Below are 72,089 nucleotides of genomic sequence, written 5' to 3'. Positions count from 1 at the left end.
TGAGCCACGGTATGAGCATTTAACTCTTTGAATGCCTTTGCTTCAACCCACCTAGTAAGATAGTCAATGGCAACTACAATGTATTTCTTACCACTCAACAAATTGGGAAGTGGACCAATGGCATCCAAACCCCACTTCTTAAATGCACTTTGAGCTATGATAGCCCCTTGTGACTCTACCATTAGCCATCGTTATCCCATGGCCCTGACATTCTTGCAAAGTTTTACAATAATAATAGACATCAAGCACAATAGAAGGCCACCAAAAAACTGCTCTAAGAACGCTAAAAAGTATGTGATTTTTGCCTTGATGTTCACTTTCTTCATGGCATTGCTCTAGAATCATTCCAATCTCCTCTTTGTAAAGGACTTGCCTTAGCAATCCATCCCGACTATAGACCATGAGATCTTCTCCCACTAAAGTAAACTTGCAAGAGTTTTGCACGATTCTTCTCTTCAGTGGCTTAGACATCCTTGTTGAGCATTGATCTAAAGTCTTCAACCTCCTCAAAGTCTCTCATATGGCATATGTGGCTAGGGAAACATATAATCATGCTACCTGCATTCGTATTTGGTTACTAGCCAATTGATTTACAACTTGGTTCTCCCCACTCTTGTCATGCTTGAATTGTATGGCATCACAAAAGTTCAACATCTTCTTAATAGGGGGCAAAAATTTGCTTAAGAGAATCCCATTTTACCTGCCACCACTAACCCAATAACTGATTGATAACCAAGACAAGAGTTGATTGATAACCAAGATCGCATCTCCCTTCACCATAATTTGAGTGACACCAAGCTTGATACATTGCTTCAACCCCAGATGGAGAGCTAGGTACTCTGCGTCATTGTTTATGTGCACATTCTCAAGATCATAGGCTTTAGAAAAAATTAACATATCATGTGGATCTTGGATCACCACACCTCCGCTAGCTTTTTGGACCACTCTTCAACAGGAATCATCAAACCACAGGACAAAAGCTTCTTCCATATTTGGATCTTCAATAGCTTCTTCTTGTCCCTTCTTGTACCACCCTTGGATACATTGGCAAATCTACATTCTTATTTACCATAATATTTGTTAGGTGAGACCTGTTTGGTGTGATCAATCTTGAATTTGAACTCGAATTCCTGCAACTCTAATACTCACTTCATGATCCGCTTCTCTGGCCTTAAATGCATCCTCAAGCGCAATCCCAATCTGGAAATAACCAAAAAAACCATCCATGATAAAACATTGCTCATGCCCTACAACCTGGTTTTTAGAATCTCATCTTGAAACAACAAAGGATAATGATTTCTTTGTGTAGCAGAATTCAATGGTTTGTAATCGGCATACACCCTCCACTTACCATTCTACGTTGGAGTAATCACCATTGGAGAGACCGACTTTGTCTCTTGCACATGGTAAATAATAACTACATCTAGCAACTTGTTTGTCTCTTGCCACCAAGCTTCTTATTGAATTTCCCCCAACCTTCGTAACTTTTGTGCTTTGGGCTTATATCCTTCCTTGAGTTGAATCATGTGCTCTACTCCTTTTTCTCCCCATAAGTCCTTGTACTTTGTGGTGGCAAACAACTTAGGATACGATGCACACAACTGAACATAATCTTTATTTTGCTGTCTAGTTAGATCTTCACACAACATACTCTTTACCTCTTCTACATCTATCCCTAAACATGTAATTGAATACCTTTGTCTTCATGGGTAGGGTCAACGGAAACCTTAAACAAATAGGCATCAATCTTCAAAATATTGTCACTTTCCTCCTCCTCGATCCCCATGTATCCTTCATCATATGCTGTCTCAATGTTGTACTCATAGCTTGTCGTTGAATCACCTCCACCTTCTACTGCCAATGGATGAAAATGGCTCTCTTTGGTCTTCAAGTCTAGCACCACCTGTCTGTTGTTTTCTTTGTCTGGTAGTATAAACATACCGCTTCCCCAGTCTTGTTTGGCTCCTATGGCCAATAGTCATGGATTTCCCAAGATAATAGGGTAGGCATTATCATCTGCTCTCATCACAAAGAAATCAATGAGGCATTCTATACCCATAGCTTGGCTCCTATGGCCAATAGTCATGGATTCCCCAAGATAATAGGGTAAGCATTATCACCTGCTCTTATCACAAAGAAATCAATGAGGCATTCTATACTCGTCACCTTTACCTTTACATCTTGAGTAATGCCCAAGCATCTTCCTTTATCATGGTTGGCCATCCTCATTCACATATTTGACTTGACTACCGCTTTGACACCTGCATCCCTGATAGCAGCTTTTATCATAACACAAACATGTGACCCACCATCGATATAAGCTTGTACATGCATCTTCTTCTCAATGAGTGCATCAACAAAAGGAAGTACATCCACTGGACTTCCACCCTTAGTGCCATATTTTGCATCGCATGCGCACCTCCTCTAGCACGCAGAAGCTTGATACTAACACTCGTAGACCATTGTCTCCACAACTTAGGATTCAATGCTAGTAACTAACCAAATGTAGTATTTTATTTTTAACTTTTAACATCGCTTACCAAATCATATTCGGGATGGTATTGTCCAACAAGAAAATCGGCTTGCTTTATCTTGCATGGCCTCCTCCTCTGCTAGTCTCCGCTTGTTTTTGGCCTTCATCCATTTTTACTTTACCCTTGCGACCTCTCGTCTCCCACTCCATCTTTGTTTCTCTTTATGCACAAGCCCTTTTATTGGCCAAAACATCCACATCTTGCTTGTCAACTCTAATAATGTTAACTCTTTGTGACTCTTCATTACCTAGTAGGGATGGTGTCGAATTCTCCACTTGTTGCTCTCTTGGCCCATTAAGTGGCCCTCGCCCTTTGCCTCGGGCAAATAAAGGATACATGCCGCCTCTCACCCTAAGGGGGTGCGGGTACTCAGGAGCGTAGTTCCCTTCTTCTTTGCAGTTGTAGCACTAACTTGGTAAAGGCCTAGCTCCTCCCCGTCCTCCTCATGGTTGCCCTCTGTCCATCACACTTATCCGAAGTTCTTGCATTTGCTTAGAAAAATCTTGAACAGTACATACCCTGTAACATTTAATGGCCTAATAACTTATGTGTAGCGGAAATTAGCATGAACATAGTGGGCATTTCATTAGAATAGATTCCTAATGAGAATTACAAGAGTGCTTGGGTGGAGAGAGCAACAAAAAGCATAACACCTAGTTAGATAGCATCAACAATACTTTCAAAAGAGAGAGAAATTAAATTATTGACAACAGTTGAGGACCGGATTTGCATGGAGCCGGTCCCCCCTCCAAGAGGCTTTGTATTATGGTTTCTCCCATCAAGAAAGACATTGTACACAATTCTTTGTGTTCCTTCAAGACTAGCTAGTGCACTGAAGATGGAAGCTTCATGCACTAAGCAAAACACTTAACAAACACAACTTGAATTATCCCCGTTCTCAGACCCAAGACCTCACACACCTTCGAAGATGGTGAGAGCTAGCAAGGTATGAGAGTAGATTGAGAGGAAGAAGGAGTATCTTATGAGAAAGATGTACATCTCCTCACATAATCACTCATATGTAGCATAGCTTAGCTTAGTAATTATCTTGGTAGAGGAGATGAGCATGCATTGAAGCTTGGCTCTTGGTTGGTTTTGCATCCACATGCCAAGAGAGTGTTGTTGTAGGCTTCTATCTCACAAGCTTGGAGTAGGTGATGAGTTCTCCATTAAAGCTTGGGAAGAGATAGTCTTCTCTTTCTTCACACATGAGCTTGTGTGAGTGTGTGTGTGATAATGCCTTGCAAAAATCAGCCCCCTCTCTCTCTTGGGCGAGCCCTCTTGCTAATTGCTCTTGCTGAAGCCTCATTGGCCCTCCCCAAGTCAAGCCAATTACAATTAAGCAGCATAAGTGATAGCCTTCTGACATGTGTCCCCCTTTCCCCTTTTGTGAGAGCTTTAGGTAATTAAATAATTAAACTAAACTCTCATTGGACCCCTTTGCCTCCTGGCCAATAGGAATCAGGCAATCCATTGGGCTCCTGAATGCTCATTGGACCCCTTGGGAGACTGCCCAATAGTCTTCTAGGAGACTTAATTCTCATTGGTTTCTTTTATTAAATATTTTTAAATTAATTAAACTAGATTTACTCTAGCTTAATTCTCATTGGTCCACTTCAAGGGTCTTCCAATAGGAATTGGGCACACCTTGTGGGCATCTGGCCTAGGGAGCTGACGTGTGTCCCTAATTCCCTTTGTGAAAAGGGAGCCTGTGTGTGTGTGTGGCTTTCTCTCTCATCCCCTACCTGAAAAGGGAGCCTGTGTGTGTGTGTGTGTGGCTTTCTCTCTCATCCCCTACCTTTAGGGCTCGCCCCCTCCCATGTAGGGATGTGCAAAGACTTTTAGGGCACACACAAAGCATCCAATTTTCCCTAGGGTTGACCTTTGGACACAACCTTTGAATTTTGGAACCTTAGCATTTTGGAAGTCTTAATGGGCTGAACCTTAGGGTCTTTTTAGCCCATTGTTGCACATGGATCTTTTGCAGATGGCCCCCCCTTTAGATCCCTATTTTCCCTCCTTTGGATCCCTACTGTGGCCGGTCTGCTAGCTTAACCAATATTCTAGCTTTTTCTCCCCTGGTACCTCCCCACATTAAATGATCAGTTTAATATGAGAAAATCATTTAGGAGAATTAGATATTGATTATTATGACATTACCTCTCTCTTGAAATCATAGTCGTCCTCCACTGTGGTGTAGAGAAGATAAAGCATATTCATGAGTCCTTTTCTTAGCGGGTAGAGGATCCCTATGTTACCCTATGACATCATTCCATAATGGATGACTAGTCCATTTGGCACTTGAGAGCTTGAGGCTGCCGCAAGCATGTCTGCACATCAGTCCTATCAGTCTTCCATAGTAGAGTGACAAGCTCTACTTGGTGTTTGGGAGACGTCGTCTCCGCAAACTTGATCTAAGCATGCATACTACTTCATTTTTGTGCACAAATAAAGAAAAAGAGAGTCTTATAAGACAAAAATTTTGTTCATTTTTAACATTTTGTACATTTGCTTACTCTTGGGAAGCATTGTAAGCATTGACAAGGTTTAGGTTATCCTTTAATTGTATGCCTTGCATCCATCTAGCATCTTCAAAAGGATAATTCTTAAACTTAATAAGATATCGTCGGATAGTCTTACCGCCTCTTAATACCTTGTCTTCATGTCGGAGAATGGACTCGAGCTGCAGCACCTCATCTTGGTCCTCGATCTCGGGTGGGTCTTCAATAGTTGGTTCTTGAGGTGGCTCTCCTTTGTAGGCTTTAATAGGCTCACATGAAAAGCATTGTGTATGAGCCAATGATTGGGCAACTTGAGTTGATAGGCCATCTCATTGATTGGCCTAAGAATCTAAAAGGGACCATAGTACCTTTTTGCTAGTTTAGCATAGTACTTTTGGTGACCCGTAGGATTCTTGCCCGTTGTGTGCCTTAATCGAGCCTTGGGAAACTTTAACAAGACCCAATCGTTTTCTTTAAAGGCTTGGGCTCTTCTGTGCTTGTCAGCAGCAGCCTTTTGCCTTTGCTGTGAGATAGAGATAGCATCCTTAATCTTTTGGAAAGATTCTTGTAGGTCTCGGCTATACTCATCTGCAGCGAAGATCTTCCCATGTACCTTAAGTAGCAAGGGACTTTTTGATCTTCCCTCAATTACCTCAAAAGGTGCTTTTCCCGTGGAAGTATGTACAGTGTTATTGTAAGCATACTCCACTAAGGGTAAGTACTTCTCCCATTGGGATCTTTGATCTACTTCCGTTACATAGGCTTTTAGTAGATCGAGAATTGTTAGGTTAGCTATTTCACTTTGGCCATCCGTTTGTGGATGATAGGCTGAAGAGAAATTTAGCCTTGTCCCTAAATTCTCAAAGAGACCCTTCCAGAAATTACTGGTCATTCTAGGATCTCTATCCGACACTATGGACATTGGCAAGCCATGGTATTTGAAAATTTGTGAAATAAAGAGGGTTGCCATTTGATGGGCTTTGATAGTCTTTTTGACAGGTATAAAATGAGCTTGTTTACTAAACCTGTCTACTATCGTCCATATTCCCGTATTCCCATGGATAGACTTAGGCAATCCAAAGATAAAATCCATGGATATGCTCTCCCATGGTGAATTAGGGATTGGCAAGGGTTGAAGCAATCCAAGTTGCTTCCCTCTATCAAATTTTGTCTTTTGACATACCACACATTTGGAAACATACTCTTGTATGTTCACTTTCATGGTAGGCCAATAGAAATATGTTTCAATTCCCTTTAAGGTAGACTGAATCCCTCTATGCCCCGCATAAGGTGGAGCATGAGATTCATACATTACTTTCTCACGTAGTGAGTTAGTAACACATAGTCTATTGCCATAGAGAAGATAACCATCTTGTAAAGTAAATGGTTCTTCTTTCTTTCCTAATGCAAGGGCTGAAATCACATCTCTAAAATCGGGATCAATAGCATACTCATCTATCATTGAAGATAGATCATTGTGAGTTGCTATGGAAACCGCATTCACTCTCGGCCGTCTTGAGAGTGCATCAGCTACTTGATTATGCTTGCCAGCAATGTGAGCAATATGAAAATGAAATTGCGAAAGGAAATTTGCCCACCTCATTTGTTTGTCGGAGAGCTTGGTCTGCGTCATGAAGTACTTAAGACTTTGGTGATCCGTTCGCAGAATGAAAGGAGTCCCCAGTAAATAGTGCTTCCATGAGTCTAAGGCATGTAGAACTGCAAGGAGTTCCTCTTCGTATATGCCTAGAGCTTGCTCAACAGGGTCGAGCCTTCGACTCTCATAGCCTATGGCGTGCCCTTCTTGGAGCAAAACAGCTCCAAGGCAATCACCACAAGCATCGCATTGGACCTCAAATGGTTTTGAGAGATCCGGTAGTGTAAGCACAGGTTGAGAGATAAGCTTTTCTTTAAGCTTTTCGAAAGCATTGTTCTCCTTAGCAGACCATGTATACCTAACGCTTTTCTTTGTTAGGTCATGTAATGGTCCCGCAATTTGTGAGAACTTTTCTATGAAACGTCTATAGTATGCGCACATACCTATAAAGCTTCTTAGTTCATGAAGATTCCTTGGTTTAGGCCATCCTTTTATTACCTCTAACTTGGATGGATCCATTTGGATGCCATATTGAGAGATAATGTGACCTAAATACTGAATCTCTTGCAAGAAAAATTCACTTTTCTTTCGATTAACATAAAGTTTATTCTCTCTTAAAACTTGAAATATTACCTGGAGGTGTTGCTTGTGTTCCTCCAATGAATTAGAGTAGATGATAATATCATCAAAGAACACTCCAGTGAAGGTTCGATGAGGCCTGAACAGCTTCTCCATCAAGCGGTTGAATGTGGCTGGTGCATTGGTCAAGCCAAAAGGCATGACAATGTATTCGTAAAGACCAAATGTAGTGCGAAACGCGGTCTTTACAATGTCTTGATCAACTATCCTTATTTGATGATAGCCACTTTTTAGGTCAACCCTACTGAAGTAGGTCGATCCTTGTAGCTTATCAAATAGGTCTTCTACCCGTGGAATGGGAAACCTATTCTTGATAGTGATCCTATTTAGTGCTCTATAGTCGACACACATACGATATTGCCGTCTTTCTTTTGCACTAATAGCACAGGTGAGCAAAATGGAGATGAGCTAGGCCTAACCATGCCCTTCTCAACTAACTCATGCACTTGCCGCATAATCTCCTCTTGTTGAGCTTGAGAAACTCTATAAGGAGGTTTATTAGGCGGTGAACTTCCTGGAAGAAGTTCAATTGCATGGTCATCATTACCTCGTTTAGGAGGTAGCTCACAAGGGATGTCATCAATAAAAACATCTTGAAACCCCTTGAGAAAATTGGATAACTCTAATTCCTTTTGGTTGCTTTTATTTTTGTTTGTTAAAGCATTAGGTTCATTTTGAGAATCTTTAACAAAAATCATGTACACGGAAATAGAGCTCTTTATTGACTTGTTGAAAGCTGGTGTATGTACAATGGGGATGGTGTTACCCATTTCCTTAGCATCTATATACATGTCTTTTTCCCTGAACTTAAAGGAGATTCTCCTTTCAGGAAATTTAACATCGGCAGCCAGGCGGTCAAACCATGGTGCCCCTAGGATTACATCCTCATGCTTGAGAGGAGAGATAAAGAAGTCCTCTTTGTCCACATAGCCTTGGACATGAAGCCTCAATTTCCCGATTAAGGGAGTGACTAAAGCTTCTTGACCCTTGAAGGCACTGTCTGCGGGTAGGACATCTCCCATCTCGTAGGATTGTATTCCTAGCTTGGTGGCCAACTCTATAGATATAAAATTGTGAGTAGAACCAGGGTCAAAGAGAATAAAAGCATCATGTTCTCTTACCTTTCCCCAAGAATGGCATAGAGGAGATCCTTTGTGGTGAGTTTGGTGAGTCTCCTCCTCTTGGATTTCAACCAAGGAAGCTCTAGGAGGATCTTGGCGGTTGTTCTTTTGGGGACAAGCGCGGTACGCATGCCCTTGTTCGCCGCACTTGAAACACCGGTTATCCTTACGATAACGCTCAAGCTCTTCAGGAGAGAGTTTATTCTTACCTTTGTAAACTCCCTTCTCTTTAGCTTTGTTGGAGTTGCCCTTAGGAGACTTTTGGACATTGTCCTTCCCCTTAGGCTCATTGGAACCCTTGTTTTCCGGGGGCTTATTATTTCTTTTTGCCCCCGTTTGGAAATTGATTCGAGAGGCGACCATAGTGTGGTGTATTACCGCCGATATGGTACGTGGTCTTTGGGAGTTGACATACTCCGCCATTTCTTCGGTTAAGCCCGCACAAAATTGTTGCTTTTGCTCTCCAAAATCCAACCTTTTGAAGACAGTGGCTTTGAGTTGTAAGTCCCAAAACTTGTATACATATTTGTGGATGGATTCATTGGGAGAGAGCTTTAAGCTTCGCCATTCGGTGAGTACTTTGTCTTTGGCATCGGTGGCCAAAAATTGCTTCATAATGGAAGCTCTTAAAGCTTTCCATGTTCGTGGAGCTTCACCGTTGGCTCGTAGGCTAGACCACCATTGTCTGGCGGACTTTTGAAAGTGCATAGCTACATGGCTTAGCTTAGAGGACTCCGTGAAGCCCTCATCTCCAAACGCGGCATCGAATTGTTGGATAAAGGCCAAGACTTTGTCCGTAGCACCAAAGGTACCATCATAGGTAAAGAAAGAGATGCTCTTCCCTCCCTCTTTGAATTTCTTCAACTTGGACGACCTCTTCCATGCGGCAGAGGATTTCCTATTGCCTCTTCTTTTTGATGGTTCAAAGGTTGCACCATCACTTTCTTCAGAAGGTGAAGAATTTGAAGAAGGTGGAGAAGAGGGTGACCTCTTTTTCGCCTTTTTCTTGTCTTGATCTTTGTCGTCTTCACCATAGCTTTCATAAGAGGAAGAGGATGAAGAAGATGGAGAAGAGGGTGTCCTCTTTCTCGCCTTTTTCTTCTCTTGCTTTTTATCATCCCTCTTTGAATTATGGCGTGGAGAAGAGTGTGATGGTCTTCTCCGCTTTGGTGGTGATGGAGAGCGTTTAGCCCGTCGTCTTCGTGGAGCCATCTCCGCCGAGGTGGCGGGAGATTCGCTTCTTTCTCGTTCCTTCAGTGGAGGCTCTTGAGTTCTCCTTTGGGAAGGAGATGCATCATCAAGAAGTAAATTCTTGAGCCCTTCATATGGATTCTCTTCTTCTTCCCGAATCGGAGAGAGACCTCTTTTGGTAGTCTCACAAGGAGGCTTCCTAGGTGTTCTCTCGTCATGGTGATGAGCTTGGAGAATCCCGTGAGCACGGAGCTGCCGTTGCACTTCACTTTGGAGAGATGGATTGCCCATGGCTTGTTGAAGCCTAGAAACAAGATAGTTAACAAGCATTGAAGCATCATTAGTAGCTTGCTCATGAGCAAAATCAAAGTTATCAACATTAATTTCACTCTCTTTACTATTGTCAGCCATTCTAACAACTTTTAGGTGTAAACTTTTTAGGTGTACTTTGGCACTTCAAGCCCTAGTTGCTACTCCTCTTTACCCCTTTAGAAAAAGCACTCAAGCTACTGTACCCGCGGCTCAAATACCATTAATTGCAAGGAATAGAAGAGAGGGTCTTTCGACACCAAAACAGCACCGGCTCCTGTCAAGCTTCTAATAGCTCAATAGTGGTTAAGCCGTAGGCAAGCCCCATAGGACTCCACTATTAAGACCATAGCTCTCGACGGTGATGCCCCGTTAACTGCACAAAGGCAGGCGCACTGCAAGGCTGAAAAATCCTTATTCTACTTACTCACAGGCAATTAATAATACCAACCATTTGTAGCTAGCTTGAGGACCTCCCTTCTTGAGCAAGAAAAGAGAAACCTTGAGCTCTGATACCAATGTAACATTTAATGGCCTAATAACTTATGTGTAGCAGAAATTAGCATGAACATAGTGGGCATTTCATTAGAATAGATTCCTAATGAGAATTACAAGAGTGCTTGGGTGGAGAGAGCAACAAAAAGCATAACACCTAGTTAGATAGCATCAACAATACTTTCAAAAGAGAGAGAAATTAAATTATTGACAACAGTTGAGGACCGGATTTGCATGGAGCCGGTCCCCCCTCCAAGAGGCTTTGTATTATGGTTTCTCCCATCAAGAAAGACATTGTACACAATTCTTTGTGTTCCTTCAAGACTAGCTAGTGCACTGAAGATGGAAGCTTCATGCACTAAGCAAAACACTTAACAAACACAACTTGAATTATCCCCGTTCTCAGACCCAAGACCTCACACACCTTCGAAGATGGTGAGAGCTAGCAGGGTATGAGAGTAGATTGAGAGGAAGAAGGAGTATCTTACAAGAAAGATGTACATCTCGTCACATAATCACTCATATGTAGCATAGCTTAGCTTAGTAATTAGCTTGGTAGAGGAGATGAGCATGCATTGAAGCTTGGCTCTTGGTTGGATTTGCATCCACATGCCAAGAGAGTGTTGTTGTAGGCTTCTATCTCACAAGCTTGGAGTAGGTGATGAGTTCTCCATTAAAGCTTGGGAAGAGATAGTCTTCTCTTTCTTCACACATGAGCTTGTGTGAGTGTGTGTGTGATAATGCCTTGCAAAAATCAGCCCCCCCTCTCTCTCTTGGGCAAGCCCTCTTGCTAATTGCTCTTGCTGAAGCCTCATTGGCCCTCCCCAAGTCAAGCCAATTACAATTAAGCAACATAAGTGATAGCCTTCTGACATGTGTCCCCCTTTCCCCTTTTGTGAGAGCTTTAGGTAATTAAATAATTAAACTAAACTCTCATTGGACCCCTTTGCCTCCTGGCCAATAGGAATCAGGCAAGCCATTGGGCTCCTGAATGCTCATTGGACCCCTTGGGAGACTGCCCAATAGTCTTCTAGGAGACTTAATTCTCATTGGTTTCTTTTATTAAATGTTTTTAAATTAATTAAATTAGATTTACTCTAGCTTAATTCTCATTGGTCCACTTCAAGGGTCTTCCAATAGGAATTGGGCACACCTTGTGGGCATCTGGCCTAGGGAGCTGACATGTGTCCCTAATTCCCTTTGTGAAAAGGGAGCCTGTGTGTGTGTGTGTGTGTGGATTTCTCTCTCATCCCCTACCTTTAGGGCTCGCCCCCTCCCATGTAGGGATGTGCAAAGACTTTTAGGGCACACACAAAGCATCCAATTTTCCCTAGGGTTGACCTTTGGACACAACCTTTGAATTTTGGAACCTTAGCATTTTGGAAGTCTTAATGGGCTGAACCTTAGGGTCTTTTTAGCCCATTGTTGCACATGGCTCTTTTGCAGATGCCCCCCCCTTTGGATCCCTATTTTCCCTCCTTTGGATCCCTACTGTGGCCGGTCTGCTAGCTTAACCAATATTCTAGCTTTTTCTCCCCTGGTACCTCCCCACATTAAATGATCAGTTTAATATGAGAAAATCATTTAGGAGAATTAGATATTGATTATTATGGCATACCCATTGTGCTAGAACCTCAACTATACCTTGATTGGCTTGATTATCCCCCTAAAATTCATCACACGAACTCCGTGATTGGGTAGGAGCCGCCGCTTCAAAGCCCAACATACCTAAATCTTTCTTTTGATCTTCCTGCTCTTTGTTCATGCAAGTACCACTACACCATTATAGTTCTTTGGGATTTCAACATCCACCTTTTCTTGCACCTTGGGGTACAAGCATGCCATAAACTTGTCTGGCTTGAAGTACTCATCATTGGCTAATCGCATATTCGTTGCCAATTTTATTCAACATGCCTCAAAATGATTAACGAAAAGATCAAGATCTTCACGTATATCCTGCTTGAGAGCCTTTAATTTTGCATCCATATTGACCAGAGACACCTCCTTGCAAAAGTTTTGCAAAAAATGCATCCATAGAGCCAGCCATGCCTGCCTTGGCTCCCCTTCCAAAGCAGCAAACCATACTTTACCTTTGTCGCGCATCACCAATGGAAAAGTTTACATCTTTCTTTCTTCGGTTGGCATCCACAGTGACAACATATATAGCTCAAATTCTGCAATCCACTCTTTTGGATCTTCCTCTCTCCATTGAAAATTGGCATGTAGCTCCATGTTACCATGGTGACCAAAACCATCGAAATTTCTTGTGTACTTCACCCAAGGAGCGAACAATGTGTGTGGTCCTTTGTGGGGGCACCACGAGATGTAAAGGGGGAAGAGAAACACACCCCATAACACAAGTAATATCCCCTATATAGACCAGGGTACTCACAATACCCCTTTCCCCTTAGAAAATACCTTTGTGAAACACACAATCTCACTATTAAAATTCACATTTGTACATAGATCAACATACACAATACACCGATTAGGAACACCGCTTAACACACTCCCACAAACATGCTCAGTTTCTCGCTTCCCATTCCACAAGATCTCTCTCTCTCTCTCTCTCTCTCTCTCTCTCTCTCTCTCTCTCTCTCTCTCTCTCTCTCTCTCTCTCTCTCTCTCTCTCTCTCTCTCTCTCTGTGTGTGTGTGTATGTGTGTGTGTGTGTGTGTGTGTGTGTGTGTGTGTGTGTGTGTGTGTGTGTGTGTGTGTGTGTGTGTGTGTGTGTGTGTTAGCTCTGGCTCTGTCCACTTACGAGCTGTGTACCACCCACTTTCAAAAGCCTCCAAGGACACTGTTCCCATAGGTGGGATCCCCCCCAAAAAAACAAGCACAATTGTCAACATTTTTCTAGATCTGGAGAGGCTTGACCACATAACAAATATTTAGACTTCAATGTGCTCCTTCAGCACACCGCTTTCCAGTGCATGCAAGAGTTTTCTTGCGGTGGCAGCTGCGCCCAAGAAAGATCCCATCGCTCGCCTTCACCGACATGCTTCTTGATGAGATTGCAGGCAATGATATGTATAGTTTTATGGATGGCTACAGTGGTTACAACCAGTTAAAGATTGCTCCTAATGATAGGAGAAAAACCACTTTTATTACTGAATGGGGTGCATTCATGTATTTTGTCATACCATTTGGTCAATGCTCCAGCAACATTCCAATGTTGCATGATGGAGATATTCAGTGAATTCTTACATAGATTTCTGGCTATATTTATGGATGACTTCACTGTATTCTCAACCAAAGAAAAGATTCTTCTGTTTTTGGAAATGGTTTTTTAGTGATGTCAGGAGAAGAGGATCTGCTTGAATCCGTTCAAGTCTGTCTTTTTGGTCTAAAAGGACAAATACTGGGGCATATAGTGTCCAGAAATGGCATAGAAATGGCCAATGATAAAATTCAGTGTGTCCAGCAGGCCAAGGCACCCCGCACACGCACATCGTTTGAATTGAGTTCATTCTTGGGGTATATAAATTTTTACAGAAGATTTGTTCACATGTTTGCTACAAAGGCATTACCTCTATATGAGCTTACCAAGAAAACTAGTAAGTTCATCTGGACTTCTGAATGTGAAGAAAGTTTTCAATGTCTTAAAAATGCCATTATTAGTAAGCCAATATTCGACAACCAGACTAGAATGTTATATTCCATGTGCATGTCGATGCTTTGGGGCTGGCAATGGGGACAATACTGGCTCAACCATATGGAAGGATGGATTATCCATATTATTTTGCTAGTCGAAGATTCAAACAGGGATATACTACCACGGAGAGAGAAGCTCTGGGAATGGTTTTCAGCGCCACCAAGTTTCGGCATTACTTACTAGGAAAATAGTTCATTTCTATGTGGATCATCATGCACTACTATTTTTTATCAACAAAGTTATTATCTAAGGAAGATTAATCAGATGGATGATGTTCCTGATGGAGTTCGAGCTCTGCATATTCCACAAGCCTGGTAAATCTCATTGTGGTGCTGATTTTCTTTCCAAAAGTTTTGAAGGCTACTCTGAAATATCCTTGAGGGATGAGCCAGTAGATGCAGAGTTGTTTCAAGTAACAACTGAGGAGAATTTAGACTCTGAATGGTATGATGTATATCAGTTCCTTTCAAGCTGGAGGATTCCCAGACAATTGGACTCAGAATCAGAAGAAAGCTCGGATCATTAAGAGTCTAAAGTTCACCATAATAGGAGGATTGCTCTATAGATTGGGCATAGATGGTGTTCTTTTAAGGTGTGTGCCAATGGAAGGGAGGATGCAAGTCATCTCTGAAGCACACGATGGGGATTCAGGAGGACACTTCTCCACTGATTTCACTTATAAGAAAATTCTGCAAGCCGGATTGTGGTGGCAAACCCTGATAGCAGATGTCCAAAGTTTCTGCAAGACTTGTGATATATGTTAGAGAATGGGTAGACCAACATCTGTTGATATGACTCCACTCACTCCAGTACAACCATTGGGAATATTCATGAAATGGGGTCTCGACTTTATGGGACCATTCAAGAAGGTTACTCCAAGGAAGAACCGGTACATCTTGATGGCTACCTGTTATGTCACTAAATGGATAGAGGCCAAGGCTCTTCCAGATAGTACTGCCAAGTCCGCTGCTATTTTTTTGTTTGAAAACATTATTTGCCGCTATGGATGCCCTATTGAAATTGTGTCTGATCAAGGGACACATTTCATTGATGACACAATGGAAATTCTGATAGAGATGCTCTCGATTAAGCACAGGAAATCGACTCCGGATTATCCCAGGTGCAAGAGCCAAGCAGAGAGCAGTAATAAAACCATCAAGAATATTTTGACCAAGATTGTTTAGAAGGAGCCACACCAGTGGGATATCAAGCTCCAGCTGCTCTATGGGCCTACATAACAGCTTATAAAGTCACCACTGGAATGACACCTTTCAGAATGGTGTATGGTACTGAAGCTGTAGTGCCTATTGAATTTGTAATTCCCAGTCTCAGAATGGTAGTAGAACATGAATTAGATTTTAATCGTAATCTCAAACAAAGACCGGAAGAATTATTGCAGCTGGATGGGTTACGACAAAGAGCCATGCTGGAACAGGAGATTGTTTAGCAACAAAGAAAGCACTGGCATGATAGAAGGATAAAGGTTAGGGAGTTTCAGACAGGTGACTTAGTTTTGCTATATCAATCCAAATTGGGCCCTAAGAAACCGAATTTGAAGATAGCTTGGGCTGGTCCATTTGAAGTTGATTGGGTATTTTCAAATGGCACAATGAGGCTGAAAGACGTATCTGGATTACTGTTGCCAGGTGTTTATAATGGGTCCAAGATCAAGTTATATTATTCTAATGACAAGGAGACCTGCAGAGGTGATGATACTGGTATTCCAGGTACTGATGACCAGAGATTGTCAGATTCGGCTGTTCTAAATTTTACCATGTCAACCCAGTATCAAAACCAGTAAAGTCTCAATATGACAAACCATTTCCAGTAAGAGAGCCAGTGGAGTTTCAGAATCTGTACCAGTTTCTATGGGGAAAAGGGCCAACTGGAATAAATGTGGTAATCAATAAGGCATCACCACCGGCATGCTTAACTCTAGAAATGGTAAGTAGTGGAGCTTTTATGGCACGTACACGTATAACAGTGAGGTGTGTGGACACTCTTCCTCACAAGTCTCTTGCACGATGACTACCTGCTCTCACGTACTCGCCATCGCCAAGCTCCGCGAACTCTTCGCTCCAACCTAAAACCTCCTCGTCGACAGCTTCTACTGGTCCCTATGTGACACTACCTGATACACCTCGTTGTGGGTTAGCATACACAAGTAAGCCTTCTTCCCCTACAACTTTGCAGTCATCACAGAGTATGGGTCCCAAGAAAGTGTCAGAGAAGATGAAGGACACAGTGGATGAGATTGCAACAGTCATTACTTCTATTCAGGCCTCCCTACCTCTCATTTCACAAAGCAAGATACACAGATATGTGTTTAATGAGCAGGCAGAATCACTGCTGCAATTATGGGGTCTGCATGTGGTAGTACACGCTACGAGGTTTTATTTTGATGCAAACGTTATTAAACAGGTCCTTGATTATTTTGATGTTGATGAAGGTAGTGTTACTATTAACAGAATCAAAATAACAATGACACCTAAAGCTGTTGCTTATGCCTTCAGATTACCCAACGAGAAAAAGCCCAACACAACATCTACATAACAAATCAGTCATGCTCTTAAGGGAGATGAATCCGCTAAGAAGAAAAGGAAGGCTGGTGGGCAAGGGATTCCAGTAGTTGCACTGGATGTTCCCTCAGCCTACAGGTTTATTGCAGAAGCTGTTAGTCTGAAAAACAATGTGACATATGTGTATGAGAAATTGTTTGCAATGTTGTTGGCAAAAAGGGTGGATGATAAAGCCAAAATCAATCTATACCAAATTTTATCTCACAACGTCTTACAGCAGACTGCTAAGCTGAATTCACAGAGTGTATTCAAAGATTGGTATGTCTGGCAATTTTTGTACTAGGCTACTGTTCCAGAGGCCTTTTCCTAGGTAAAGCGTTGATAAACCACTTTTAGTATGTACAAAGTAGTGCGTATATGCATGGTCATATGTATAAAAATATGTAAATACATGCATTTGGGAGCTTTGCAAAGTGGTTTCAAGTTCTATAAAAGATGCAACATGTACACATTGTGAATAGTCATGTTTGCGTTCCAGCAGAGCAGTCGAGCACATGTACATGCCTGGATAGGGTATCGGGGCCTTGGATATGGTTCTTGGTGGCCTCTTTTGGCTCTAGTGAATGTGTTGAGATTTCTAGAATGTAAATAATGCAAGCGACAAGTGTGGGTACTCTCATCCCGCTCGAGAAGTTTGGGACATGCAGTAACTGTCTATTTACGGTGCCTAATCTGCTGTGATGCGTGCACCACCCTAGAAGTGGTCAAAACTGAAATGTGGGGATGTGGAAAAGTGATTTGGGTATCAAGGATCAAGCCTACAAAATTTGGTGAATTTTAGAGTCCGTTTGGGGTTTTTCCCACGAAAAATGTCCGCTGAGGGTCAAAACTGGCCAAAACTGGGTCAAAAAAGGTCAAAAAATGACCAAAAATGGTGTGAAAAGACTTCAATTTTCCACATCACTCGCAGTGCCGTGAGTGTTCCAGCTGAGGGAGTGTTTTTGAAGCCAAGTTTTGGCACTTTCACCCCTCTGTGTGTGGGAGGAAGCAGGGTTCCTACAGGTGGTCTAGTGCAGTCCCGTCGCGTTTGCGTCCTGTTTTCGAGTGTGTGGAGGAGTGAATGAGAGATTTCTCTCTTCAATTTTGCACTTGGAAGAGTCCATGGAAGTTCTGAGGTTTCCATGGATGTGTGTGTGCGAGGAATTGAGTGAAGAAGGTGCGGCTTTCTGCAAGACTATGTGACCTTGTATCGCTGCCATTAGGGTTGGAGCTACTCCAAAGAGTCCGAAGGCTTTGCAATGGTTTGAGATCTAGAGAGGCCTTTCGTGGATGGAATTTTTGAGTTTTTCTTTTATATTTTGGTCACCATCGAGTGTGATTTCAAGTGTTGATCAACTCGATTCACCTTGTAGTGTCTACGGGCAAGCAAGGGCTTGTAGGTCGAGGCGTTTGGAGTTCAAATTGAGCTTGTGGGTAGTATTTTTATTGAGCTCTTGAGTGGTGGTGTGTGTGGGTTGGAATTTAAGTGAATTCCTTGTGTGGTGTTGAGTTGTCTGGGTGTGTGAGTGTGCGCGGCATCTTTTGCTCCATCATCCTTTGGCGATCCCATTGGGGAGCGAAAATTGCCGGTTGTGCACCCAAAATTTGGATTTTGAGCAATGATGTATGCACATTTTGGATGTTGAAGGGAATTTCAAGATGGTGGTGCCATTCTAACCATCTATTTTCACAGGTTGCGAGGATGCAGATGATTGGCTTGCATCATATGAGTTTGATTTGACATGTTTATGTTGTGGAGTTCCAAGTGAGGCTCAAAAGCTTGCAGGCATCAATCTGGTGGTCAGAGGCAATGCAAGAGATTGGTATGAGGGCTTGTCACAAGATGAGAAGGGCAATTGGGACATGCTTAAGAGATGCTTTTTGAAGCAGTTCAAGAAGGTGATCCCTCACCAAGATACATGGAAACAAGTCACTATTTTGTTTATGTTCGAGCACGAGTCTGTTGTAGATTTTTGGTCAATATTTGATGATGCTTGGAGAGTGTGGAAAGATGCTCTTTTGCATGTTGAGGAGTTATATACTGGTTTTACAAATAGCAAAGAGTACAGGTATTCACAAGTTTGTTGCAACTAGTCCTTAAGTTGAAAGTGCAAGAGAAAGAGCCCAATTCCATGCGTGAAGCATTGAAGATAGCGCTACAAAAGGAGAGAAAGTTGTGTGTTGCTACATGCATGAAGTGCCCTTTGTCAATACGTGGTATGGATAGTGTGGATGACCTTTATGTGCATAAAGTCACAGTTTGTAGGCACTCATGCTAGCAAGGATAATAGCTTGGATACAAGTGTGGATGCCCATATGCACAAAGTCAATGCAAATGAAGTATGTGAAGCAATTTCAGAGACCATACACATGCCCATGGTGCAAAATGGCAAGGACATAGTAGATGAATGCAAAAGTTTGAGCACTAGTGTGGAGAGTGAAGATGATGAGAGTGAAATTGACAAGGATGAGGTAACCTATGATGGTGAGACATCTAATGCTTGTGAGATTTGGTGCTATGATGTATGCGATGATGACATAAAGTCACTAGATCCTTTGAAGGATATCGTAGCCTTGCACAAAGAGCAACGTATCTTTTGGGAAGGAGCTTTGCAGCAACATGATATGGATGCTTGCATTGATGATGAGATGGTGGGATATGGTCAAGGAGTTTCCACATCGAATGAAGATGATGTAAGAGAGAGTGATGCTATGGAGATTGATTTCACCTTGGGTCCATGTGCTTTGAAAGAGTTGGGGGTTGGGCAACCCTCTAGTGGTTGTGATGCAAAGGTATTGGGTCATGAGGGCGATAAGAATGATATTTATGTGTGCAAGGATTTGATGCTAGTTCCATCTCCAAGGGATGTCTGTGATGATGTGCGCCATGCGGTTGTTAAGTATAAACTTCTCGAGGATGGAGTAGACAAGGAGGTTAAAGTGACCTTTTGCTTGTACGATGATTTGATGGATGCATTTCATATTCTTCAATGTATGTTTGAGCCATACCCTCTTATCTGCGAAGATCCTGATTGGCAATTAGCGAGTCTTGGGGCTAGTTGGCATGATGAAGACTTGGTTATAATGTTGTATGTGGATTTGTATGCATGTTGCCAGCTTTTCAAGTGGAATATGTCTTATGTGGAAGAAGAAGATGCTGGTGATAGTGTTTTTGAAGAGCGTTTTCATTTTTGGAGTGGAGTTGTTAATGCTTGGAGTGATGGTCTCTTGGGCGTGGGGAATGAAGAGAAGTCAATGCATCAGGAAGATAATGTGGGATTTATGTTTGTCAATCGAATGGGCTCTAGTTTTGAGATGCATTTTGAGGTATTTGTGGGTTTGGGTGGTTGGAACAAAGTATGGTACAACATGGCATGTCCCAACCTTGCAGAAAATTCAAATTATTATTGGGATCCAGGTGGGCGGTGGCATTTTGGCAAGAAAAATGATGCTTTTCTCTTTGATAAGGGTGGCTTTGTTGAGCATGTAGTTGGTTCTATGCGGATGGATAAGTTTCCCTATGATCCTGGTGGAAGTTTACGGTCACGTTTATAGGTTTTTGTCACAATTTGATGTGAGTGTTGAGCATAAATGCTCAACTTGGGGTGGGCAATGATGATAAACCACTTTTGGTATGTACAAAGTAGTGCGTATGCATGTTCATATGTATAAAAAGATGTAAGTACATGCATTTGGGAAGCTCTTTGCAAAGTGGTTTCAAGTTCTAAAAAAGATGCGACGTGTACACATTGTGTTAATAGCCAGGTTCACGTGCCAGTAGTGGTCGAGCACATGTACATGCCTGGATAGGGTATCCGGGACTTGGATATGGTTCTCGGCAGCCTCTTGTGGCTCTAGAGAATGTGTTTGAGCTTTCTAGAATGTAAATAATGCAAGCAACAAGTGTGGGTACTCTCATCCTGCTCGAGAAGTTTGGGACATGCAGTAACTATCTATTTACGGTGCCTGATCTATGGTGATGCGTGCACCGCCCTAGAAGTGGTCAAAAATGGAATGTGGGGATGGGGCAAAGTGATTTGGTTATCAAGGATCGAGCATACAAAATTTGGTGAATTTTGGAGTCCAGTTTTTCCTGTGAAAAATGCCCGCCGAAGGTCAAAACTGGGTCAAAAAAGGTCAAAAAATGACAAAATATGGTGTGAAAAGACTTCAATTTTTCACATCACTCACGGTGCCATGAGTGTTCTAGCTGAGGGAGTGTTTTTGAAGCCAAATTTTGTCACTTTCACCCCTCTGTGTGTGGGAGGAAGCAGGGTTCCTACAGGTTGTCTAGTGCAGTCCCGTCGCGTTCACGTCCTGTTTTCAAGTGTGTGGAGGAGTGAATGAGAGCTTTATCTCTTCAATTTTGCACTTGGAAGAATCTATGGAAGTTATGAGGTTTCCATGGATGTGTGTGTGCGAGGAATTGAGGGAAGAAGGCGCGGCTTTCTGCAAGACTATGTGACCCTGTATCGGTGCCATTAGGGTTGGCGCTACTCCAAAGAGTCCAACAGAGTGGAGTTTGGTGAAGGCTTTGCAATGGTTTGAGAGAGCCCTTTTGTGGCTGGAGTTTTTGAGTTTTTGATGGTTTTTCTTGTATATTTTGGTCACCATTGAGTGTGATTTCAAGTGTTGATCAAATCGACTCACCTTGTAGTGTCTACGGGTAGGCAAGGGCTTGTAGGTCGAGGCGTTTGGAGTTTGAATTGAGCTTGTGGGTAGTATTTTTATTGAGCTCTTGAGTGGTGGGGTGTGTGGGTTTGAATTTAAGTGAATTCCTTGTGTGGTGTTGAGTTGTCTGGGTGTGTGTGTGCGCGCGCGGCATCTTTTGCTCCATCAGTGTGCTTGGAGTCTTAAGCCTATTCCATTGACAATGTGGAGTTATCTTCAGATGAAGAGGACCCAGGTAATCAACTGGCCATCACTCAATAGAAGAGGAAGGCCACATAGGCTGAGGCCAATAGTTCAAAGAAACCCAAGATTCTGTTAAAAAAGAGTACTACTCTGCTGAAGGGACTTGAGCGTCAGGTCCCAACCCTGCCCACTGAAAAATTTACTAAAGACCAGACTTCAACAATGCCCAAAGAGTAGACTCAAACATTAGTCAACACTGAAAAAAGCTAGCAAGAAGCAACAACTAAATGGATAACAAGCACTGAACAGGTGGCAGCTGATACTGGCAAAGGAAAGGGCAAAGCACTTGCCAGCCCGGTCACCAAATCTCCTTTCAGTGAACTGGCTTTATCAGTGGGCAAGAAGGATCAATTGCAACAGTTGTAGAATAACCCTCTCAAAGGTAGATTGGCACTTCAAAAACCAGATGTTTGCAACATTGTCGTACACGGCTCCAGTTATGGTTTATGAGTCAGCTAAATCTGATTCAGCTATACAGTAGTTGATGGCTGCTTGGCGATCATCCAAGCATCATGGAACACTATTGTCCATTCCTTAGAACAAATGATGGATGTATCAGCTTCCAATGAAGAAGTGGCTAGGTTGAAAGAAGAATTGGAAAGCAGCCAACATCAGGTTCACGAACTTCAACAAAAAATGGTTGATCAGTCTCTCAAGCATGCTATTGCTGAGAATCAGTCAGCTTGAACTATTAAGGAGCTACAGACAAAGATGCTAAAACTAGAAACAAAAAATCGGCGATTGAATGAAGAAAAGGAAGTTTCTTTGAGAGATGCCGATAGATTTCAAACTATGTTACGTATGAAGTGTGCACACTTCAAAGAACTGCTCAACACCCACACTGTGTTAAAGGATACCCTTGCAGAGAGATACATGTACAGTAACCTTGTTGATATCTTGAAGAAGAGCATGAGGAGGATGGGGATAACAAGCCTGATGATGATGATGATGATGATTCTCCTCCTTTCCCACCCTCAGGCTTTGGAACTGGAGGATCAGCTGCGACTGGGGCAGTGGACCCAACAAAGGCAATCCGGGTACTGATCAGGATCAGACAAACCAGCAATCGGATGATCAACTGCAGCAGCAAGGCAGTGACCAACACAATAAGGGCAACACTGGAGAACCTCCAATACACTAGTCACAGCACATTCCCGATAGCAAAGGAAAAGCCAAAGCTGTGATTGAATATTTTGAAGCTGATGCACAACACTCTTTACATCTCATCACACTAAATAAGAGATTAAGGCATCAGCAAGGTCATATTACTAGACAGTATTTTGAGGATAACACTCGTATCTCTTATTTGGAATGCTTCTAAAGGCTGTATGTAGGAGCCAGGGAGATGGTTCAACACTGGAAGTCGGCTGCTTTTCACGATCAAGAGCTGTGTCAACTACCTATTCATCTCAGCAGTATTCAGCTATTGGAAAGGGTGCCTGAGTGGACATTGACTTCTGATGATATGATAGTCAATGGTAGAGACAGTCTATTGTAGATCGCCACTCCATAGCTATTGAACTGGATTTGTTGCTAGGAAACAGACCTACATAGAGATGTATGAAGGAGGTCAGGATTCAATTAAAAGAACTCTTGCTTTAGATGTAGATTGCCAAAGGTGTCTTGGATCAGAGGATGCAGGCCATTATTGAAGATCAGCCTTCCAACAGTATAGGACCCCGAACCCAAATATCAATAGGAGAACAGACAACTGCTCTCTGAAAAATCTTTCAGTTGGTTCGGATTACTAAGAAGATGATGCAAAAGGAGAACCAAATTGTTCTCAATTTTTTGGAGGTTGTACCTGATCCTCCAGAACTCTTGTATGATTTACCTGCCAAGGAGACGGAACTGCCAAGATTCTTCCCAACCTTGTATCCACAACATCTAGAACTAGTAGATCGGCTCACTTATCTCAGCAGCTCACTTATCTCAGCATCACTAATGGACTCCGTGACCGGTATGAGCGAGCCACTATGGAATGGAAAGCCTGGCAATCACTTGTCAATGATGTCCTCAAAATGGACACTGTCATGGATCTACATGGAGAAATGCAAAAGTTCAACCTATGTATGGGTCAGTGGAAGATCCAGCTCCGTGGATTAACGAAGATCACAAATCAGTTACTTCATCTGACTGTGGAGTCCTTCAAGATTCCTAAAAAGGATATCATTGCCAAACCAGGACTGGGACCACAATACGGAGAAATGGCGGAGATTCTCTTCGAAGCCAGAATGAAGACGAATCAGCCACTCTCATAGGGATGGATTCACACAGCCTTGCATTGTCATAAATTGGCAAGAACCCGTCTGACTAAGGACAAACGCAGTTTATATGATCCCAACACCAAACTTACAACGCCCTCATGCCTTATGAATTTGAGATAACCACAGAAAGGCGGGATCAGCTTGAGCAAGAGGCCATTTATAGACTTATTCAGAAGGACAATGCTGGCACTGGGACTTCTGAGGCACCAAAGAAGAAGGGCAAGAGGAAGCGGGTTCAGTGGAAGGATACTGGGTAGTTCCATCTCATAATCAGATGGTGGATTTTCCCAGCCATCCAGTAGGCACTGGAATCTCCTTGGATGGGTACCCTTGGAATTACAACTATATGGGTGTCAAGCATTCAATAAGCATGAAGTATGGTATAAAGCTAGCAATACCAAAAGAGTAGTATCATGAGGAACATCGGCCAACTCAAAAAACCAGAGGGCTTTTCTCAACAACAAATCAGAATCAGGCGGTGGATTTTTTTTCCAGTCAAAAGGAAATTTTGGGTTATACCAAAATTCAAGAAGGGAGGGAAGGATGTAGAAGGCAAGAACAGTCCCGGCAGGTGGGAACTGCTCCTTAGAAGGCCGAACAGCGGGAACTGCTACACCGATAGTAATTCGATATAAGTAATTACAGTAGTTACTATCGTAACTTTCTAAGCCTATAAATAGGACCCGCTACAATTTCTCCATGGCTTTTTGGGTTTTTGGGGTTTTTTAGACTTTTGGCTTACGGCTCTTGCTTCTAAACTCTTAGCTTCATAAGCTTTTGGCTTTCAACTCTGTAATCACTTACTCCTGTAATCAATCCTCATACGTCATCACAATGTACTGAATATTTTTGTACTACTGATCTGAATCTAAAATACCATTCCCAGTCTTCCAGTTTGTGTCTTCAATTTGAGTACATTTTTCCAGTTCAATTCTCTTTTTCAGTCCAGTACTTAATTCCAGTCCTTACTAGCTGAACCGCCTAGATAATTAGTAGCTCTGAACTCTAACACTGGAATAGCTGTTCGAAGAGACCAACTCCCATTCCAAAGCTTGAGGATGTGGAGGACTGGGGGCATACATCTACTTGGTGGCAGCAGGGGGCCTTTGGTGGTAATCCCTTCCTTTTCTTATTTTGATTGTGCTTCAAAGAGATCCGTGATAGTCCTTGACTTAGTTCCAGGAAGGTACATGTGCATGTTGGTTACGGTTTTCTATGTTTATATATGTTTCTTTTGTTGCAATGGTCATGAATACTTTGGGCTAGGGTGGCAGTCGATCAGGGATGGTGGCATTTATGATCTTGGTAATGGTTGATTGATGTAAGGTCAGCTACTGTAGATGGTACGATTGTGGTTGTCATAAGTTAAGCCTTGCCACATCTATGGGCTCATATTGCAAACTTATGTTTCCACTGTATTATATGCCCTCCATGGCTTGGTTGGGTCATGAAGTTGTAGTCATTCTTTTATATAATATATCTCCACTCACTCTTGAGTGAGTATTGCTAAAAGAGAGAGGATATAAACACATCTTGATACATGTGAGAACATAGAAATACAATTTGGTGTTATCCTATGCATTATTCTCTCTCTCTCTCTCTCTCTCTCTCTCTCCCCCCCCCCCCAAAACACAATGGACCTTTTGCCTCTCTTTCTAGCTTGGTCTAGAGTCTAATCTCTTATAAATCTTATGCCATGTATGGTACCCGCACACGGGAGGGAGGAACTTATAAGATTAGATGGAACATACTTTTGATGTGATAGTTTTGACACACACAAATGTGGAAAGGGAGGGGTAAGAAGACAATTTTTGATTGCACCTTGTTGGGGTGTAGTTAGTGGAGGGAGGAGAGGGGTAACTCATAACATTTACCCCCTCCATGTGGGCCCCCCCATCTAGTCTTGCGCAAGGGAGAATATGTAGACCGAATAAAAAATCAAATCTTAACTTGGAAACATATCATCATTATGTTCTTTCCTATAAACAAACATGACAATGACTAGGACTGTAAGATGAGGATGAGAGAGAGAGAGAGAGAGAGAGAGAGAGGCCTTTCCCCTAAATGGTCATACTTTCTCTTCGTTAAGATGCAAACCATAATTACTAAAAGAATTTTGCAATTTTATAGGATTTTTGAGCTAGGTTCTCAGAGCCGGGTCTCACTATGTACTACTGAATCTAGTGAGATTAATTTGATGCAGTTAAATTGTGTTCATGTACTTTTTTCACACTTTTAAGAGTATCAAAGGGGACAACTTCCTATATCGTAGCGAAGCTACTAATATCCCTTGTATTAAGAGCTTTTCAAATGTACTAGTAAATGAAAACTCAAGCCAGTTTCTAGGTGGACTTGAATGATGTGATTTGGTGTATTTTGGGTAAGTTGAAAAATAACTCTTTTTCTCAAACATTTAGGGAGACCACATACTTAGTATTTCTATTTCATAATACCACTAATATCTTAGTGCAATAGTGAGACCTGGCTCTTGTATTTTTACGAGGTTTCTTCCTTTTACCCTAGTTGGAAACCGGTTAGTTTGGATTCTCAACCGGCTGTAAGCTACGTTGAGGCAAACCTTTCCTAAGAAGAAAACACACACACACACACACAGAGAGAGAGAGAGAGAGAGAGAGAGAGAGAGAGAGAGAGAGAGAGAGAGAGAGAGAGGGGTCTTTGGTTTGTTGTTAACAACTAGTGTGAGAGGAACTCTTAGCTAAAATTATTTGGAATTTGCTTAAGTAGTACATGTTTCAACACCCCCCGCTATGAATAAATAACAATATGTTCCCAACGAAGTTTCACCTTTTGCAAATTCAATCTATGCGTTATTCCCTTCCTATAAAGCGCAATCAAGAATTGCACCCACCAAATATTCCTAATTGATAAGTTGAAAAAGATGAGCACAAGAATAAGAAGGCAATTCCATCTCTTAGATTATGCAATCTTTTGAATTGATAACAACTTGGCTAGGTATTGTTTGCATTTACATCCTCCACTTTTCCAATCCATGTACCAATCTTGTCTACTTGCATTGATAAAGGGATATGCTTTACATGCCAAAAGCATTGAACTAAATTAAAAAATGATGGGATGCAATTTTTTTTTGGGGGATGCTAGCCGTAGCAACCCAAGCCAAATCACTAGAAGAAAATAAATCACCACAAAACTAGTCGGTCGAGAGTGGAACACCTATGCATGCACATACACACACCCATATTGCCTAGGACAAGCAGTGGGCAAAGAGAGAAAGGGAGCTTGGGAGGTAGAGGTTTGCTTTCACCTTTGCTTGTTCAATCTTTGATGATTGTGTGTCTCTTTCACCTATGTGCATGTAAGATAGTGGGCGTCATCTCTTTAAACAACATTTAGGAATAGAGCCCAATGTGTCTCTCTAAAAGCATGGTGAAGATGAGGCTAGCAAGTTGAAGTCATGTTTAAAAGGGATACAACCGAATGTGGTTCAATCTAAAAGCATGGTGAACCGAGGCTCGCAAGTTGAAGACCTATTCGAATAAATCAAGTTTGGTCTCCTCCAATAAGGATGCTTGGTAAGCAGTGTGCAATAAAGTCTCTTTCCCTAAGAGGGTCTTATTTCCTTCTTGAAAAGATGCAAACCAGAAGCATTAAAAGATTTCCCAAATTTGTAGGATTTCTTGTAGTTTCTACAAGTTGTTTTTTTAAAAAACCTTCATTTGAAATTGGCTACTTTGGATTTTCAATTAGCTCTCAGCTCTCAGTTAAGCTCAGGCAAACCTTTCTTGCACACTGCTAGTAGTAAGGGCTAGCCGCTCATAGCTGTGAGAGGTGTGTGAGTGCATGCACGAGTGCGTGCATGTGTGACAAGGCGCGGCCGGAGGTGTCTTTTTTTCTCTTTATAGCTAGAGGAGCTACTGTTCACATTGTTTTTAGTGGCTACATCATGAAATGCACACGTCTGAACCCACTCTAATATAAGGCTGAAACTAAATGCCAGATGGGGATGCGCACATGAAAAAGAGAGACACCGTGATATGAAAGACAAGCAAAGGAGAGAGAAGATATCTTTGTGTCGCCCCTAGCATTTGGGTTCTTTGCAGCCAGCCTCATGAGATTTCCTGCCCTCTCGCCATAGCCATACAGTAGCCCCGTTTTTTGAGGCATGGGTTCCGTGTGATTCTGTGGAGCGAAGGCGTCTCTAGGATTCCCTCCCCCTCTTCGACTGGCAGAATACCAGAGCGGCCTTTGCTCGCTACATTTCTCCGACATTCTCTCTCTCGCAAGCGACCCACAGTGTCCCTCACACCCAGGTTCACATTCTTCTCTTTTTGTCTCCTTGAATAACGTCGTGGTCTTCCTCTCCATTCCGACGCACTGCTTTGCGCTTGCCTGCTTCAGAGATTGAGAAATCGACGGTGTCGGTCTTGCCCCGCAGATCTTGAAACGCTCTTTTAGCCATCGCTTCCTTCGAGAGTAATGCCGTTACGTCTCTCGAAAAACGTTACTTCTTTAACAGGACTAGCATCAAGCAACATGATGCAGTGGTGGCGGTGATGATGCGGGCTGCTAAAGGAATTCACATTTGGCTTGCAATCTCCGTGAATGCATGACACCAAAAAGTATGCAGGGCTTAGGCATTGGGTAATGCGTGCAAGGTGGGAGCACAGAGAAGGCTATTTGTAACAGGAAAAGATGCTTCTGCTTACTGAACTAAACTGCAGAGATAAATAATCGAGCGCAGGTGGCCAAACTCCAACAGATCATCAAATGTTTTGTGGAGTGCACCTTTCAGTCACACATTCAACCAGAGAGTAGGGGCTTGCGCCTGCTTTACTTAACAACAAACTCGTCAACAAAGTTTTGTAAGCAGAGATAGAGAACTTCTTCTTTAACCAGGTTCTGTAGATCAAAGCTCGATTGCTATGTGCAAACAGGGAAGAGGGCATCCAGTCTATAAGTGGAATCTGGCGGAAAAACCTGATCATATGCAGATGCAGATAGTAGGTCATCACACGTGAGTGCACTATAAATCATACTCAAATTTTTGTCTTCCCTCCTTCCAATCGTCCAGCTGGCGTCGTTAAAGCAAATACCGCGTAGGTGTCCCCCCTACTTGTGCTGCTGCTGCACACCTGTAGGTAAGGAAGCCACCTCTTTTAAGGTGGAACCTATTCATCCTACTAGCTGGCAAAGAGATGCTTCGGTGACGCCTGTGGTACCGGAGGCTGGTCCACCTCCACCCCCTCGAGACGCATTCATGGAAGATGGCACAGTGCCACCACCCACTACTGAGGTTACTACAGTGAAGCTTGGGCCCCCTTTGAAAAGCAGTCTCAAGCGGCCTCCTAGTCGATGTTTTTCATCACAAGATTGTGCGAATGCGAAGTCCAATAGAAGCAAAGAAAGTTTGGTGGATGGTCCTGTTCTCGAGGAGAAGAGGTCCATAACATGGGTGGACAATCATGGCAAGGAGCTCACTGAAGTGAAAGAATTTGAACCAAGGTATTTTTGTTTTTTTATGCATGATGCTTTATATGCTTTTAATATTTAGTTATTATCACGTGGAATTCTTACAGTTCCAAATCTTTTCATCATGTCAGTGCACCTTCTTTTACAAAGTAGAAAATTTGATGTCTGTTTGGTTATTCACTCCTGTGTCTTTAGTTCCCTTCCTGCTTTCATAGTCGCTGTCAGGGGCACTAAAGGCCCTATGGATAATTTAGGCTCATTCCTTCCTTGCATTTTTGAATACAAAAAGCAACCATGTAGCTCCTCAACACTCTTGATAGGGAGCTGTAGACCAGTTAAAGATTGGCCTTCCCAATTGTTAAAGATGCCCTTATGTCACCTGTTAAAGGCACACTCCCCTTTTTCAATGTGCAATCTGAACCCCCGTCTCTGGCTCGTAGGCTGGTATCAAAGGTGGCATGAAATGCCACTTATGCATCTCTCAGTCTTTCTTTGAGACTTAACATAGGCCTTAACATCTTGGCTCCATTTGAACATTTGCTTCAAATTTTTTGATTATCTCATGTGTGGACGTACTTTGACGTGTACAACAAGTTCCTTAATTCAACTTTATGTGCAATTCTTCAAAATCAATTATGGGGGATTTTATGTTTTACATTTATGTTTGCTCACATTTTTAAACATTTTGTGTTTATGTTCAGAATTTGGCTTGTTTTGTTATCAATTTTTGGTTTCATTTCCTTTTTGAAAATATAATTATGCTCAGGCTTTATTGGAAGTGTTTATGACCTGCCCTAGTATCTCTCAGGGGTGGATTTCAGGGAGCTAGAGCTATTTTGTGGCTTCACCTAGCTGTACGTGAGGTTGTTTCTCTTATATAGCTATGCCTATGCCACTCTTGCTTGTATTGTGTGTTCTAGCATTGTTGTATGTGTGCCTTATGGTGTCTAGGTAGTGCCTCTATTTGGCTTGGTGTGCCAAAGTACGGCGTAGCTTATATTGGGCTGATTTTAGGTCATTTCTATGTCCGAAATTTCACTTTATGTAGGATGTGGGGTCCCATGTGTGGATCAGAAGTTCATAGCCTTACATTTTATGCTTCGTATCTAATGCACTGATTCCCAAATGCAGTGCCCCTGCTTCAGCCAATGAAAACGCGGCCCATAGGTGGATAATAGAGCTAGGCATACGGGGCCTGGGCTCCAACTCTTATAGAGATAGCGGTGGGGGAGGTGGTGGCAAAGGGAATGGCAAAGGAGGTTGCACTGGGCAGAAATCGGATGGTTGCATTGGGTAGAAATGGTCTATTCCAATCGGATTCTCTACTGAGAGAGAGAGAGAGAGAGAGAGAGAGAGAGAGAGAGAGAGAGAGAGAGGAGTTCTAAGCCAAGATGCACTGGCCCCAAAGACTGGCACCCCTTCTGGTATTTCTTTATTATTATGTTCGCAAAGTACAACTCCCAAGGGTTCAACTCTCTCCAAGACTCTGCATCCAGATGCTCTAGAGGAGTAGCCCAAAGGGCACTTATAAACAATACAAGAGCTCCAATCTAGAATGAGACTTCTTATTGGATGAGATTCTTCTGGGAAACCAACGACCCAGGATCTCAAGAGCTCCAATTTGGAACGAGACTCTTTATTGGATGAGATTCTTCTGGGAAGCCAACGACCAAGGAAATCAACAGTTCCGATTTGGATTGAGAAAACTGATTGTCCCTCGCAATGACACTTGGAAATTTTTGAGCTAATTTGAGTTGTTTTGTAGATATGTTGTAATCGTGGACGATTACTTTTCTCAAGAAGGGGGGATGTCACAAACTGTCGACGTGTGAAGCCACTGAAGAACGGAGCCAACCTGCACATCTCAATCAAGGAGCCTAGGCCCTAAACCCTAAGAAGTAGTAGAAGAAGACGAAGCAACACAAGAAGTTTTAATAGCTTGCAAAGTATCCCAGATCTCACTGATGTCGGATTTGAGTAATCCTATCTTGCGATCATTTCCATAGATTTCTACACTCCAACCCTGTCGTGTGCTAGTGATCATTCCATCTGTACTCTAGCACTGTCGTGTGCGAGTAATCATTTCCGGGGATCCCAATCCATCACTAAGTTCATCTTGAACAAAGTGGTCCAATCATTGAGTTCTAGCTGTGTGTGATCAGGTTCATTCGGGAGCTGTCACTGCTCTAAAATCATCATCATCATCATTCTTAATCCTGTTATCTGTTCACAAATAGCAGGTTCTTTCATTAGTGTCATTCAAAATTCATGATACTTATCGGGTTTACTCTGGAGTGGTCATTGCTCCCAATTGGTCATACATTATCATCAATTTCACCTGTTATCTACACACATCCAGCAAGTTCTTCCAGAGAACATTAGTCTCATAAATCAAAATCATCTTTGGAAATTCCTGTTTCAAAGTTGTCCATTCACACACTTAGCTCATACTGAACATAATGTTTCAATCATCTAGTCATCTCATCCGTCCAGAAGTCTTGATGCACCTAGATCCCTGTGTAGGCATCTCATCCCGCAGGGACTCTTGATGCGCTCACCACAATATCCAGTTATCTCATTTATATGGGAATCTTGATTCACTAGAATCATTCAACATGCGTCATCTCCTGCAAGTAAAGCTTCTGCTTTTCTGCACTCGTCTGTCCTTTCAGCTTTCCACCCCCTCGCGAGAGGAGACTCAATGGCCTCACGCCATCTCGAGTGAATCTCATCAATCGGGTCATACTTCAGGTGTTTCGTAAATCTCGGGTCTCTCGAGTACTTGATCAACCTTTTCGCACGTGTCAACTTGCAGTTAACGCTTGTACTTCACTCTGGCAAACTTCTCCATCGAATTTTTTTCCCAAATCTTCATTCTTTTCTTCATTTTCCTCGTCTCTCAACTTTTCTTTGCCTTTCCATTGAGAGGTGTTATCTTATCAAATTCTCCATGAGAACCCATGTGTAATGTGGGATTCTTTATGGCTTATGGCTTGTAAGAGAGAGCGATGAAGACGGTAGCGTGCCCAATGCACGATGACGTCAGGGTGGGAGTGGCTAATAAGTCCGGGATTGGGACACGAAGCTTCTTCAATAACAAACTCCAAAACGAAGATTCTTCAATAACAAATTTCAAAGTGACACGAAGCTTCTCATAACAAATTCCAAAACAAAGATTCTTCAATAACAAATTCCAAAACAAAGATTCTTCAATAACAAATTCCAAAGTGTCCAAGTGCCCTATCACAAAGTGCTGACGTGTCAAGTCACTGAAGAGCAGAGCCAATCTTTTGATCACGGCTGAGGGGCCTAAACCCTAAGAAGAACAAGCAACAATAGAAGAATAAGTCCTACCAACTTATGGGACCTTGTCCCATGGGGCCAAGTGACATAAAGGCATATAAATAAAGCAGGATCCACACACACACAGAGCGTTGCGTGGAGCTGATGACGTGGCAGCAGCTGTATGGATCTCCGTAATCTGCACTGACATGATGACGTGGTAGACTTTATGTATTTTCGCATTTTGCGTTGATTGTTGACGTGGCAGTTGTACGGATTTCGTAAATCACGTTGGTAGCTTTTGGGCATTGCTTTTGGACCAGATGCTTGTGAGTTTGAAGCTTTTCATGTAAACTGCTTTTGGGCCTAGGGCCTTTAAATATGAGGCCATGGGCTCATTCTCTGGCATGCTTCTAGACGAAGGTGCAGAGAATGGAGTACCGGTTTGTACTTTGATGATGCAATATAAAGAAATACCGTAAGGGGCGCCAAGGTTTGGGGCCAATACTCTTTGGGGTGGAATTCCGTCACTCCGTGTTGCGTGTCCTCTCTCTCTCTCTCTCAGTTCAATTGCTATTGAAGTGCTAAAAGTTTATACAATCTTTTCTTTTCTGTTGGCACCTGCTGCCTGTCTTGTGACATGCCCTGTCTGCTCTTTGATAGGACATGCCTGATGGGTCGAGACACGAAGATTCTTCAATAACAAATTCCACAATGAAGATTCTTCAATAACAAATTCGAAAGTGCCCAAGTGCCCTGCCTGCTCTTTGATAGGATTGATATGCTTTGAGAAAAGCACACACCTGATGCTATGATACCAGTGTCACAGGCTTGGGCACCCCAAGTCAGATATTGGACACGACACACGGGAATAAAAAATAAAATACTTCAAGTTTTTTAGATATGATACTTTAATAAGGACAAATGAAGCAGGTCATGCACCTCCTCAATGACTCTTCATTGTTTAATCATTGCATATATAAACAAGCACCATGAAGCTCTAAAACACACTTGTTAAACTAGCAAAAGACATTAGAATAGAGTATGTCATGAGCAAAAAAAACGCTAGAATAGAAAACACTATGGGACGTACTGTACGTTTCAATATGGGACGTCCCGTATTCTAAATAAAGTACGCGTATTATAGTTGCTATGATCACAATACAATTTGGTTGACACAACCCAATGTAGTTCCGTGCCCAAAGAGATTGGCCCCAAAGAGTGACGCCCCTTTCCGTATTTCTTTTATATTAATCCTTGAGCAAAGTACAACTCCCGAAGGGTCTTCTACTCTCAGACTCTATGTCCAGCTCTGTAGAGTGAGGCCCTTGGGCTCCTTTTATTCTTACAAGGGATTCCAAAACCAGAGCCCCAAAAAACAGTTAAACTCAAAAGCAACCTGTGTCAAAAGCAACTAGTCCTCAAAAACTGCCAAAGAGCATCAACGCAAATTGCGAAAATCTGTACAGGTTGCCATGAGTGTAAAATTTGGGTTTCCGTACAATTTGCCATGTTAGCCTGCCAGCCAAACTCAAAAGCAAACTGTCTCAAAAGCAACTAGTCCCCAAAAACTGCCAAAAAGCATCAACGCAAATTGCGAAAATCTGTACAGGTTGCCATGTCATCAGCTAGTGCAAAATCCGGGTTTCCGTACAGTTTGCCATGTTAGCCTGCCATATTGTCGTGCCACATCATCTGCCATGTTAGCATGCCGTACGATCTTGCCACGTCATCTGCCATGTTCGGACAATACTGCCACGTCATCATTTTGTGACAGTGGGCTCACTCTGGCATGCTACCGCGGGCAGATGCAGAGCAAGAGCCACAAAGTGTAACTTGTTCAAGCAATAAAAAGAAATACCGAAAGGGGCGCCATGGTTTGGGGCTAGTTCTCTTTGGGGTGGAATTTCGCCAGTGCGGGTCGGGTATGCTCTCATTTTTTGTGTCCAAGTCTGTTACACAGAGGGTGGAGAAATTGAAGCTTAGCTAGCCACGGGACAAACGCAGAAAGTGGTACTGCTCATTGGAGCTCTTCAAGTGACTATTCAAGTTTATGATGGAAAAGCTGATTTCCACATCATGAAGTTGGGCAATTGCGATGTTCTCTTGGGCATGCCTTGGCACGACAAGAATGATGCGACTCTCCAGGTTCGGAACCCAACCATCACCGTGATGCAGAAGGAAAAGCCAGTCGTCCTCAAAGTTCGGTTGTCCGAACAAAACCTCAAATGAACTCTCTACTTGTTTTTCTTTATAGCTAGAAAATAATGTTTGAAATTTGTTTGAAATGGATGGTATCTGTTTTGAACTTGTCTTGGTGCCGATTTGAATTGTTTTACTCTGGTTTTAATATTGGTTTCAATGATTGGTGATTTTACTCTCGGGTGGAGAAGTGAGAAATACTGTTTTGGTATTGTTTGAACCTCGGAACGACGCAGGCCGATGCTTGAGGAGCGTTCCGTTGTATGCTAAAAAACATCCGAACGACGCAGGCCAATGCCTGGGGAGCGTTTGGTTGTATGCTTGTAAAATAATTGTTGTTGTGAATCTCGGCGCGGACCTAGATGGTTATGCGGGAGGAGTATTAAGAAGTCTAAGCAGTGGTTACTCTCAGCACCTCCAAACGACGCAGGCTACGGTCTGGGGCGCGTTTGGTTGTAAAAGGCCTCTATATCTCTCGGCCCGGACCTTTTTAGGTTATGCGGGAGGAGTGATGAGGGAGTCGTTGAATATCTCCCGGTTCGGACCTTGTTAGGTTATGCGGGAGGAGTGTTCATCGGCGGCTTTATATTTCTATGTCTTGTAACATGCATATGTGAGCATTTGTGTTGCATTGTGATGTGCCAACCACTGAATATTCTTAATTGGATGAGATTGCCTGGGTATGTAATTTTAGTGCATCAACACACCTGTGGAAGATCAGTTCGGTTTGGGTGTGATGGCTAATTTTACTACGCCGGAATATCAAGAGTTCCGATCTGGATGAAAGGAGAAGCCAACTCCTTGATCAAAAGAGCCGAAAGGAGGAGCTAACTCCTCAACAAAAAGAGCAAACTGTTTGTCCCTCGGAATGACCCTCGAAATTTTTTGAGCTAACTTGAGTTGTTTTGCAGATATGCTGTAATCGCGGACGATTACTCTCTTTCAAGAAGGGGAGATGTCACAAACTGTTGACGTGTCAAAGCCCTGAAGAATGGAGCCAACTTATAGATGTCGGCCGAGGGGCCTAAACCCTAAGAAGAACAAGTAACAGAAGAAGAAGTCCTACCACTTATAGGGACCCCGTCCGATGGAGCCCCAAGTGACATAAAGGATTAAAATAAAGGACCTGCAGCTGATGACGTGGCAGTTACCGAAAATCACATTGACAATGTTGACGTGGCAGGCCATACGGATTTCCGCGTTTTGCGTTGGCAGTTGTACGGAATTCCGTGATTGACGCTGGTAGCGTTTTGGCATTGCTTTTGGACCAGAAGCTTTTGAGTTTGAAGGCTTTTCATGTAAACTGCTTTTCATAGGCCAAGGGCCTTTAAATATGTGCTAAGGGCTCATTCTCTGGCATGCTTCTTGGAGAAGGTGCAGAGCGTGGAGTTCCGGCTTCTACTGAGTTGATGCAATATAAAGAAATACCGAAAGGGACGCCAAGGTTTGGGGCCAGTACTCTCTGGGGTGGAATTCTACCACTCCGTGTCGCATGTTGTCTCTCTCAGTTCAGTTGTTATCGAAGTGCTAAAAGTCTGTTCAATCTGTTCTTTTCTATTGGCACGTGGTGCCCGTCTTGTGACATTCTTGGCCCAGTAGTCGACCACGGCGTTGTTCTTATGGTACCAAGGGACTCCTAGGAGGACGTCACACCCTTCCAAAGGCATGATGTACAAGTCCTCGTACCCTAAATATCCCTGACAATGCAAACAAAGTTTGCCAATGATAGGCGTAATGGCTATACCCCGTCCGGGTGCCGCTAGAACTGTCTCTATTGGTGGTCCCATCCTATTGGGTGTAATCTCGAGCCGCGCCGCCAATTCAGGTGAAATGAAGTAGGCCTTGGGTCCTCCATTGAAAAAGATAAGGGCTTCTTGATCTTTCACTTTGCTCCAAGCTCGGCAAAATTCTTTACTTTCATCTATCTGGCTTGGGTCAGTACCCATGCAATCTGGTAGCAATGCTGCTTTCATCTTGCCTTTTCTGCCATGTTCCTCTGCTGCCCTAGAACTCTCTGGCTTGTCTTCAGTCTGTCCCTGTCACAAGCTGGTGACGTGGTTGCCTAGTACACACACATTTCCTTTGGCCTGGAATGGGCCTTGTATGCTGACGTGGCGTGCTGTACCAAACTGCTGACGTGGCGTGCTGTGGCATGGAATGGTCCCTGTATGCTGACGTGGCTTGCTATACCAAACTGTTGACATGGCGTGCTCTACAGACAGCTCCGGAAAATGCGGCGCCATCGCGGGCAGGCAGCCTACGGACGGCAGACTTGGGACAGCTTTTGGCTACGCAAAATGGAAGGTTGAAAGCTACGCAAAAGAATTGCTTTATTTCACGCAAGGCAGTAGAGAGAGAGCCTTTGCTTTAATTTATTAAGCCTTGTGAGAGGCCAGCTTTTAAAAGTTACAGCTTTTGATTTTTAAAGCTTTTGGGCTGTGCTTTTGGCATCCCTTGTAAATTCTTTAAATAAGTGGGCAGGCCTCCCACTTTGTAGAGCATCTGGACGCAGAGTCTGAGAGTGAGAGCCTCCCACTCACTTATACTTTGCAACAAATTAATACAAAAAGAAATACCGAAAGAGGCGCTAGTCTTTGGGGCCAACATCTCTAGGCACGGAACTCCGCCGGGCCAGTGTCGAATCAATTGTGAACTGTGAACTGTGATGAAGTGATTTATTGTGGTGTCGCGGTAGATTCTCGACTTGGAGTGTCCAAGTCTGTTACAGTGGTATCAGAGCACGACTGATTTCTCTTCTACGGGAAATTCGATCCTTTTTACGCGGCACTTATGGCTTCAGATAGAGATTAGTCAACTTCCTTTGCATCTGGAGATGGGGGAAGAGATCACAACGAAGATTCACGCGAGGAGTACGGCCCGCCTCGGCCTACTCAGGCGGAGATCGAAGAGATGGAGCGTCGACGATTGATCGGCGATGCAGCAAAGATGATAGTAAATTTTGCGAAGGACCCGAAATTTGCAAAACTTATGAGCCAGACCTCCCTTGACGAGGTGCATGCACAGTGGCGGCAGACCACAGAACCACCCCTCAAACCGGCCCTAAAGAAACCTCCCTACTCCGAGGATGTACACAGAGCAAGAATTAGAAGAGGTGGTTGATGCACGAATTGCTTAGCTTTTTGACGCGCAGAACAAAGCTAAAAAGCACGATAAAAAGCAGAAGAAAGGCACTGGCTTCCCGGGTTATTTGGGTCGTCAGTCTACATTTGAATCGGCAAGAAAGTAGAAGAAGCGTGTCCGATTTGAAGGAGTACCCAGTTCTTCTTCTTCTTCTTCTTCTTCTTCTAACAGTTCTTCTAGCTCTGACTCGAGCGAAGAAGACAGAAAAGGCAAAAAGCGAAGCAAAAAGCAAAGCTTCAGAAAGGGCAAGAAAAAGGCAAAGAAGCCTAAATCTCGCCCCGTGGTTGACAGTTCTACAGAGGACTCGTCTTCAGATAGTTCGGACTCTGATGACAACAGCTTTTACGCAAAGAAGAAGAATGTTTATAAAGCCAACCAGTATGACTTTTTGGAAGATAAAAGCAAGAAAGTCCGAGAGTTTAAAGAAGGTGGACAATCAATTAAATTTGACACGTTTTCTAGTTATAGCGATGCTTCGAAGGCTTTGTCTTTCATATAGCAGTTTGACATAGCTTTCTCAGGAGGGCATTGCTCAGAGCACTCCAAGATTCGGAGGGCTGCCTCTTATTTCAAGGGGAATGCTCGAACTTGGTGGTCCACGCTTCTATTAAATAAGACAAGGCTAGTTAAATGGCTGAAATTCAAAAGGCTTTTTATTTCTTCTTGGTTGACTCGAGAGTATGACGTGACATACGAACTGCTTGGAACCATCTTCGGATGATCAAGAAGGATATAGTGGACGCTTATTGCGAGAGATTCTGGAGCTCTTTTCTACCCGCCTTTTCATTTAAGAGGATCTTATTCAAAGAACAGATTGAGCAGTTTACCTTGGGTCTTCCTACAGAGATCTGAGATCACTGCTTAGAACAAAAGTCAGCTTCCATTCAAGGGCTGATGAGTCATGCGAAACGGAGTTTTGCCATTCACTCAGGCAGTTTGACCTACCCCACAGATGAAATCATGATGCAAAGGACATAACAGACTTTGAAAAATGAAAGTAGAAAGAGGAAGAGTAACCCAGAAAAGAAAGAAAAAGATGCACGACCCAAACTCACTCCTCAAGAGAGAGCTCTCTACATCAAGGAAGGGAAGTGCTTTGGATGCGAGGAAAACTGGGCATATCTCTGCGAAGTGCCCTAAGAAGGCACCGAAAGAACAGAACAACAAGGACGATGAAAGGCCTGAGAGTTCGAGAGCAGCTGAGGAACTTGGAATAATAGGCAAGATGAAAATAGGACTGGTTTCAGATTGCGTGGGTACTGACCCCAGCATGATGGACGAGAGTACAAAACTTTGCCGAGCTTGGGGCAAAGCGAAAGACCAAGAAGCCCCGATCTTCTCTGATGGAGGAGCCAAGGCCAACTTCATTTCACTTGAATTGGCGGCGCGGATCGAGATCACACCCGATCGGATGGGACCACTAGCAGAGGCAGTTCGAGCGGCAGCCGACAGAGACGTAGCCATTACACCTGTCATTGGCAAACTTCGCTTGCATTATCGAGGCTAGTACTTCACGGTACTGCTCTCTAGTGTTATTGATTTTGAAGAAAGACGGATCATGGAGAATGTGCATCGATTATAGAGCTCTCAACAAAATCACCATCAAGAACAGATTTCCAATTCCTAGAACCAATTCCTAGAATCGATGATATACTTGACCGACTTCAGGGATCCTCGTGCTTTAGCAGGATCGACTTGAAAAGTGGATATCATCAAATCCGAATCGCACCGGGAGATGTCTATAAGATAGCCTTTTGGACGACTTTTGGGTTATTTGAGTTTTTGGTGATGTCTTTTGGCTTAACTAATGCTCCTGCGACATTTAACCGGCTGATGGATGTCACAAGACGGGCACCACGTGCCAATAGAAAAGAACAGACTGACACAGACTTTTAGCACTTCGATAACAACTGAACTGAGAGAGAGAGAGAGACGACACGCGACACATAGTGGTAGAAGTCCACCCCAGAGAGTATTGGCCTTAAACCTTGGCGCCCCTTTCAATATTTCTTTATATTGCATTAACACAGTATAAGTTGGTACTCTAGATCCTGCACCTTCTCCAGGAAGCATGCCAGAGAATGAGCCCTAACCTCATATTTAAAGGCCCTTGGCCTAAAAAGCAATTATAGTGAAAAGCCTTCAAACTCAAAAGCATCTGGTCCAAAAGCAAAGCCAAAAAGCTGCCATCGCAATTTACAAAAATCCGCAGTCTTGCCATGTCAGCATCGCTAGCGTAAAAAGCAGAAATCCGTACAGTTCTGCCACATCAGCATTGCAAGCGTGAAAAGCGGTAATCCGTACAGTGTTGCCACGTCAGTAGTCAGCGGAATTTTCGGAAATCTGTTGCTGCTTCTTCTGTTGCTTCTGCTTCTTCTAGGGTTTAGGCCCCTCGGTCGGTAGCTTCGCTCTTCAGTAGGTCGACACGTCAGCAGTTTGTGACAATGGAAAGGATTTTTCGAGAGTATAGACTATTTGTTGGCACTTTCTTTGACGACATCATAGTTTTCTTCAAGGATGAGGCAGAGCATAGAGAACATCTGCTTTAGGTCTTTCAGGCATTACGAGATCACAAGTTAGTGATTAATGCGAAGGAAAGTGAATTTTTCCTACTAGAGATACACTTTTTGGGAGACATTGTGTCAGCATCAGGAGTGCAGATGGATCCGGCCAAGATAGAGACTATCCGTGATTGGCCCGATTTGAAGAATGTCCTTGAAGTTAGAAGCTTTTTGGGCTTGTGTTCGTACTACAGGCGGTTCATTAGAAAGTTTGGAGAGGTTGCTTTCCCTTAGCATATCTTGACACAGAAAGGAGTCCCTTTCTCGTGGGGACCCACAGAGGTGACTGCCTTTGAGACATTGAAAGAGAAATTGACTACGGGACCAGTTTTGACTTTGCCGGACTTGCAAAAGTCATTTGAAGTATATTTTGACGGCCTTTTGCTAGTCTCTCCCTTCATGCTTCTCTCATCATCAGCTTGTGCAATTTTCTCCCTCCTAGCTCTCTTTACAATCATGGTTTCAGATGGTTCTACAAAGGTTGCCATCACTTTACCCTTGCCTTTCTCCTTTATTGTGGGTGGATCCACTATAATAGCCTTTCCCTTCTCCTCTAAGCTTATGATGCTTACAATGCGATCAGGTGGTGGTGCCGGTGGAAGAGGTGGAATGGGTGCTTGTGGTGGTGTCTGTGGTGGACGTAGAATTTGTGTTGGTGGGGTTGGTGCTCGGGGTGGAGGTGCTCTCTCTAGGGGGTGACAATTGGTTTCTCCTACCTCCTCTATTATAGGGTTGTCGTGGTTGAGGGCAATAGTACATACCGTGACCATCTTCCCCACAGTTGTAACAGTGATACTCCCTGTTTTGTTGTCGTGCCCTCCTGGGTCTTGATCTCTCTCTTGATTCCTTTCCTGTTGTATCAAGTGGAGAGACAAATTCTGCAGTTGATCAGTAATGTGGGCCAACATATCTTGTTGGTCATTTCTTCCAGGAGCCAGTGGTGGTGGAGGTGGAGTGGTGGTTGTCATGGTTGGCGGTTGACACGATGTTCCTGCTTCTGTTGACTTGGTTTCTTTGTATTTCATCCGTAGCTTCTTGTCCTTAAGGCGAGCAATCTCTACGGCTAGCTCGTACGTAGCCGGGAACCTACCCTTCATCTTGTCCTTGAGCGGCGGCCACAAGCCATGCGTGAACCGGTCCTTTTTTAGAAAATCGGGTGCAGCTTTTCCTCTTGCCAGTGACTCAACTCACCATTCCCACAAATCCATGAACTTAGCTTTGGAAACTTTTGGGGCTTTGCTTTTGGTATCCCTTGTACCTTTAAATATGTGAGCAGGCCTCTCACAACTCAGAGCATCTGGATGCAGAGTCTGAGTGTGAGCGCCTGCTCACACTCTTTTACTTTGAACTCAGATTAATACAAAAAGAAATACCGAAAGGGGCATCAGTTTTTGGGGCCAATATCTCTAGGGACGGAATTCCGCCGGGCCAGTGTGAATCAATTGTGAACTGTTTTGAAGTGATTATTTAGTGCTGTCGCGGTAGATTCTTTACTTGGAGTGTCCAAGTCTGTTAACGTGGGGACTCATAGGTGGCATACTCTAAAAGACCCTCCTGCTTCAAGTCTCTCAACTTGTCCCACAACTTCTCTGAAGTGGTACCTTCCCCAAACTGCCTCTTAAAAGCAGTTTTTAGGAGCTCCCAGTTATCCTTGGTTGCTCGTGGGAGTGCGTTGTACCACGACCTAGCTTCTAGCTTCATGAGATGCTTAAAGATTCTAACCCGAGACTCATCTGTGTCTTTGTTGATTACTATACATGCTACTTCAAAGTCATCTAAGAAATCTGCTGCTAAACCTCCCCCTTCTTACCTTTAAATGTTGGAAATGCTACACTTGCCATGATTATTTGGAGAGAGAGAGAGAGCTAGAAAGATACACTGCTTAGTTTATAACGAAACAATTTTTTTTTTCTTACAAGAAGGCATGTATACCTTTTCTATACTAGAACATAGATCTCAAATGGTACATTGCCTTGTACCAAAGGTAGGACAAATGGCTGATATGATGCCAGAACCTCAAAGAAGCGCTCTCCCAGCATAGTGTGATGATGTGTTGGTAGTGAGCCTTCCAATCTAGTATTACCTTGATTGATCGTACTCGCATCGGAATGTGTGATCTTCCTTGAGGTAGGTTGTACTGACTCATGTGAAGCTTAGAGGTACTTAGTTGCTGTCAAAACTTGTGGGAGAGTGGTGTATCCTTTCGTGAAACAGACTTAGTAGACCCCTAGTCTCTCTAGTGAGAGCGTGAGCATGTGCTTCCGTTATCTGTGCTGCAGCATCAGGTGCGACTTGGAAACTGATTGTGATAATTACCTCGGTGACTTGAGTTACCCGATTCTTGAAGTAGAATAGTGTTGACTCTCTACTGTGCAGAGCTCATTCCATCTTGTTGTTGCGGGTTAGTCGTAGGTTGTGGACATGGTCTCGACCACCTCCTTCTTCTCCTTGGCACACGGGCTATGTATATCCACTGAGTCTAACGTGCTGGTTGTCTTTCCCATTGCAAATCTATCACCGTTACACCTAGCACTCGAGCCTCGATGGAGATGCGAAGTTCGTCCAGCTGTGCTTGGAGCTCTTCTCCTTCTGTCGTCCAGTTAGCAAACCCTGCTAACCATTCATCCATCCACAAAAGGTTAGGGTTTATAGTCTTGTAAACTGAAGGGTTTCATGAAAGGATTCTCCGTGGGGGCGCCAAGAAAATGATGGTCGGAAATGACGTGCCAGGTGGGGTGGCCTCTACACCACACACAGCCTGAAATCCCCAAGGATCATCTCAGGGGGGTAGCACCTAAGGTGTGCTATCCTATAACTCTAAACGGGCACCACCTAGCATAAGCGCGGCTAGGACGTATATCATAGCCTTGGACTTGTCGCTCTAGCACAACACACCCAAACCACATTCTTCTGAATCTTGAGAGAGAGAGAGAGAGAGAGAGAGAGAGAGAGAGAGAGAGAGAGAGAGAGAGAGAGAGAGTACCCTTTTCTTATCATTCCATACTATGAGAAATCCCAAAGGGATACATAGACAGGCCCAATAGCTTCCATAGAGAAGAAACTACCATCCAGAGGGTGGATGCTTACACTCGACTTCTATCACATGTTACAACCCAAGTACACAGGTCTTGATGGCAAAGAGGTCCTTCTATTGATGTAGTTCCGCATTAAGGTTACAAGCTATTTCGAGCTCCAAGATGGCTTAGGCTAACTAAAAGATTTCTTATGAGCTAGATGTGTGTCTAAACCCATATTTCCGTGGTGCTATGTCACAAAGTGATGACGTGGCTACCGGCAGCAAAAACCCTAATTTCTGCCAGAAACCCTAAAAATCCTGCAAACCCTAATTTTGCAGAAACCCTAATGTCTGGAAACCCTAACCCTAACTGCTGGCTGAAACCCTAAGTGACTGAAAAACCCTAAAAGCTGGCACCAGTGCCACGGGGCAGCAGTGTACGGACGTCCCGGAATTTGCGGAAGCTGGAAAAGCATGCTTTTGGCTACGCAAGGGAGAATTGAGAGAGAGAGAGATTGAGTTTGCTTTATTTTTACTGACTCTCATTGAGAGAGAGAGAGAAACTGCTTTTTGGAACTGAAAGCTTTTGGGGCTCTGCTTTTGGGCATCCCTTGTAACTTTTAAATTAGTGGATTAGGGCTCACTTCTCAAAGCATCTGGACGCAGAGTCTGAGAGTGAAACCCTAACGGCTCTTTGTACTTTTGACATTGATTTAATACATGAAGAAATACCGAAAGGGGCGTCCGTCTTTAGGGCCAATATCTCTAGGCACGGAACTCCGCCGGGCCAGTGCAAATCTATTGTGATCTGTGAATTGTTTTGAAGTGGTTATTTGGTGCTGTCGCAATTGATTCTTGACTTGGAATGTCCAAGTCTATTACAGCGGTATCAGAGCACGGCCGATTTCTCTTCTACGAGAAATCCGATCCCCAATTTTTTTTTCTGCGGCACCTATGGCTTCACGCAAGGATCAATCGACTCCCTCTGCATCTGGCGATGCGGGCAGGGATCACAACGAAGATTCCGGCAGAGAGTATGGCCTGCCTCGGCCTACTCAGGCGGAGCAAAGAGAGATGAAGCGTCGTCAATTGATCGGCGATGCAACAAAGATGATGCTCAGTTTTGTGAAGGATCCGAAATTGGCAAAACATATGAGCGAGACTTCTTTTCAGGAAGTGCATGCGCAGTGGCAGAAAACCACTACACCACCCCTGAAACCCGCTCTCAAGAAACCTTCTGATCACAAACAGTATTCAGAGAAGGAATTACAAGAGGTGGTTGATGCATGGATTGCTCAGCTTTTTGACGCGCAAAAGAAAGCCAAAAAGCACGGCAAAAAGCAGAAGAAAAGCACTGACTTCCCGAGATATTTGGGTCGTCAGTCGACTTTTGACAAGGCAAAGAAACAGAAGAAGCGTGTTCGATTTGAAGGAGTACCCAGTTCTTCTTCTTTTTCTGACAGTTCTTCTAGCTCTTCAGATTCGAGCGAGGAAGACTGAAAGGTAAAACGCAAAGCAAGAAACAAAGCTTCGGAAAGGGCAAGAAAAAGCAAAGAAGGCTAAATCTCGCCTAGAGACTGACAGTTCTACTGAGGACTCGTCTACAGACAACTCAGATTCTGATGACGGAAACTTTTATGCGAACAAGAAGAACTTTTACAAAGCCAACCAATATGACTTTCTCGAAGATAAAAGCAAGAAAGTCCGAGAGTTTAAGGAAGGTGGCCACTCGATCAAGTTTGATACTTTTTCAGGATACTCAGATGCTTCGAAGGCTTTGTCTTTTATACAGCAGTTTGACATTGCTTTGGTGGGGAGGACTCTATTTAGAGCACCTCCAAGATTCGAAAAGCTACCTCTTACTTTAAGGGGAATGCTCGTACTTGGTGGTCCACGCTTCTTTTAAACAAGACTACGCTAGTTAAATGGTTGAAATTTAAGAAGCTTTTTTTTTTTCTTCTTGGTTGACGCAAGAATATGAAAGAGATGTATGAGCTACTTGGAACCATCTTCGGATGACCAAGAAAGATACAATCAATGCTTATTGTGAAAGATTCTGGAGCTCTTTTCTACCTGCCTCTTCATTCAAGAAGATCTCGTTCAGAGAACAGATTGAGCGGTTCACCTTGGGTTTACCTACAGAGATCCGAGATCACTGCTTGTAACAGAAGTCAGCTTCTATTCAGGAGTTGATGAGTCATGCGAAGCGGGGCTTTGCCATTCACTCTGGCAGTCTGACCTACCCCACAGATGAGGCCATGACACAACGAGCCGAACAGACTTCTGGGAATGAAAGTAGAAAGAAAAAGGGAAATCCAGAGAAAAAGGATGCACGACCCAAGCTTACTCTTGAGGAGAGAGTTAGCTTCATCAGAGAGGGGAAGTGTTTTGGATGCGGGGAACATGGACATATCTCCGCGAAGTGCTCTAAAAAGGCACAGAAAGAACAGAATGATAAAGACGACGACATGCCTGAGAGTTCGAGAGCAGTTGAGGAACATGGCAGGAAAGGCAATTTGAAAAGCAGAACGGGTACCACATGGCGTGGGACCTGCACAGAATCAAATGAATGAAAGTACTAACTTTGCGGCTTTTTGGGGCAAAGTGAAGAATCAGGAAGCTCTTTTGAAGGAGCCATGGCCAACTTCTTTTCACTTGGAATTGGTGGCTCGATTTGGAATTACGCTCGACAGACTGACGCCACAGGCGGAGGTAGTTCGACTGGCACCCGGATGGGATGTTGCCATTACACCGAGCATTGGCAAACTTTGTTTGCAATGACGAGGGTGTTGAGGGCACGTCATTGGTATCACAAGAACTATGCCGTGGTTGACTACCGGGCCGAGAAAGCGAATTTGATAAATGAAGGGCTCAGAGATTGTACTTGATGAACTTCAGTTTCTTTACTCATTCTTTTGGGAGAGAACTGAACGATGGATAAAGGTTGAATATGTTTTGACCTGATCAAAAGAACGCCAAGATTTTTCTTCACACTCATGCCGATTGCTTTTCAGAGGGCCTGAAGATGAGACCATTGACCTGATACCTGGAAGCATGCCACCGAACCGGCCACCTTACCGTGTGAGCCGAGTACAGAATGAAAAGATTATGAACCCAATGAAAGACCTCTTGGAAAAGGGTCTTGTCCAGCATAGTACTTCACCTCATTGCTCTCCACTGTTGTTGGATTTGAAGAAAGACGGATCTTGGAGAATGTGCATCGATTATAGAGCTCTCAACAAAATCACCATCAAGAACAGATTTTGGATTCCTAGGATCGATGATATACTCGACAGGTTATAGGGATCCGCGTGCTTTAGCAGGATTGATCTGAAGAGTGGATATCATCAGATCCGAATCGCGCCGGGAGACGTCTACAAGACAGCCTTTTGGACTGCTTTTGGGTTATTTGAGTTTTTGGTGATGCCTTTTGGCTTAACCAATGCTCCTGCGACATTTAACCGGATGATGGACAGGATTTTTTGAGAGTACAGGCTATTTGTTGGCACTTTCTTTGATGATATCATTGTTTTCTCCACAAATGAGGCAGAACACAGAGATCATCTGCTTCAAAGATACACTTTTTTTTGGGACACTTTGTCTCAGCACAGCAGGAGTGCAAATGGATCCGGCCAAGATAGACACTATCCGTGATTGGCCCGATTTAAAGAATATCCATGAAGTTGGAAGCTTCTTGGGACTGTGTTTGTACTACAGGCGGTTCATTCGAAAGTTTGCAGAGGTTGCTTTCCCTTTGCATATCTTGATACAGAAAGGAGTCCCTTTCTCGTGGAAATCCACAGAGGTGACTGCCTTTCGGACTTTGAAAGAGAAATTGACTACGAGACCAGTTTTGGCTTTGCTGGACTTGCAGAAGTCATTTGAAGTATATTGTGATGCTTGTGGTCGTAGTCTGGGTGCGGTCTTGATGCAAGAAGGCCATGTCATTGCTTACGAGAGCCGATTGTTCTCTAGGCCGGAGATGACAACACAGATTTATGAGAAAGAGCTTTTGGCGGTTATCCATGCTCTTACTCAGTGGCAGCATTACCTACTCGGAGCGGATTTGACTGTCTTTACAGACCATCAAAGTTTGCGCTACTTCTTGTCATAGAAGTAGCTTTCGAAAAAGCAGATGCGGTGGGCGAACATCTTGTCATAGTTTCACTTCTAGATTGTCCATGTGCAGGGACAAAAGAATGTGGTGGCAGATGCTTTGTCTTGGAAGCCGTTGGTTCTGGCTTTTTCCGCGATACAAATAGGAGCTTCGAGGATATGGTCGATCAGTATGCCATAGATACAGATTTTGCAGATATTTTCACACGGATACGGGATGGGGAGATAGTAGCAGGATACTCCCTTTGGGAAGGCTACTTGATGAGAAAAAACCATGTTGTACGTTACACAGCCGTTGAGGGAAAAGGTTATGACTGAATGCCACTGTCCACCTTTTGCGGGTCACCGCGGCATTGCTACCACCATAAAGGGGGTAGAGAGATACTTCTTTTGGTCGAGACTCAAAAAGGATGCGGAAGAGTTTGTGCGCAGTTGCTCAATATGCGAGAAGGTCAAATTTGACAGGCATAAGGCACGGGGATTGTTATAGCCTTTACCCATACCCACCCGCCCCTGGGAAAGTATTGAAATGGATTTCATTTTTGATCTCCCGAGAACACAGAATGATCACGATGATTGTCCGATTACATGGCACTTCTGAGACTATTGTCTCCGACAGAGACCCCAAATCTATGAGTTTGTTTTGGAAGGCAATTTGGGAGAACATTGGCACGCAGTTGCAGTTCTCGTCATCGTTCCACTTGCAGACTGACGGGCAATTTGAGATTGCCAATTCAGTGGTTTTAGATTTATTGAAGTCTTGTATCTCGAATGAAAAAGACTCAATGGGAAAAGTACTTACCTTTGGTGGAATTTGCCTACAATAACACGATACACTCTTCGACGGGGAAGACGCCATTTGAGATTGTTGAAGGTGCTGCGAAGGTTCCACCCTTCTTGAGCACGAAAGATTAGATCTTTGAAGCGGATGAATATACGCGAGATTTGGATACGGCTTTTGCCAAGGTTCGCGAGACTTTGCAGAAGTCTCAAGAACGATAGAAAAAGGCAGGGGATCGCCATCGTCGCGACTTGAAATTGAAGGAGGATGATTGGGTACTCTTACGTTTTGAGAAGGCACGCCTAAGAAAGAAAAAGGGAAAGGAGAGGCTTTTTCCAAAGCTCAGTATGCGATACTACGGACCTTTCCAGATCATTGAAAAGGTAAACGTTGTCTCTTTCTGATTGAAACTGCGAGATACTTGGAGGATTCACAATGCATTCCATGTGAGTCTCTTGAAACCTTTTAAGGGTGATGTGCCTGATAATGGGGAGCCTGTTGAGCAAGTCTGTTACATGCTAACATCAAGTGCTCCTAATTCCATGCGCTTAGAGTGCCAACCTTCCAAAAGAACTACCGATTGTCTATCATGCTTGTGTAGAGTGTGCATATTGTTATGATTATAGTGATATTATGCTTCTCAGCATTGACGTTCTCCTCTCTGTGCCTTTTTTAAGTGGAGAGCTCACCCTCCTTATATAGGATTTTGGGAGTGGTGACCTCTCTTACTAGTGGGGTGAGAGAGAGTGTGAGTGTGCCATGTGATTGCGGGACCTGCTCCAGTGGAGCCTCTTCTTATTCTATTGAGCAGGAGAGAGAAGGTGAAGAGAGTAGAGAGAGAGGGAAGGAGTGGGGTAGGGATAGGTGAATTTACAAATGATAGCCATTGCTAGACTTAGGGTAACTTGGTTTAGGGCTTTTTACAAGGGTGTTGCCGATGGGGGAAAGTCGTAGAAGAGGGATGGAGTATGCTTTTGCCGTCGCTGGTGTTTTGCCAATGCCGAGATGCCATGCGTTCGTCACTTTTGGGGCCGGCTTGGGCATGCCTTGGGCGTCATCCTTCGATTCGTTGTTGCTTTCTCGTGCTTTTGGTCGTCTTTCTCCTTTTATCGATGGCGTGGCGTTCGTTTTCTTCTTCGGTCAAAATTGCCTGAATGAATGGCAAAATCCCGTTTTGCATGACTCTTCAATTCTTGGATGGAATTTGACTTTTGCTCTAAGTAGTGATCTTGGATCTCTGTAGGAAGTCCCAAGGTAAACCGCTCAATCTGTTCTTTGAACGAGATCTTCTTAAATAAAGAAGCTGGTAGAAAAGAGCTCCAGAATCTCTCGCAATATGCGTCCAATGTATCCTTCTTGGTCATGCGAAGATGGTTCCAAGCAATTCGTATGTCGCATTCGTACTCTCGAGTCAACCAAGAAGAAATAAAACGCCTTTTAAATTTCAGTCATTTAACTGGCGCCTTCTTGTTCAATAGAAGAGTGGACCACCAAGTTCGAGCATTTCCCTTGAAGTAAGAGGTAGCCCTCCGAATCTTGGAGTGCTCTTGAGTAATGTCCTCCAGAGAAAGCTATATCAAACTGTTGTATGAATGCCAAAGCCTTCGAAGCATCTCGAAATCCAGAAAACGTGTCAAATTTAATTGACTGTCCACCCTCTTTAAACTCTCGGACTTCCTTGCTTTTATCTTCCAGAAAGTCATATTGGTTGGCTTTATAAAAATTCTTCTTCCTTGCATAAAATCTGCTGTCATCGGAGTCCGAACTATCCGAAGACGAGTCCTCTGTAGAACTGTTCGAAACTGGGCGAGATTTAGACTTCTTTGCCTTTTTCTTGCCCTTTCACAAAGCTTTGCGTTTTGCTTCGCTTTTTTTCCTTTTCTGTCTTCTTCGCTATAGAAGAAGAAGAAGAAGAAGAAGAAGAAGAAGAAGAAGAACTGGGTACTCCTTTCAAATCGCACAAATCGGCCGCGCTCTGATACCACTGTAACAGACTTGGACACTCCAAGTCAAGATTCTACCACGACACGACAGGAATTCCTTCAAAACAGTCCAGAGTTCACAATTGATTCGACACTGTCCAGTGGAGTTCCGTGCCTGGACATATTGGCCCCAAAGACTGGCGCCCCTTTCGGTATTTCTTTTTGAATTAATTTGCAACTCAAAGTACAAGGGAGTGTGAGGGTCTCACTCTCAGACTGTGCGTCCAGATGCTCTGAGAAGTGGGAGTCCAAGCCACACTTATAAAGGTTTACAAGGGTTGCCAAAAGCAGAGCCCCAAAAGCTGCCCATTGAAAGCATTCTCAAAATGCGTAGGGAAAAAAGCAGGCCTAATATTGCTGCCGTAAAAGGTGCCGCAAAATGCGGGATTCCGTACAGACGTCAGCCCTAGCAGACTGAAAGCTGGAAATCTTGCCACGTCAGCATTTCAGCTGGCCCTAGCCACGTCAGGTGTGTGTGTGTGTACAGTCTGCAACCCTAGGGATATGCCACGTCACTGGTTTGTGACATGCAATGCTTTTAAACTGAATGCTTTTGGGCTCTGCTTTTGGGTTGTTTATACCTCCAGAGATGTCAGGTGCAACGGAATTGAAATGGTGAAGATCTAGGTTTTACACTTCCACAAATCCTTTTCTTTCATGGGAAGTATTGAAGGGGCGCATGGGGCTATCATTTTGTATGCATCTGGTTAGAGTTGGCACTTGCTCAAAACCTAGTACATAGGGGCAGAATTTATGTCAGTGTCTGTTATTATCCTCTCAAAAGTTAATTGCAATTGGTGGTAGAGGTCTACATCATTTGTCCTTATAGTGGGCTTATTCGAAAATATGGAGTATTAAGAAAGGCTTTTTCACTTAGTTGGTTACTATAGCTGGATAAGAAACGTGTCTTAGCTGTGTTGGCTACTATAGTAGTTTCTATACTATGGATTGTATGTGGATGAAGGTTGGTGCCAAACAGTGCTTGTTGGTCGTGAGATCGAGCCCATGCCTCGGATGTGGGGTTTTGAATTTGTTGTGCCGATCTCTGCGACTTCTTTCTCAACCATTGATATAGTGTTGTTTTGACGGTGTGGTGTGTCGCTTAACGTTTGACGGTCCTCTGAAAACCAGGCTGATATGGCCTTGCTCGATTTCTTTTAAGATTTATAGCAAAATGTTTTAAGCTGTCTGTGGTTGAATGCTGGTAGCTCGTGTTTGCAGTGATTCAGAAGATTCGGATAATGAGCAGGAGTACGGGCTGGCTTCTTGTGCATGTGCCATTCAATGACTTTTTTTGTTGCGGTGAGATTTCAACCTGTTGTACGACTAAAATCAAATCTTGTTGTCTGAAAAGAGGGTTTGCCATGCGGATGCTTTTTGACAGGAAGGACGTTTTGTTGGGATCTATCCTCGGTATTTGGCATTGTAAATTTATCTTGTCATAGAGAGCTTACTGCAATTGACAGAATCTTTAGGGACAGTAGGCAATGCATGAGACCGGACGCTGTAGCATCGTTTTTTACATCTAATATACATGGTGGTGATGTTTCTTTCTTTGTCGTTTGTGCAATTGCTCAAGCACTTCCGGTGTCTCTATCAAAACCTTGGAACCATCTCCAGTTGCTGGTATGTTTTTTGTAAAAAAGGTATGTTGCAAAGGAACACAGAATCTTTTGAAGAACATGGTTTGCCTGTCCAAGTTTACATAGAAATTAAGCGTACTGAGAATGATTTTTTAAGAGGATTGCCTCTTGATTAATATTCATGAAGGCTGATCTGTCGGTCGATTTCTAGTCAATATTTAGCCCAGATTGAGGCCTTCATTCTCCATCACTATCACTATGGACATGGAATATGTGAAAGGGATTAAGAGTCCTCAAGTATGTGCTATAAATCATTTGTCCAATGGTCTTTCTTTCTGCCAGCTATGCTCAATCATTGGGCACTGTGGGCGCTCACCCAAAGGGCATAACCCAGTGGGATGAGTCTTTGTGCTGTAGTCCCAAGGTTGAGGATTCAAGGCTCACAGGCTGCGCTCGATGGGTGCTACTGACTTCTCCATTGAGGAAGTTGTTCTGCACGGTGTGGTCCCTTTTGGGTGTGATGTGTATAGCAAGTCCGGTTGTAAATACATAGATATGTATAAAAGTCCTCCCTACTACCTTATCCCTCGTTGATGGTATTATTTTTCTGTAAAAAAAGGTGTGGATAGACGGTGTTCAAAGTTCGCGCCCCTATGCAAGCATTTGGAACATTGTATGCCTTTGTCTCTCAACTAGTCTCCAATCTGGTCATTGTGTGTCCAACATAAAAAATCGGCGTTAATTAGGTATATAATAATTGCATTAAGAGTCGGGTCTAGCTAATGATCAACTGTTCTAGTGGTATGCAATGGTAAAAATTAAAGGGAATGGTCTTACATGAATTGAAGGATAGTTTGAAGTTGGTTCTTTCCAAAAATGTGGCAAAAAAGAGATTCTTTGGGAAGCCCTTAGTACAAAGAAATTGCAGTAAATTAGTAGCCTTTCGATTTTAAAGGACGCTTTCTCCCTCTGTATCACAAATATTCGTAACATATTAGGAAACATACCAAATGAATCCTACAATTATCACTAAAACCAAGCGGGAATCGGCTCTAACCTTGACAACAATTTATCACTTTAGCACATGCGCCTCTCTTTGAGAAAGAGATGCTCTTGCATGCCTTTGGACAACTAGGGTAAGCATCTCCATTTAGAGACGTTAAAATTTTGCAGGGCTTGAGCTCTCCTTGTACAACGTAATTTTGCAAGTGGGCAAGTAGTGATGACGTGACAATGGGGCTTGAACAATGTTTCCACTAAGCAAGAACTTCTCGAGTGGAAATGCCTCTAAATTGGTTTCTACATGTAGTCTTTAATCGGGGTAGGTCCGGCCCTAAAGAGGGGACCATCTTTTTACTAGTACACTCTCTCTCCCCCCTCCCCCCAATGTTCACACCTTCCCATGTCTAACAAAAAGACACACAGCTACAATGCAAAGTTCTAACAACGAATAATCTTTCCTTGTGGAAGCAAATCATGTAGTAAGCTCAAATTTATGCCTGTGCAATGCCCTTTGCAACCAATAGGGTCACATAGCACACCTACGCAGAGGAAATCACTTTATTGCATTCGATAGAGGAATGTTTGCAACTTGCAAAAAGCTCGACGCAACATACATATATGGCACACATTGTATGTGGATACCATATGCCAAAACGCAGGAATATTACTTGCCAAACGTTGATGCGGAAGCTAGGACTGTGATAGTTCTCACTTCTATTAGGTAGCCCATAAATTTTGTAGATTTTCTCCATGAAGAACTATGCAGATTCTAGAGTTTGTACCATGCACCTATTAGGAACGAACCTACGCCTTGTCATCGAATGTTCAACCACCACCCAAAGGGTATTATGGCAAAGGTTCACAAAAGGAAGATCAATGTCATGAAATTTATAAAGATTCCCACATTCCATAGAAATTTATTGCATGTAGGAGCCCACCCACCTTAATCAACCCCCCCCCCCCCCCCCCCAAACAAACCACCATGTGCACACGCGTGCGCGCGCACACACACACACACACACACACACACACACACACACACACACACACACACACACACACACACATAGAGGAGGAAGAAGGATAATTTAACCATCCTAGGAAACAATCCAAAGAGATCTATCCAATGAGTGAGAGGGAGAGAGAGAGAGGAGAAGAAGAAGAACAGAATTTACACACACACACACACACACACAGATGAGGAAGAAGGAGAATTTTAGGAAACAATCCAAGAGACCTTCAAGGTTTATCCGACAAGGAGAGAGACTTGTTATTCAAGAGGGAAATGGCACACACACACACACACACACCTATCCAACTAATCTTGGACTCAAGAACTATTATGTGTGTGTGTGTGTGTGTGTGAGAGAGAGAGAGAGAGAGAGAGAGAGAGAGAGAGAGAGAGAGAGAGAGAGAGAGAGATTTTCTAGTATGAATCAGATTTTTTCTACAAACAAGGCTTAAATTTTTTCTTGAGAATCTTGTTTACATATATCAAAATACTCTACTTAGCTTACGAAAAAGTGTAGGCCACTTGTCTGTACTAGCCTTATATATTTTGCACAAGTTTCACTAAATAAAAAGGGTTTTGAGTGTCTTTTGTTTTTGCAATATGATGCTTTGCATGAGCTAGTTTTACAACACACACCGACACCCACATGTTGCAGGGGTTGAACCATAGTAGGCACGCTTAAGGCCCCGCGCCTTTACTGCTAGGTCAACTCCCTTTAGGTAGGTTAGATACATAGATTTCATGCATTCTCTCATTCTTTATGCAAGGCAAAGTGTTATATCTTAGTAATATATGCTATTTAAATATTATTAAGGTAACAATTATTGACATTTTATGCAAACTACATAATTGCATCATGCTATATTTACATGTAAGATGTATAAATATATGATCCATGCCTTCGAAAGATGACGGGCTCCAGTATGCCACATCATTAGCACCACTCATCCACTACCGTGTTGTCGTGCCGTGGCACGTACAGAGTGTGAAATAAAAACATTCACCTCACTCTTGACACTTCTCAATGTATGCAAATAAAAGAAATCATGTACATATTGTGATATATGTTGAAGTGTCTACGGCGGTCATTATCATGTACATATCCAGGGAGTCATGGCCCTGGATGTGGCGCATTTGTGTGCTTTTCCACTTGATAAGATGATTAATTTGGTTTTACAATGTATATATTCCAAGTGTTTCATGTTGGCACACTCATCTCGCCTATAAAGACTGATGCGAGCAAAAAACTGCCAAAAATAGCAGCTAATAGGTGCCATTGCAGAATTGCATGGAAAGTGACCCAAAAGGGTATGAAAATAAAAATGGGATATTTTTATTTATTTTCCAAATTATGCCCTCTAGAACTTCCCCTTTTATTGGATTCGTTAGCGATAAAATCAAGCATGAAGTGAGTATATTTATCGTTATTGATAAATCTTAGCTTAGACTCGTCCTTACCAAGAACACAATTAGAAAATCTATAATCTCATTTACATGGTTTTCCATGATAAAAGAATTATTTTTTCATACACGATGCACAATAAAGTTTCAAAGTGAGCCTCTATAAAAAGACCTTTGCTATGTTTAGAATTTCTTGCTTCAGCTACATACGTTGTAAGGCCAAGGGTAGCTGGGGCGGGGCAATGGGAACATGGCACATGGGCTCGACCCTTTATTTAATAATGATGTTGGATTGTTCCCAATCTCCCCTTGATCTTTCATTGGTATCAGAGCTCTCGACCCTATAGGGAAGATGTTGGCACAAGAAGATTTAGAATTTTTCTCATGTAGGAAAACAGAGTCTTTGTCAGCGTTTTCCATACAATGCATAACATCATGAGCTTCTGCTCAAGAGGCACCGCATACCTAGCTAGGTACGATTGGGGGCAGAGGACCACAGGCCCTCCCCACCGGGCCGTCGGTCCCTTGCCCCCAATTGTACCTAGCTAGGTATGCAGTGCCTCCCTCGCAGAAGCTCATGATGTTGAGGTAAGTCACAATGTGGGAATTATTGTGAGAATTTGTTCAAAACTTCTTGTGTGGATTGCTCCCAATCTCCCCTTGATCTTTCATTGGTGACTAGAATCTTCGAAAGGAGAGGGGTCATGGAGCTCTTGGCTTGCATGATTCTTGTGCAATGGGATGGAGTCGAGTCACAGAGCCACATGAACACCACTTCAAGGGAAGCTTGCTAGGGTGAACAGTTGGCGGTTTGCAGTGGCCATGGCTCGGAAGGAGAGAGCTTGACTTGCTGCTCAGTTTTCGCTTCATGAGTTCTCTCTCTCACGGGTCATAGCGGCAATGCCAAGCATTTCTCTCTTTGTGCATGCTATCGTTCGCCATGGCTAAGCCTCCACACTATCTCGCACGGGCAAAATGGGATCGACGGCTAAGGTGATTTGGGCCATCAGATGCACATTTGTAAATTCGAGGCATTTGGTAAATTCGGGGAGAAAAGTAAATTTTGGTATCCGCACCCCATGTCTTGAACCCCTGACCTCCCCACCATGAGCCATGTGCACTAACCACTACCCCCTCATGCGCACGTTGAAATATAGGGGATTCGAGTATGTCATATTGTAAATGTGGGCCGATTAGTAAATTCGGGCAAACTAGTAAATTCAGGGCAACGTCAGATCTGACAGTCCATGATTGACGCGCCCCGCGTTTTCCTCGTCCACCATTGATCCCATTTGAGCATGCCCGTGTGATATAGTGAGGAGGATGGCCGAGCTTACGAGCTCTTATTTCATATTGGCCGCCCTATGTTAGGGCTTTGGTAGCCATGTTGAAGTTCCCACCATGGCTTTCAGCAAGGACATGGCCCCGGCAAGGAATGGCTTTGGTATGGAAACCTCAAAAGAATCAAAGAAAAGGCCTCATACTCGGAATTCTTCGGTGCCAATTTACCAAAAAAATATAAAATACATAGAAAAATACCGACTCACAAGGCTCGGCTCGAACATCATTAAGGCACGACCTTGTTTCCCGTCTCATGGAATTATATTTTAACAACACCGATTTTTTTTGGAGCATTTGAGGCTACCATAGCTTTTGTTTCCTATATGAAAAAGTGATTTGGAAAGAGACCAGTAATGTGTCTAGAATTCAAAGGTAAACACGAAAGGCAAGGCCTTCTACCGATTCCTTTTGGGCTTTCAATCAATCAAGCTCCAACTTGGGGCATGCGAGGCTACCATTGCTTTAATTTGCTATCCAAAGAGGTAATTCAGAGGATTTCATGCATCAACATCGGCATCATAATTACTTTTGCCAAGTCCCCTTAGTTCTGGGGCTTTGATATGGCATGCCCATCAAGGAGCAAGTACAACTCTTGGCAAACTCTGCTTATATGCGGCTACATAAGAACATATAGTCTATCTTCTCTTCGCATGGTGTGCATGCTAAGTATGGAGCTTGATTTACCCTTGTAAATTTTATTCTAGAAACACACATTTGTAAAGTCCCTGTTATGATGAGAAGCCATCACGCATGAGAAAAATCACTGGCCAAAAAACAAAAAACTTGCCAAAATATTCCTTTTTCTTGGCTAGAAGGTGGCCAAAAAGTGACCGAAAATGGCCAATAGAGATACACACATAGCCGGTGGCCGGTGGACGACATTCAATGTCCAGAGGCCAGCGTTCAATGGCCGATGGTTGATTTTTTCGTGGATTCGTCTACACATGGACAGCTACACATGGGCGCGTCTACACATGGACGACTGCCTCTCATGTGAAAGGGAAGACCATAGAGACTCCTTCGCATCTATCAAAGGAGGCTCTTCTACACAACATGAAAAAAGAAGTAAGAAGAAGCAAGAAGTGCAAGGTAGAGAGAGAATCAGGCGAGATGACCATTAAGGGTTTCTAAGCCCTTTGTAAACAACTTCAAGTTCAAAGTGTAAAGCCATTCAGTGGTTGCTTGCTCGTTAATGTAGCCCATACTCGGGTGAACCACATACATCACATGTGTTCTCTCTCTTTCTCTCTTCTCTATTATCTCTCTTGTGTATGTTATATCTCTCTCCATTAAGCACACCTCTCTAGTCACTACTTGGTAACTCATTAATCTTAACAATGCATGAGCAGGGAGTAAGAAAGCTAGCATGGGCTATAAATCAATGACCAATTGTCTTTTTCTTGACAACATCATGGGTAGATTTTTCTCATCTTCTAGGGATAAGTCAAGGGCCGATGCTCTCCAAGGGATATCCTAAGGAGTAGGCTCGGTACAAGTCTACTCAAGCATTAGGCTTGTGTATTAGGGACCGTCAAAACCAAGAGCAAGGACAAGTCGGTAGAGAACTTAGTAAACCAGGTACATTGCATTTTGTGTGGTTTTTGTGGTCATCATTATGTTCATTAATGAGCTATCATTATGTGAAGAAGGATTCAATTTTATGCATATGGCATAGTCGCATCCAAAGTCTGAGATATGCTATCAACATACTTGAGGGGACTTTGTTAGTGTATATGAACGACCTTTAGCTTTAGAGCGAGCTTTTTTTCCTCCTCCACCCCTACCGCTCACTACCACCAGATGCCGCCACTGCCACACTAACGACAAGTGGCACGTTTTTTGAGCCACCACAACCTCTCTTGCTCCCCCACATTGCACCACCAACTTCTAACCCCCCTCCTCTCTCAACCTTCTCCGCCCCCCTCCCCCCCCTTCCCCTCTATCCCTCACACAATCTCTCATGGTTTCTTTTTCCTCTTTCTCACTTTGCCTCTGTGTGTGTGTGTGCGTGTGCGCACACACACTGTCATGACATGTGTGTGTGTGTGTGTGTGTGTGCGCGCGTGTGTGCGCACTGTCATGACGTGGTACGTACATAGTATGCAATAAAAACATTCACCTCACTTTTGACACTTCTCAATGCATGGAAAGAAAATAAATAATGTACATACCGTGATATATGCTAAAGCGGCTACTGAGGTCGCTATCATGTACATACCTATCCGGCGAGTCGTGGCCCTGGATGTGGCTCATTTGCGTGCTTTTTTACTTGATAAGATGCCTAATTTGGTTTGAAAATGTACATAGTCCAAGTGTTTCATGGTGGCACACTCATCTCGCCTACAAAGACTGATGCGGGCAACAACTGTCCAAATAGCAGCTAACAGGCGTCGTTGCAGAATTGCATAAAAAGTGACCCAAAATGGTATATTGATGAAAAATGATGCTTAACTATGCTTTTTATGATTATGCGAGTGATCCCACAAATTTAGGGATTTTCTTGACTCCGTTTGGGATTTTTCGCATAAAAAATGAGCTGAAAATGGTCTAGTTTTGGTCCAAAGTGGCAAAATGGCCCAAAAATTGACACATCAGCTCATATTGCCATGGGTAAGAAAGAGAAGGGGGTTTTTTTACATAAAAAACCTGCAATTTATCACTAATGTGTAATGGCTTCCATGGTTGCTCAATCTATGTGTAGGCAGTCCCGCCTCTTCGCAATCTTGTATCTGAGCTTGTGAGGGAGTGAATTAGGGTTTCCTCTTATCAAAATGGTGTGTGGGTTTCGCTTTAGAAGCTCATAAATCTCTGAAAAATCAGAAAATTGTCGTTGTGAAGGTGGAAGCTCGAGCATTCCTTTCAACTATTTGATGGTACGACTATGTAATTGGGGGCGAGGCTACATGATACCATGAAAGAGGTTTGGGTTTTGATTGAGAATTGTGCTTGTATGAGCATTGAGGTTTCATGGCTGAAACTTTAGTGTTTTCAAATGTTATTTTAAAGTGAAATTGAATGTGATTTGATGATCCTCTTATCATAATCTCAACTACGAAAACAAACAATTTCCAAGCACGATAGGAAAGAGGGTTTGTGACTTTGCTGTCACGAATGCTCTTGGATTCTCTGTCACCCTTAGAAAGAGGGTTGGTGATTCTCCACAATCGCTTTTTCACAAAGTGTTTGTGACTCTCATCTCAAACTCTCACAACCAGAGGTTTTGCACCTTCCCAGCTAGAAGATCGCACACAGTCCGACAGTACACGTGTGTGTGTGTACTTGCCTGAAGTATGGTATAAGTGAGCATAACTCCCAAATAGTACCATCATACTAGATACAATTAAGTTGGCAAAAGGATATGATCAAAACCTATTCAAAGTCCATGTATAGTAAGAATGGTTTTAAAGGTTTTTTGAATTTTAAATCTTTTTGTGACATGATTTTTTGTAAATCATGTACATATCATGAAAGTTCCAAGTAATTAGAGAAAGAAGTAGTACCAAGAAACTTTTCATGTAGTCATAAGTAGTAGAACTAAATCATTCATAATTACAAGCTAGTTAGATAAGTAGCCTTTATCTTATAGGGTGGGAGTGAGAAAGCAACACTAAATAGGTATGCAAAGAAATCAAGGGCGAAGGAGCACATATTTCTCAATCAATCCCCATAAATGCACAAATTAAAAAAACTTGGATTTTTATAGTATACTTGTGATTGGCAGATCAAACCAAGTAATCAACACTACTCAAATTTTATTTTACTCAAACGATAGTACTTCAATATCAACATAAAACCACGACCCCAACTTAGCTTAAGGGTTTTATCAGACGGTTTTTCATGCCATAGTAAGTTTATAAAGCAAAAAACAAGCTGGTTGTTTTAGCGTATGTACGACACCAACCTGAGAAGGATGGTTTTGTTCAACCATCTCCATTTTGTGGAGTTTTCGGAGGGAAATTAAGTGTCAGTACATAGCGCAATAGCATGCAACACTCTTTCAACTCTCTTTCCAAAACACATATAGAGAATGGATGCCAAGGCTAAGTGAGGGATGATGGAGGTTATGCCAGTAGATTTTTGAGCAGAATGTCACCCAAAACTTGCTTACACGATTGGATCAGAGACTGAGGTAAACAACTATGTGGACCAAGTGTTAGGGGTAGATAGCAGAGATGTAGGCTGGAAGGAGAAAGAAGGAAATACCATATGGCACAAAACAACTATAGGTTGCCCAAGCCTGAGGCTCGAGTGAATTAACGAGCATGCAAAAGGCTAAGGCAGTGGAGTAGGGGAGAGGGAAGGGGGGAATGGGGATTATTTATAGTAAGGATGATTTTAGAGGATCTCATCACCGAGCCCACATGAGAGGAGGGTGCTTAATAAAGGCAATGTACTCGATCATGGCACGATCATGAACCCTTTAAAAATGCTTTAGGGTTTTTTTTCACCATATTGCTGGGAGACTTAGCTTAGAGGTGGTTTACATCAGCATGTGTTGCCAAAGCAAGGGTTTTTATCAAAGCTGTTGGGAGAGTTTACAGACTTAGTTTATGTAGGCTTTTAAACAAAATCAATTTTCAACAAATTAATCAAAGTTTAAATCCTCAGCTATCTTTAAGTTTAAATGGTGCAAAGCGGGAGTTATCCTTTGATGGGGGGTACAATATTTCAGCTACCAATCCCTACATTTAAGTCATGCTTAACATGGTGTAAAAAACTAGTAGCCCCAACAAGGGTGTAGTATTTCATGCTTTAATGGGAGATACTTCAATGCATAGGTTTACTTTAGTTAGATACTTTCAAAGTGTAAGATAAGACAATAATTTGTAACCGACATAGATATGTGTGTGTTGTACCTGCCCTATCCCATGCACCATACTCAATGAGTCGGCACTAGGCCCATTGAGTATGGGCCTACTTCCTAATTAATGTGATGAGATTAGTATTATTAATTCATAAGTCACGCCAATTATTACGTGAAATAGATTTTGTAATGGTGTCAATTAGGTCAGTACTTTTGAAAGCATTGAGGAATTGAAAGCATTGAGGAAATATTTGTTAATAAGGCAATTGATTTCCTCCCAAGCAATAAAGCTATTAAAAGAGAAATACAATATCATGTAAAGTATACTTATACAAGAATTCGGTGCAGCTTTATGCGGTCGATTGCTTTTCTTTTTTTAAAATTCTATACTGGAGATGTTTAGGTTATCCCTTTGCCATATGAAACGGAGATCAAAGTTATCGTTGTAGGGACTTTGTAACAAAATTGAGAAGTTTAAGAATTGTATAGAGGTGGAAAAGAATCCGAAAGGGGTATCAAAACTCTTTCCCAGAGTAGGTTCAATTTTGATGCAGTTGGATAAATAGAAGTGATTTCATTGTGGAAAGATCTATTATTAAGGCTAAGAATATCATCCATATATCTATAGATGTGAGTGAAGCTGGAAAGCTTGTGGTTCAAACTCTTGTTCTCCATGGTTTTAAGAAACCATTTATATTCAAAGTAAGATAAGTATAGGTTACACATATTAAGGGGGGAGCTAGAAAATCCCATAGGAATACCCATGCTTTGGTTATAGCATCTGTCATCGAATTGTACAGAACAGCTATCAAGAAGCTATGAAATAAAGTTACATAACTTACTCTCTTCAAAGTGAGCAATATGTGTTGAGTTAGCCTTTTTAATCCATATGAGTTTATTTGCAAGAGAAATGTAGGAGAGACCTCTCACATTGGAATTATTAACTTTGAGGGGAGGTTTTTTAACATGTTTTTTAACCCAAGATCACCATTGAGGGGAATGTTTTTGTAACTTTGAGTTATATCAATGAAAAAAAGATAGAAACTTTGTTTAGGGAGGTTACCTTTGTAAAGTTTTTTACAAGCTAGTATGGATTGTAATGGATTTTAAGAAAATCCAAACATACCTTCTGGTTTTTTGCACATACTAATTCAAACTCAGTTAATACAAGATCTAGGTATAAAGTAATGTCTTTAGTAATATTTTTAAAGATGACATTTGAAGCATCCTAAATCCATCAAAATTTATGTCTCTGGTGTTTATAAGTGGGAAGAGCACAAGTAATTTGACAATGTGAGGAGAATAGCCAAAACTTCTATCACTGATAAGGCTAGTGGCATCCTGAGGAGATATGTTAAGTAGAGTAAACTTCTATCACTGATAAGGCTAGTGGCATCTTGAGGAGATATGTTAAGTAGAGTAAACTTGTCCCCAATAAGTCTTGATTGAACAGCCTTCCATGAAAGGTTTTTGCATATAAAATTAGGGCAATTAGTACCTTATCTATACCAACAATGAACAACTTGTGTGAGAGTTTTTGAAAATTCAAGCTTATGTCAGCTGTAATCCAAGTGCTATCAGTAGATAGCCAACTATGTGGTACGAGAGAAACTTTTTGAAAAAAACATTGATTAACTAGATTGGTTAAGTCTAGTAGGATTGTCTTGTCCAGTCAGAGAGTGTTGACTAGATCACTCAAATAACTACGTAAAGTTGAAAGGGCAAGATATATTTTTTTCTGGAAAAACTTGAATGTGGTTCAAACCCTTGCCAATAATTCCCTAAATTGTAGGATTATGATTTTAAGATCGCACGTGTAAACGTTCTTACCCAAATCACCAAAGTCTTTACAAAAAACATCATTCTCTTTACAAAAGCATTCTAGAATAGCGTTGTTCCATAAAAAGTCATTGTTGTAAATCAAATTCTCAATAGGTTGATAATATGTCCACCCAAACATGATATTTTAACAAGTTATGATTACCAAAAAGTATATTAAAACATTCACAAAAGATAGATTTATGAGAAAACCAATCGAGGAGTTCATTGTGGTATAAACAGTGTACATAGATACAATCTTTTGCTGAAGATTTTTTAAAAATAGTCTTTCTCCCTTAAGGGCCAAAAATAACTTGCATATCAAAATGACCTACATGTTAAGGAGACGTCGAATAGGGGTGCTCCTTTCTCTACATCTAGTGTAACTATGAGATTTGCCCCTGTTATAGCTAGTAGAATTGCGAGGTGTTAACAAAGATGTAAAAGAGTTGTTGGGGGAGTTAGAGAGTTAGGTCTTTTGAGAGATTGAGAATCATCATCCTCGACGCATGGCTTGAGTAATCAAGTACCAACCTTGACACCTTTGTAGTTAACATATGTTGTGAGATAAGTACCACGCTCGTGTCAAGCATCAAGCTTTGAAAGGCATTGAAAAAGATCTAAGAAACTACAAGGGATGGCTTGTCCACCAAGCTAGGAGAAAATTGAAGATAAATGGAAGTCTATAGGTTTTTCAGGGAAAAGTTGTTCCAAATGATTGAGAATCTACCAAATAGCATGACCAAACCACATAATTCTACAATCACAGGAATCCTTTGGGTCAAGGAGTTTACAAGCACATTTTAAGTAAGATCCAAAGACATTCCAGATTGATTTTGTGTCGAAGACAGGATTGATTTTTACAACTCCATATTTCCTTTTGTGCAAATGTATAGGCCAACATTAGAGGGACATTTAGTATGATCAATAAAATTGAGGTTAAAAGGGGCCTTGATGAACTCCCCTTAGTTCAAACACTGTCCACCTTTTAATATTTTGAGTCGGCAGTCTTCAACTTTAGATGCTGGTAGGTTGGCAAGATAGACCCAAGTTTCATTGAGTATAGGTGCCGAAAAGGATTTTTCAAAATAATCCACAACTAATGGTTCACTCCAAAAAACTCCACTTCAATTTTCTTGACTAGCAAGAAAGGAAAAACTTTAGAGACTTTTAGTGGAACCATCTCTAAAAGGGTAGAGTCACTGAGGATGCATAGATTATTTTGGAATTATTTAACAGCTTCCAGAGTAGCACTATCTTTGCAAAAGAGGCCACCGGTTTGTGGGACAATAGGGGTAGCAAGAGTACTAATAAAAGCAGGATTAAGGCCACACAATTTTTTGAGAAAATTGGCAAGTTCAACACCTAAGGAAGAAAATTGAGCAAGATCTTGGTTGTACTGTAGAGCTAATATAGGTATTTTGGATATATATTGAGAAATCATAGCCACCCATCATCTAAATATTTGTCTAAAGTAGTCAAAATTTTGACCCAATCATTGAAGGAAAGCATATGTAGAATAGATGACTTTTTGTCCGCTACTAGGGCAGAATCATAGATAAGTTGTAAGCATCCAAGTTGCTTATACATCAAAGGACAGGGGAGCTAGCCACAAAAAGAGGTTCAAAAGCTACCTTAAGTCCTTGGGAGAGAGATAAAGCCTGTTAAAAAAGTTTGATAGATTAGATTCGGTTTATTTGGGGTAGGAGGTCACTTTGATTTTAACTTTTCTAGCAAGAAAAGGTCTGGTTCTAGGTAGCTAGGATTTTTAAGGGGGGTGGTCCTTTAAGTTTTGTTGTAATTTGTTCCATTATTCTTGCGTGTTTTAGTGGGTCATGGACGACTCTCATGCAAGCAATCATCAATCAAAATCAGGGTAAGTAAGAATGGATTAATTTGCAAACTAAAATCGGCAAATTCTAAAGATTATGATAGCCATGAGTAGGAATCCAGAACTACAACCTAAGATGGACCACCTAACACCAGTCAACCTAAACAAGAATTATAGACAATGGGTCCACCAAAGTCCTATAGTCCTATAAATTTCTACAGCCAGCGTCTCGGTGTACCAGAAAATTGGGAGAACCTTGTGTTTAGGACGCGTGTTTTTTTGTTTTTAAAATAATACTTATACACAAAAGAACATAACAGTTCAAAAGATAGCTGGCTTTAGACAAGGTACAAAGAGAAACACAAAAACGACTAAGTCTTTGATTCATTTTTGCATATTAAAGCTAGTGAGAATGAGGTATCATTCTAGTGTTTTTGTACAAAGGACAATCAAGAATAATTGATTCTAGAGTGAAAAGGGTCAAGTGCACCAATGATGGACAACATATTTAAGCCAAAAAGATCCTAAGTAAAATATAGTCTTCACCTGCATCATATAAACAAGTTAACAGTCTTGTTAGCCTTGAATACATTTTACATGTGTCAACAATGAACCCTATTAGTTGTTGTCCATGTCCTACTTAAAACCTTTTTACCTTAACCCTACCATCCAAGTAGTGTTTGAGACGATGAAGCTGTCACTGTATCTCGTGCAAGAGTGTTTCTCTTTTTCTCCCTTTTGATTCATTTTTAATTTGTGATCCAAAAGTCATTACTCCTTCAGATAAAAAACGAGATCATAGATTATAAATAAAGTTAGGCATTACCCCATTATTTATAAATTTATTCATATTAATTTAAATAGATTAAGTTTTGATTAGAAGGCCACTACCCCTTTTGATCCAAATGTTTTACCCAAATTACTGTCCCAGAGAAGTTTAAGATATGAGTTGTTTTTCGTCATACCAAGACCATTAATGAAATCTTTAAGAGATATGTCAAAATCATAATCATTTAATACAGAAGTGATAGCAAGGTGACAAGTGCTCATCAATAACTACCAAAGTTTGCCTTTATGGTTGTGGGAGACTAGCAAAGCTAAATGTCTAAAGTCTTACCAGTTTTTATCAAAAAACTTAAAGTAGTACTAGAATAAAGCCCTCCGACTGGCTTATCTACATAGTTTTATCACTAAAGTATGGTATAAGTGAGCATAACTTTCAAAAGTACCATCATACTAGATACAATCAAGCTGGAAATAGGATATGCTCAAAACTTGTTCAAAGTCAATGCACAATAAGAATGGTTTAAAAGGTTTTTTTAAATATTAAATCTTTTTGTGACCTGAGTTTTTGTAAATCACTTACATTCATGAAAGTGCCAAGTAATTAGAAAAAACAGTAGTACCAAAAAACTTTTCACGTAATCATAAGTAGTAGAACTAAATCGTTCATCACCATAAGCTAGTTAGATAAGTAGCATCTTATAGGCTGGGAGTGGTAAAGTAACACTAAATAGGTATTCACTACTGGAGACATGTGTTTGAGATGAGCCTTCAGTTTGAAACACAAAACCAAGTCTTGTGAAAAATGCGCTTTAACCAAGTATGAAACTTATATCATTCGAGTGTAAGCCTAGTATTTGAAAAAGGCAGTAATATCAATCTAAATCACGTTTTCACAGGCCAAAATGTCATAACCGACTCTCCCAAGGAAGAGTATTTGAAATCGGCTGACCATAGATCCTGTCTCATAAGTTTCACGACATATTGTGCATTTGCGCTAGGAATTTGACCAACAACTCCAACCTTATTGCAAAGAAATCAAGAGGGAAGGAGCACATATTGCTCAATGAATCCCCATAAATTCACAAACTAAAAAAACTTGGATTTTCACAGTAAACTTGAGATCGATAGATCAAACCAAGTAATCAAAGCAGCACTACTCAAAATTTATTTAACTCAAACGATAGTACTTCAATATCAGCATAAAACCAGGACCCCAACTTAGCTTAAGGATTTTACTAGATGATTTTTCATGCTGCCATAAGTCTAGAAGCAAAAAACAAGCTGGTTGTTTTAGCATAAGTACAACATCAACCTGAGAAGGATGGTTTTGTTCAACCATCTCCATTTTGTGGAGTTTTTGGAGGGAAATCAAGTGTAAGTTTAGAGCACAACAGCATGCAACACACTCTCTCAACTCTGTTTCCAAAACACACATAGAGAACGCATGCCAAGGCTAACTGAGGGGAAGAGAATCCCTCATTTCTATTTTTAATGGCTGATGGAGGTTATGCCAATAGATTTGTGAATAGAGTATCACCCAAACCTTGCTTACATCATCGAATCATAGACCGAGGTAAACAACTACACATACCAAGTGTTAGGGGTAGATAGCAGAGGTGGCAAGAAGTAGAAAGAAGGAAATACCATATGGCATGAAACAACTATAGGAATCCCCAAGCAATAGGCTCATGTGAATTAACCAGGCTACAGAAGGCTAAGACAATGGAGTAGGTGAGAGTGAAAGGGAATCACTTACAATAAGGGAAATTACTTACAATGAGAGTGAAGGGGATTTACTTACAATAAGGAAAATTCCAAAGGATCATCACCCAGCCTGCTCAAGAGGAGGGCACTTAATAAAGGTAGTGTACTCGATCGTGGTAGGGTCATGAACCCTTTAAAAATTCTTTAGGGTTTTTTCTCACCATATTGCTAGGGGACTTAGCTTAGAGGTGGTTTACACTAGCATGTGTTACCAAAGCAAGGGTTTTCTACAAAGCTACCGGGAGAGTTTACAGACTCAGTTTATGTAGGTTTTAATTTTTTTGATTTTAACTCAAAAGAATAATCAAGAGTTTAAATCCTCAGCTATCTTTAAGTTGAAATGGTGAAAAGAGGAGTTATCCTTTGATGGGGGGTACATTATTTCAACTACCAATCCCTACATTTAAGTCATGCTTAACATGGTGCAAAAAATTTATCATAATAATCAATATCTAATTCTCCTAAATGTTTTTCTCATGTTAAACTGATCATTTAATATGGGGAAGTGACGAGGGAGAAAAAGCTAGAATATTGGTTAAGCTAGAACACCTGCCACAGTAGGGATCCAAAGGAGGGAAAATAGGGATCCAAAGGGGGGGCATCTGCAAAAGAGCAATGTGAAACAATGGACTTAAAAGACCCTATGGTTCAGCCCATTAAGACTTCCAAAATGCTAAGGTTCCATAATTCAAAGGTTGTGTGATCAAAGTTATCAACATTAATTTCACCCTCTTTACTATTGTCATCCATTCTAACAAAGGTGCTCCACACCATACTTCAAAGAGGGATGACAAAAAGCAAGAGAAGAAAAAGGCGAGAAAGAGGACACCCCCTTCTCCATCTTCTTCATCCTCTTCCTCTTATGAAAGTGATGGTGAAGACAATGATGATCAAGGTAAGAAAAAGGTGAGAAAGAGGTCACCCTCTTCTCCATCTTCCTCAAATTCTTCATCTTCTGAAGAAAGTGATGGTGCAACCTTTGAACCATCAAAAGAAGAGGCCATAGGAAATCCTATGCCGCGTGGAAGAGGTCATCCAAGCTCAAGAAGTTCAAAGAGGGAGGGAGGAGCATCTCTTTCCTTACCTACAATGGCACTTTTGGTGCTACGGACAAGGTCTTGGCCTTTATCCAACAATTCGATGTGGCGTTTGGAGATGGGGGCTTCACGGAGTCCTCTAAGCTACACCATGTAGCTATGCACTTTCAAAAGTCTGCGAGGCAATGGTGGTCTAGCCTACGGGCCAACGGTGAAGCTCCACGAACATGGAAAGCTTAAAGAGCTTCCATTATGAAGCAGTTTTTGGCCACCGATGCCAAAGACAAAGTACTCACCGAATGGCGAAGCTTGAAGCTCTCTCCCTATGAATCCATCTACAAATATGTAGACAAGTTTTGGGACCTACAACTCAAAGCCACTGTCTTCAAAAAGTTGGATTTTGGAGAGAAAAAGCAACAATTTTGTGCGGGCTTAACTAAACAAATGGCAGAGTATGTCAACTCCCAAAGGCCACGCACCATATCAGCGGTTATACACCATACTATGGTGGCCTCTCGAATCAATTTCTAAACAGGGGCTAAAAGAAATTCTAAGCCCACGGAAAACAAGGGTTCCAATGAGCCTAAGGGGAAGGACAATGTCCAAAAGTCTCATAAGGGCAACTCCAACAAAGCTAAAGAGAAGGGAGTTTATAAAGGCAAAAATAAACTCTCTCATGAAGAGCTTGAGCATTATCGTCGTAAGGATAACCGTTGTTTCAAGTGTGGCAAGCAAGGGTTATGCGTACCGCGCTTGTCCCCAAAAGAACACCTGCCATGAACCTCCTAGAGCTACCTTGGTCGAAATCCAAGAGGAGGAAATTCATCACAAAGGATTTCCTCTATGCCATGCTTGGGGAAAGTTAAGAGAACATGATGCTTTTATTCTCTTTGACCCTGGTTCTACTCACAATTTTATATCTATAGACTTGGCCACCAAGCTAGGTATACAAGCCTACGAGATGGGAGATATCCTACCCGCAGACGGTGCTTTCAAGGGGCAAGAAGCTTCAGTCACTCCCTTAATCGGGAAATTGAGGCTCCATGTCCAAACCTATGTGGACAAAGAGGACTTCTTTATCTCTCCTCTTAAGCATGAGGCTGTAATCCTAGGGGCACCATGGTTTGATTGCATGGCTGCCAATGTTAAATTCCCTGAAAGGAGAATCTCCTTTAACTTCAAGGAAAAAGATATGTATATAGATGCTAAGGAAATGGGTAACACTATACCCATTGTATATACACAAGCTTTCAACAAGTCAATAAAGAGCTCTATTTCCGTGTACATGATTTTTGTTAAAGATTCTCAAAATGAACCTAATGTTTTAGCAAAAGAAAATACACACAATCAAAAGGAATTAGAGTTATCCAATTTTCTCAAGGGGTTTCAAGATGTCTTTATTAACGACATCCCTTGTGAGCTACCTCTTAAACGAGGCAATGCTGGCCATGCAGTTGAACTTCTTCTAGGAAGTTCACCGCCTAACAAACCTCCTTATAGAGTTTCTCAAGCTCAACAAGAGGAGATTATGCGGCAAGTGCATGAGTTAGTTGAGAAGGGCATGGTTAGGCCTAGCTCATCTCCATTTTGTTCTCTTGTGCTACTAGTGCAAAAGAAAGACGGCATTATCGTATGTGTGTCGACTATAGAGCACTAAATAGGATCACTATCAACAATAGGTTTCCCGTTCCACAGGTAGAAGACCTATTTGATAAGCTACAAGGGTCCACCTACTTCAATAGGATTGATCTAAAAAGTGGCTATCATCAAATAAGGATAGTTGATCAAGACATTGTAAAGACCGCATTTCGCACAATGTTTGGTCTTTACAAATACATTGTCATGCCTTTTGGCTTTACCAACGCACCAGCCACATTCAACCGCTTGATGGAGAAGCTAGTCAGGCCTCACCAAACCTTTACTGAAGTGTTCTTTGATGATATCATCATCTACTCTAATTCATTAGACAAACACAAGCAACACATCTAGGTAATATTTCAAGTTCTAAGAGAGAATAAACTTTATGTTAATAAAAAGAAAAGTAAATTTTTCTTACCAGAGATTCATTATTTAGGTCACATTATCTCTCAAGATGGCATCCAAATGGATCCATCAAAGTTAGAGGTAATAAAAGGATGGCCTAAACCAAGGAATATTCATGAGTTAAGAAGCTTTATAGGTATGTGTGCATACTATAGACACTTATAGAAAAGTTCTCACTAATAGCAGGACCATTACATGACCTAACAAAGAAAAATGTAAGGTACACATGGTTTGCCAAGGAGAACAATGCTTTTGAAAAGCTTATCTCTCAACCTGTGGTTACACTACCGGATCTCTCAAAGACATTTGAGGTCCAATGTGATGCTTGTGGTGATTGCCTTGGAGCTGTTTTGCTTCAAGAAGGGCATGCCATAGGCTATGAAAGTTGAAGGCTCAACCTTGTTGAGCAATCTCTAGGCATATATGAAAAGGAACTCCTCGCAGTTCTACATGCCTTAGACTCATGGAAGCACTATTTACTGGGGACTCCTTTTATTCTGCAAATGGATCACCAAAGTCTTAAGTACTTCATGAAGCGGACCAAGCTCTCCAACAAAAAAATGAGGTGGTCAAACTTTCTTTCACAATTTCATTTTCATATTGCTCACATTGCTGGCAAGCATAATCAAGTAGCCAATGCACTCTCAAGACGGCCGAGAGTGAATGAGGTTTCCATAACAACTCACAATGATCTATCTTCTATGATAGATGAGTATGCTATTGATCTCGATTTCAGAGATGTGATTTCAGCCCTTGCACTAGGGAAGAAAGAGGAACCATTTACTTTATAAGATGGTTATCTTCTCTACGGCAATAGACTATGCGTTACTACCTCACTACGTGAGAAAGTAATGTATGAATCTCATGCTCCTCCTTATGCAGGGCATAGAGGGACTCAGTCTACCCTAAAGGGGATTGAAAGATATTTCTATTGGCCTACCATGAAAACAAAAATAGAAGAGTATGTTTGTAAATGTGTGGTATGCCAAAAGACGAAGTTTGATAGAGGGAACCAACCTGGATTGCTTCAACCTTTGCCAATACCTAATTCACCATGGGAGAGCATATCCATGGATTTTATCTTTGGATTGCCTAAGTCTATCCATGGGAATATGGATGATAGGGAGCTCAATAAGAGCTTTTTCCTTTGAAGGATCCACCTCAATGCCTTTACAGAAAACCTTGTGACCGAGCAAGATCACTTCATCCTCACCTATGTGACATTTGTTGGGATTGAGTTGACCTCCCATGTCATAAAGTTTTTTTAATCTTATTCTACCTTTTGTAGATGCAATCAGTTTGAGCTATAAATGCAAAAATCATCAATGAACTCCCTAATTGATGTTCTAAAGAATGCT

At 42.2% G+C, this 72,089-nt stretch overlaps 1 protein-coding gene across 3 annotated transcripts; it reads left to right on the top strand.

Moving 5' to 3' along the window:
• Nucleotides 1-27,817: 27,817 nt before the first annotated feature.
• LOC147428214 (uncharacterized) lies at nt 27,818-51,863 on the top strand. Of its 3 annotated transcripts, none has more exons than XM_086497630.1 (3): nt 27,818-29,261; nt 51,531-51,611; nt 51,694-51,863. In XM_086497630.1, the coding sequence occupies exons 1-2, from the start codon at nt 29,017-29,019 to the stop codon at nt 51,595-51,597; spliced, it is 312 nt and encodes a 103-aa protein (XP_086353756.1). In that variant the 5' UTR covers nt 27,818-29,016; the 3' UTR covers nt 51,598-51,611; nt 51,694-51,863. The 3 variants fall into 3 exon arrangements, with proteins under 3 accessions (XP_086353756.1, XP_086353757.1, XP_086353755.1); XM_086497631.1 differs by having other exon boundaries at nt 27,820-28,069; nt 28,158-29,261; nt 51,531-51,863; XM_086497629.1 differs by having other exon boundaries at nt 27,820-29,261; nt 51,531-51,863.
• The last annotated feature ends 20,226 nt before the right edge of the window (nt 51,864-72,089 follow it).

This window comes from Adiantum capillus-veneris, chromosome 23, assembly GCF_014529385.1.
Source record: "Adiantum capillus-veneris isolate H3 chromosome 23, ASM1452938v2, whole genome shotgun sequence".
NCBI classification, from domain to species: Eukaryota; Viridiplantae; Streptophyta; class Polypodiopsida; order Polypodiales; family Pteridaceae; genus Adiantum; species Adiantum capillus-veneris.
Note: the sequence above shows the minus strand (reverse complement) of the source record. Positions and strands in the feature narration are given on the sequence as shown.

Bases quoted from the DNA above. Each gene is read 5' to 3' on its own strand.
- LOC147428214 (XM_086497630.1), top strand. From the start codon at position 29,017: ATGGAAGATGGCACAGTGCCACCACCCACTACTGAGGTTACTACAGTG. The intron at 29,262-51,530 runs GTATTTTTGTTT...TCGTGTTTGCAG, and splicing joins GTGAAAGAATTTGAACCAAG to TGATTCAGAAGATTCGGATA.